Below are 72,089 nucleotides of genomic sequence, written 5' to 3' on the forward strand. Positions count from 1 at the left end.
ACATCCCAGTCCCATTCTCTCTCTTCTTCGAAAACTACATCTTTACTTACGACAACCCTTTTAGCAATAGGATCATACAGTCGATAGCCTTTAGACTCCTCACTAACACCCAACAACACACAAGGAAAGCTTTTGTTATCAAGTTTAGTCCTCCTTACCTCTGGAACGTGGACGTGTGCTATGCATCCAAAAACTCGGAAATGTGCTATTGAAGGCTTCACCCCACTCCAAGCCTCCTCTAGAGTAATATCCTTGACAGCCAATGTAGGACACCTATTCAGAACATATATACTCCAGTTCACAGCTTCCGGCCAAAAAGTCTTGGGAATCTTTTTGTCAGAGAGCATTGAACGAACCATATTCATCACAGTTCTATTCTTCCTTTCGGCCACCCCGTTCTGTTGTGGAGTATAAGCAGTGGTTAACTGTCTCTTAATGCCACTTCTTCTGCAAAAATCATTGAACTCACTTTAAGTGAATTCTCCTCCCCTGTCCGTGCGTAAACACTTCACAAACAACCCTGTTTCTTTCTCCACCATTCTCTTAAAGCATTTAAAAGAATTCAAGGCCTCTGACTTCTCTACTAAGAAATACACCCATGATTTTCTACTATAATCATCAATGAAACACAAAGAGTACCTCTTCTTGCTATTGGATGCAGGAGTGATCGGACCACAAATGTCCGCATGAATAAGCTCTAGCTGCTTGCTTGCTCTCCAAGTACTCTTTTTTGGAATGGAATCACGGTGTTGTTTCCCAATGATGCAGTCAGTGCATGTTACATTTGAAGCAGAAAGTTGAGGAAGTCCACGTACCATTTTCTTGTATTGCAAGGTTCTCAAACCCTTGTAGCTTAAATGTCCATATCTCCGATGCCAAAGATGAGAGAGACTTTGAGAGCTTGTGTGAAAACACTTGGCTTGTTGTGCTTGAGGGGATGCTTGAGACTGAGCAAACAGTATAAACATCCTATTTGCACTCATGCTAGTTTGAATGATCAATCCTTTGTCCTCATGAAAGATCTTGCACAACCCTCCCTTGATCAGAATAGTCAATCCTCTTTCTTGTAGCTGCCCTATGCTCAAGAGATTATTTTTTAACTCTGGAACATAGAACACTTCAGTAACAACATGATTAACTCCATATAGCAGTAACTTCACACTTCGTTTTCCCATCACATTCATCCTGGTGTTATTCCCCAATTTCACCTGATGCCGAAAACTTTCATCTAACTCATTGAACATAGCTCTATCACCACACATATGATTAGAGCACCCCGAGTCAAGAAACCAAGCATCTTCTCGCTTGGCCTCACACAAATCCACATAGGACATCAAAAGCATTTCATCTTCCTCATTAAGCTCTGTGTAATTTACCTCTTTATTCCAATTTGGACATTCATATTGATAATGTCCAAGTTTGTGACAGCTATAGCACTCCACAGTTGCCTTATTGAAGCCTGCTCGACCTCTCCCTCTTCCTCTTCCTCTGAAAGAACCACGACCACGACCTCTGCCTCCTTCATGTGTCACCTTCAGAGCCTACTCTTCACCCTTATGCCGCACAAGTTTCTGTTCATGTACTATTAACGAGCTTTGTAGCTCATCAATAGAGAGAGAGTCGATATCCTTTGACTCCTCAATAGAACAGACAACATAGTTAAATTTCTCAGCTAACGAGCGTAGAATCTTCTCCACCACCTTGACATTCTGCATATCCTCCCCATAAACTCGCATCTTATTAGCCACTGTCATAACCCTAGAGAAGTAGTCTGTCACAGTTTCACCAGATCGCATCTCTAGGGTTTCAAACTCTCGTCGGAGAGCCTGAAGGTGAGACCTTTTGACTCTAGCATTCCCTTCGAATTTTTTCTTCATAGCATCCCAGATCTGTTTGGCAGTATCCTTCTGTAAGATGGTGTCAAGGATCGTGCGGTCGATGGCCTGGAAGAGGTAGTTCTTCACTTTCAGGTCCTTCAGCTTCAGCTCTTCAATCCTTCGTCGCTGCGCTTCTGACATTTGTCCTCCAGCTTCTGGTTCAACAATTTCTGTCTCTACAAGGCTCCAATACTCCTTTGATCGTAAGAAGTTCTCCATAAGCATTTTCCAATGATCGTAGTGACCATCGAAACGTGGAATGGATGGCTGCACGAAATTTCCCTCGTTGTTCATCTCTCAGTGTTTGGAAATCACTCAAAGCTGCGGCTTTACTTTCTCAGACCCAGTGGGGGCTCTGATACCAGATTGTTGGGAACAAAACAAAACACAAGGCTATGAATAAGAACACAACAAACTGGATTGAATGACTTAGTTTTATTCATGATCGTCCTGGCTTAAATAGCCATTCAATACAACAAACCCTAACAACCTTAACGTAAATGCAGCCCACGTTAAAGCCACGTGGTAACAGAAACTTGAAAAATTCAAACTACAACTAGATAATGATAACCCTAACAAACTAGGGTTTTATTTAACAAGAAACCGTAAAAACATGCAGCAACTAGCTCCTTCACAAACACCAAGCCACACAGCAAATTCAAACATGAATGCAAACACTCCCAAACTCGATGTGGAAGGATTGTGAGACTGAACTTCTGCTTCTTCTTCTTCTTCTCATTCCCAGGAGATTCGCTACTTGAATGCGAAGAAATTGGGAATTGGGGACTGGAATTCGAAGCCATGTCCTTCGAATTGGAAATTGGGGAAGTGAGTGAGTTTCGGCTGAAGACTTGAAGTGAATCGGCGTTGAAGACTTGGAGTGATGAAGATGGATTTGGGGAAGAACTGAAGACTTGAATTTGGGGAAGAAGAAGAACTGAAGGTGTGTTTCGGGGGCTAGGTGTGTTTGATCGAAAATGACTAAATGCTAGGTAGGTCTGCAGTTCTGCACATGCTTCAGTATAATGGGTCCACATATATATATAATTATATACAAAAGCTAATGGACTCACATGCTTTGCCAGCTTTGGTAGTTCGGTATAATGGGTCCACATATATATATATATATATAATATAAGCTATTGGACTCACATGCTTTAGTATAATATATATATATATTATATAACGTATACTCGGTTCTTGCCGTTTTTGAGTGTTGCAGAAAAGAAGAACCGGAACCGAACTGCTATAAGGGGGAAACGGTTCGGTGCAGACGAAAATGACTTCTTTCAAAACTACAAACCGAACCGAACCGCCTGTTTCGGCTCGGTCCGGACCGGTTCCATCGGTTTTCGGTTTGAAAATCCCAGCCCTACTCAAAACTTCTTCAGGAGGTACTTCTTGGACTTGGATGGATTCTTATTCTCTGATCCCAAAGGACGACCTCTCTTCTTTTTTGTAGCCACCGATGCACTTTCCTCACCAACTTTGGGCTCTTTTGGCATCATCACCTCCATGGGAACAAGCATACCTCTTGGAGTTTCAACTAAGCCAAGAGATTTAGCTGTAAACTTAGTTGGAAACTCCGAAACTTTTACCTCCTTTGCCATTGTTTCTTCTGCCAAAACATCCGTATTCAAATTCAACAGAAACCTCGGTTTCTTTGGAGAGGAGTATGGGGATGCCGGTCTACTTCTCTTCAACTCCTTTGGAGCTTTATCAAACGGGATCAGAGCAAGAGCGACATCACCACTAGTCTAGCTGCTTTCAGTTCCCAGATTTTTGATAACCACCTGTTTCCGTGGCTTGTTGCCCTCAACAGACCCAAATAGGTTACGTGCTATAAAAGTAGAATCGGCGTTTGAATGCTTTTGAATTTGAAAGTTCCATTCTCAAACCTGTTTGCTTAAAAGCCCATGAATGGTTTTGGAAGCTGCAGCCATTGTGCATCAGCTTCGTCCACACTCTTATTTGGTGACACCGCTTGACAAACCCCCTGTACATGGTAGATTACGTTGCATTTCCTACATTTGTCTATCAGATTCTCATAATAGCACAAAATCTCTTCAAAAACACCAGCAGCTAGCTAGCTTTAGGGTTTTCTTAGGGAAGAAAGGCTTTGAGATTTCATGGCTAACATGGACTCGAATCTTACAGGTGGAATCCAGCAGTTTCTTATGTCCTGATATCAATGTCCTGATATGTACCAGCAATAGATGCCACATTCCTGATCATCTTCTCATCTTTTAAGGTCGGCGGGATGTTGCTTATGCGAACCCATAAAAATAGGGTTTCCATCTGTACAGATTGAGGCGCGACAAGGCCATCATAGGCCTGGAGCACCACCGGTGACCGGTTGAAATACCACGGACCCCCTTTGAGGACCTTATTTTGGTCTCGGCGCAAGTCAAATGTGAAGACAAAGCGATCTAGGTTCCGGTATTACACCTTAAAGCCGCCGTGGAGTACCCATATACACCAAAAATGGCGTTGTAGTTCAGGGGCATTGACTCTCTTTGTTGTCAGATGACGAGCCAGCAAGAAAGCTTGAGTTCCACGTTGAGTTCTCATTCCATCCATGTGAGAGAAGCAGCAAAGGTAGCAGTGACCTCATCTATGGAAGCCATTAAGTGGTGCAAAAGGTCGACAGCGGCGTTTGGGTTTGGTTTTTGAGAGCAGCATGAGAGCGGCGTTAGGGTTTTATTTCGTTTTTGAGTTTAAATTTATGTTAGATTATTATAAGAACATCTTAAATTGAAAAATGATGAATATATCATGTTTCAGTAAAACACAGATGTACAAATCTCTAAAATTGTTCGATAATTTGCAACACTAGGAAAATACAAGATTGTATTGTCATAAACTCATAATTTACAAATCTGAAATTAATTTCTCATTATTGGACCAAAGTTGAAAGGCTAACAAACAACAGACCAATTTGTCCCTAATTAGTTAGACTAATTCCCCTTCATTTCTGTCACGCCCCGGATTTTGAATAACAAATCCAAATCCGAAACATGAATTAATACAACTCACATAAATACAACCTGAATTTTTTCTCAAAACAACCACACCTCACATCGCTCGATATTACATAAACCAAATCTCAAATTTGTTTATTACAGCACACTCTCACCAAATTATATTGTAAGGCTCAAATGAGCATAACTCACCTCACAATTACAATTGCTGTAAAACTAAAACAAATTCTCTAACCCGCACGATCACCGTCCTGATTCTCCTGACCTGCAGGATTACCCGCTACACCGTTTGAATAGTGTACCGGGATTGCAACAATACAAACCCGGTAAGCTTTTTGCAAAGCTCGTATGAGTAAATGAAAGGATTGCACGATTTAAAGTAACACAATCAACTCAAGCACATTTTAATTTTGTTTTGCATAAGAATTGAAGTGTACAACATCACTTCAAGCATCAATCAACTCACATCTCATCATGACTACTCAATAATAAACAACTTCTTACTCAATATATACTCACAGGCTTATGATTTATTTATATAAATCATCCCATGCAGTATATTATACTTACAGGCTTATGATTAATTATATTAATCACCCCATTCAGTATATCATACTTACAGGCTTATGATTAATTATATTAATCACCCCATTCAGTATGTCATGTCATACCCAAGGGCATATGATAACTCGTTTATCCCCCAAGCAGTATGACGGCAGACAGACTAGAGCTCTAACTGTATCGTAAAGTGTCACCTGGGCCAAGGTTCACCTTACGAATGACTGCTTTTCTCAATTCACTCGACTCCTCATTTAATTCATCTCAACGACTCAACTATCGCACTTTACTCAATTACCCATTATCATAGACAACACAACATCTAAGATAATTCACATATTCCAAAGGGTAATGCTCAAAATATAACTCAGTAAATTACACCATCCAATATATATTCCACGTAAATATATATATACGTAGTCACCCACACAAGAGTGACCACTAATACCAACTATAGTTCACATGCAATAAAATCTAGAAATTCATTTTTATAGTTTAAATACATTTTACTTACCTATGGACCGTAGTCAATCAAGTCCATATAATTTAAAACAATTATTTATTTTCATAAAACAATTTCCACAATTTCCCAATTAAATAAAATCACCGAATTTCGGTTCGTGAATGAACCATGTGCGATTTACTCACCTCGATATTCCCGCTGCGTCTTCAATTCAACACAATACACACCGAAACCGCTCACCCAAGGAAGACCGTCAATCACCTAGTCAAACATGACCTTAACTTAGCCAACAACTCAAAAACATACTCAAACGACAATCCAACGGTCGGATCGAAATTAAATGATGATCCAACGGTCGGATCCTCACGGATCGCCTTTAGGATCAACCTCCAAAAATCATCACGAAGATCCAACGGTCGGATCTTCCTGAATCGTCCTTACTAACATCTTCACCAATTTATACAAAAATCTGACGGACGGATTCTCACGAATCGCCTCCCTAATCACTGTTTCTCAATTATATGAAGATCCAACGGTCGGATCTTCGCCCGTGACCACACAAAGTCATCGGGACAGTCATACGATCAACATATTGAATCTACCATTCCATCAGACGGTCTGATCTTCACAGATCACAAATCGAACGATCGAAATCGATCGAAACTTAAAAATTCATAACTTAATCATACGATATCCAAAAATTATGAATTATATATGCAAACGATCATATCGACACGTAGAACACAAAAATGGACAGAAACTGTCCTTGGGGTGGCCGGAGGTCGCCGGAAACCACCATCACAGTGGCGGCACCGCCACCCATCCAAAGTCAAAATTAGACAAAACTCCCAACACGAAAGTTCTTCATCTTAACTCGAATTGAAACTTTCATAACTACACCAAAGTCAGATTATAAGCCAAAAAGTAGAATTTTACCTTATAAGGTTTGAAACCCGAAGAACCCTAGTTTTGAATTCGTTCCAATTCGATCTCCACAGATGAAATCGATGCAATCCACCTTAGGGGAAATGATCTACATCCTCAGAAGTGCAGAATCCTCTCAAGAATCACGGCAAAAGGTGGCCGGAGGAGGGAGAACGACGGTGGGGAAAGGAGGTGATTTCCAGCTCGACTGCACCGTGTTCTTCGACTTGTAGCGGCTACCACGTTGGTTATTTCCCCTCGATGTCTTCTACAAAGTTGTAATATAGCTCAGGCCCAGCAAAATCCCTTTTGGAATCAACTCGATTCGAGGTTGGATGAGAGAGATATCGGCCGGTGAAGGAAGAGCAGCATCGGGCGAATTCCAGCTCGAGCTGTGCAGCTTCTCGGCCTCCTAGCACCTTCCATGGTTCTTTTCTCACTTTGATGTCTTCTAGGAAGTTTTAACTGACTTCAAGGCGAATGAAAATACTTTTGGAATCAAGTCGATCGGAGGTCTGTGGAGGGAGATATGGCCGGTGGAAGAGAGAGGAACAAATCTGGGCTCGGGAGAGAATTGGGGAGAAAATATAGGTTTCTGAAATTTCTGTCCTCCAATGCAATTTCCGGAACTTTTTTTTTTGTATTTATAGAATTTTCCCGATTTTCAATCGCTTATAACTTTCTCATACAAACTCCGATTTTCGCATTCCATATGTCCACGAACTCGTATCGACGCGCTCTACAACTTTCATGAATGAAGTTTTCCCAAATTCCCAATGTATAAAAAGTCACTTTTTGAGACCTCCTAAATAACGTTCGTTTTCGAAAATTAATCGTTCGAACTAATTCCATAACTTCTCCAAGCCTCGTACTCGCTCCCACTATCGTGAAATCATTTCTAAAAATCCACGGAAATTAATTTGGATTTTTCGGGGTATTACAATTTCTAACCCCATGTAGACAAATAATATTAACTCACTCGGACCATAGTACACATGATGGTTTGAGACTATACAATAATTTTTCTAATAGGACTAATTCCAAGTGCGAAATTACATCTAAGTAACAAAATTTTTTACACAAATTGAAGCCAATTTCAAAAAAAATGTGTGTAAGTGACATGAATTAAAAGGAAAATATCTCCTATTTAAGGGATGTGTTCCTTTTGTTTTAATTAACTAAGTTGAAGGATCTAGCATTTAATTTCCAAATTTACTTCATTGTTGAAACTAATGCCTTTCTTCAACCTTCTTAGTTACAATACAACTGCCATATCTTTTTATTTAAATGCACAATCTCATGTTCCATTACACACTGGATAGAGGAAAATTATAGGATTTAATAACCTTTTTTGGGCATATGCATCTTAGTACGTAGTAATCATTAGATCTCATGTCTCTCAAGCTAGAGTAATTAACAGTTCCAACCAAAATTTCATTGATGAACACAAAGCTCGAGCGAAGATCGATTTGTTGAGAGAATATACATCCCACATGGGAAAAATGGGATCTTGCTAGTGGGTTTATAAAGGTTTGGTCACTCCATCCATTGCCAATTGGTTTTAGATGTGAATCCCAGACGACTTTATCATGGTATCAGAGCCAGGTTATCCCACATGTGCATGCCTCACGGCCATACGGGCTCCAAATCACCCAAAGTTGTCCATGTGTATGGCTTGAAAATTCACCACACGTGTGGGGGCGTGTTGAGAATATATACATCCCACATAGGAAAAATGGGACCTTGCCTTTGAGTTTATAAGGGTTTGGGCTACTCCATCCATTACCAATTGGTTTTGGATGTGAACCCCAGACTATTTTATCATGGTAAGGGTTTGGGCCACTCCATCCATTGCCAATTGGTTTTGGATGTGAACTCCAGATTACTTTATCATGGTATCAGAGCCAGTTTACCCACGTGTGCATGCCTCTTGGCCACACGGGCTCCACGTCACCCAAAGTTGTCCACGTGTATTTTGACATGAAATTCGCCACACTTGCGGGGGCGTGTTGAGAATATATACATCCCACATGGGAAAAATGGGACCTTGCCTATGAGTTTATAAGGGTTTGGGTCACTTCATCCATCACCAATTGATTTTGGATGTGAACCCCAGATTTAGAGTTTAGGTCCCATTTTTCCCATGTGGGATGTATATTCTCAACATGCCTCCGCAAGTGTGGCGAATTTTCAAGCCATACACGTGGACAACTTTCGGTGACGTGAGCCTGTGTGGCCGTAAGGTATGCACACGTGGGATAACATGCTCTGATACCATGATAAAGTAATTTGGGGTTCACATCCAAAACCAATTGACAATGGATGGAGTGACCCAAACCGTTATAAACCCATAGGTAAGTTCCTATTTTTCCCATGTGGGATGTATATATTCTCAATGCGGTGTTGGTCCAATCACATGGGAACAACATAGTAACAGCCTATACGCACAACAGTATGCCAATTTGAAAATTGAGACATGCGAAATGGAGCATTCTAAAGAACCGTATGGCGAAAACTTGGCTGAAGGCTATGATGAAATGATAGGTGCGCAAGCAGTGAAGCTTTGGGTGACCGAGAAGCCTAACTATGATTACGCCAATAACAAATGTATTAGCTAGGGATGAATGTTTGCATTATACTCAAGTGGTTTGGCGCAATTCGGTTCCTGTTGGTTGTGCTAGGGCCATGTGTAAAAATGGGTGAATGTTTATTATTTGTAACCATGATCCTCCTGGAAACTATATTGGAGAGCAACCCGGCCTACTAGAATATATGTTACTTATGTAATGGGAAACATCTAATAATAATAAAGTATATAGAAAGGTCTATCTAAAACCATATTTGATTTATATATTATGTGTCTCGAGTCTTTAATATTTTTCCTTTTTTTTAGTAAAAAAAGAAAACTTTATTGATAAAAAGAAGAAAAAAAATTAGATGCTCATATGCTCGTTGTGTTTTATGAATTAAGCATTCTTTTTTTTTGAGTCAAGCCTCAGAGGCGAAATAATATATTTATTACAAGCCAGAATATGCCGTTACATACTCTTCCACTGTCATTTAAGGACATAGGCAGACAAGAAGATAGTGGTAGTACCCACAGTGGTACATAGAAATAGACCTACTCATTGTACAATCAAATATGCATAGATAGCGGGAATCCTCCATTGGTACTACGCTAAAGGTGCTAGAGATCTAGGTTCCTAATACAAGAAAAATTATTGTAATTAGACAAAAAAAGCTAAAAACATAAGGTTGGGCCAAGGGCATAACCCCAGCCCAACAATTCGTGGCCCAATAGGGTAGTCACCAAGGAAATTGTTCCAGGCCCATCATCTTGGTTCGGGCTAGACAACTGTCTCCCCCCATCACCCCAGTTATACAACACCGTTCGGCTGAGATCCGTCCCACCCACGTCGCCACGATTCGCACCTCCACGCCATCTTATCTCTGCAATCCAAACCAAGACCTGTATTACCACGTCGCCCAAGCCACGCCGCCCAAGCCACGCCGCCATGACCTGCATCATCACGGAAAAACCCATCACTGATCCATGGCCTCGCAAACCACACTGCCATCGATCGAGATCCATGACACTCGCGATGCAATAAACCCATCCCATCAGTGGGGATCGATTACTGGCCCATACAACACGACCATCACCGTCGCCACCATCCCAGCCGAACCATCTGAAAAAAGCTCGAGAAAATCCCTCTGACGGAGTCCCATGGGCAGTAGATCTCCCGTCCGGCAGCAAACTCCATGAGGGCGATGAAGCCGAAGGCCAGCCCCGACATCCGGGCGCCGCCGGCCAAGAACAAATTTGTAACCGAAGTAGGCCTTAGGGTTTCCCTAGGTGAGAGAGAAATTAAACTCGTGAGAATTAATACAGATATTTATTTATTTATTTATTTTTTGTTACAACGAGGCCCAAAAGGGCCTAAAGCAAAAAGAAACACTAGCCATGGAGGCTAACTTTCGATCTTCTGCTCCTCATTAAGCCACAAATATCATCCATAAAAGCACTTGAAGCTTGAGGGGGGGGGGAGTATTGAAAATAACAATCCCAGGATCATGAGAGAGGCTGCTCTTAGCCATGGCATCCGCTGTCATATTGCTTTCTCTAAAAATATGCTTAATCTTCACATCTTCAAAACCATTGAGTAGAGACTTGCAGCTGTTCAAAATGCTTCCAAGAGGATGGGAACTATCACAGCCTTCAACAATGAGTTTGATGAGAATGGTAGAGTCAGATTCAATTTCAATCCTATTAACATGTAAATCAGTAGCAAGTTTCAAGCTAGAAAGCAAGCCTCAGCAGTAAGGACCTGTCCTTTACCAACATTAATCATAAAACCTGAAAGCCAATCACCATTATGGTCTTGTAATACTCCACCAACACCAATTTGTCCTGATTGACCAGCTCTTGTGCCATCCACATTAAGTTTCACATAACCATCATCAGGCATGGTCCAAGAAAACATATTGAAACAATATTGATCCACCAAGTTAGGTTTAGCTTGAGCATGAGACCATTCAATCGTAGCATTCAAAATGATGTGAGAAGTATTATAGGGTCTATGAAAACCAACCTCAAAAATATCCTTATTTCGCCATTTCCACATATACCAACAAATGAAGACAAAGATACTACACCACTGAATATTATTAGAGTAAATTACTTTACGGTGGAGATTTGCAGCAAGCCATCCAATCCAATCAAGGTTGAAAGTGTGTTTCACAGCACTAGGCCAATTGAAAGTTCTCCAAACAGCCATGGCTTTTGGACAATCCCTGAAAAGATGAAGAAGCGTCTCGGGCATGAGAGCACAAGTATGACATTTATCATCACCAGAAAAGTTTCGTTTAATCCTTTGGACATTTGTGAGAATTTTCCCATGAATAACAGACCATAGAAAAGTTTTTAGTTTGGGGGAGATATTAAGATACCAAATGAAATTCCACTTGAAAATATTGGACTCAGACATATCAAAAAGGTTATTGTAGGCCGATCTAACAGTAAAGCGACCATTAAAAGTATATCCCCATATTTGAATATCAGGGCCACATCCCTCAAACCCAGGAGGAATGCTCAAGATTTGTTGAATAAATGTCTCAGGCAAACAAATTTGTAATTTATCAATGTCCCATCCATTGTTGTTCCAAAAGATACGAACAGTATCATCAATGTTAGCCGAATAACCCGGCAAAGCAACATCAATGAGAGGAAACGTACCCAACCAATGATCAATCCAAAACTTTGCAGTCATGCCGTCCCCAATTCTCCATATAAGACCTTGCCTTAGAAGAGAGGCTCCATGAGCAATGCTCCTCCACGTGCTTAAGCTCCCAGAAGGAGGACAATAGTCAATACAAGTAATATATATTGACATTGGCTAGGTATTTATACTTATAAATGGAGCTCTAGAGACCATTGTCACCTTGAAAAATTCTCCAACTAGCCTTAGCTAACATGGCCTGGTTCATGTCTTCAATTTTTTTAATGCCAAGTCCACCCAGACATTTAGGTAGGCAAACAACATCCCAATTTACAAGATGAACTCTCTTTCTGTTTTCAATATCACCCCATAAAAAATCTCTGTTTAATTTATCAATGCTATGGCAAAGCTGCAGGGGAGTTTGGTTGTTTGCATTGCATAAATAGGTATAGAGGAACAGACAAAATTAATTAAGGTTAATCTACCTACCATGCTAAGAACATTGCTCTTCCAGCTAGCTAAGCGCCCTTGAACTTTATCAAATATACTTGCGTAGGTGTGCTTGTTGACCCTGCAGTGAACAAGAGGCATACCAAGAAATTTTCCAAGATCATTTGTTAATGGAAAGCTACAAATAGAGCTGATACTATTAGCCAAATCACGGTCAATGTTGGAGAACAGTAAATGAGGGATTTCTCAAAGCTGACAGTTTGACAAGATAAAGAGCAAAATAAGTCCAAGCATCTCTTTAGAGTAGTAGCCTGCAGAGTAGAAGCTTCAGCAAAAAGAAGTAAATCATCAGCAAAAAATAAATGAGAGATCTTAGGGCCAGATTGAGAAGCTCTAACAGGCTTCCACATATTCACATCAATGGCAGAATAAATAAGATGGGACAGCTTTTCCATACACAAGATAAACATATAAGGGGATAACGGGTCACCCTGCCTGATTCCTCTCGAAGCACAGAAAGTCCGAGACAATTCACCATTAAAATTAACCTGAAAGCTTGTAGAATTTACACAATGCATGATCAACTTAACAATGGACTGGGGTAATCGGGACTCATAGAGGACCTTAAAAGACCATTTGAGCCTATCATAAGCCTTCGACAAGTCAATTTTCCAAGCAAAAAAGCCCTTCACACCTTTTGAACCTTTAAACTTATGAAGAACTTCTTGAGCAATCATTACATTATCAGAAATATGTCTGTTAGGGACATAACTAACTTGATTAGGAGAGATCAGAGATTGCATAAGGGGTCTTATCCTGGCAACCAAAACTTTCGAAATAATCTTGTAGACAGTGGTGCATAAGCTAATAGGCCGAAATTGAATCATATTCTCAGGGCTCACCATTTTAGGCACAAGTGTACGTTATGAGTGTGTGGTTCAGGCCACTAGGGATGATTCCAGTATGAAAAGCAGTATGCACAATATCAAAAATTTCAGACTTATAAAGGTACCAATGCTTTTGAAAGAAAACTGCGGGGAAACCATCATGGCCAGGGGATTTCAAACCTCCAATAGAAAATAAGGCAGATTTAACTTCATCCATGGATATCTCAGCAGCAGTAGAGTTAAGCATCTCAGTTTCAATGCAAGGAAAGAGAAGAGGAATATTAAATCTCGTATCAATAACCTCATTGACAGAAAAAAGCTTCTCAAAAAACTGAACAGCAGTTTCTTTCATCAGAGCAGGATCAGAGGCCCAAGTTACAGTATCATCCATTAATCTCTCAATTTTATTTTTCCTTATTCGAATAATACTGGTCAGGTGGAAGAACCTAGTGTTTCTATCACCATCCTTTAACCACTTGTCCCTATATTTTTGTTTCCAAAATAAAGCTTCTTGGTCGCAAATCGACTTGTACTCGTTTATTAGCTTGGCCTCCAAATCAATGAGAAAAGGATTCACAAATCTATCGCAACACTTTTGAATCCCACCAATTCTCGCCAAAAGCTCTTTCTTTTTTCTAAAGATATTAACAACACATTGGAATTCCAAGTCTTAAGAGCATAAGATAACTGAGAGAGTTTAGAGCAAAACTCACCTGAAGCATCTTTGCAAGTCGAGGACATAAATTCATAGAAGTCTTGATGAGAGAGCCACATCGCCTGGAACTGAAAAGGAGAGTTCCTTGGAGTGTTGCATTGAGTAGAGGTAAGTTGTAGGGCTATTGGACAGTGATCAGATTTCATTATGGGGAGATGCTTAATTATTGCTTCAGGGAAGGCAAGCCTCCAATCACAGGTACAAAAACCTTTGTCAAGTCTTTCTTTAATGGTATCATTAGTCCATGTGTACTTAGAACCAATGTAGCCCAAATCAATAAGAGAGTTCCTGTTAATCCAGTCACATAAGCCTCCAAATCTACCATGAAAAGGGCCGATGTTTTTATCCTCAGCAGAAACAAGTTCATTAAAATCTCCCATAAAAACAACAGGAAGAGAGTAATTTTGAATGACAGAATCAAAAAGTCCCTAAAGTTGATTTCATAAAGTATTAATTGCAAGGCCTAGCATATATCAAAGAAAGAATCCAAGGAGAGTGACCATAAGAGAACTTTTGTAGCAATAAATTGAGAAGATCTATCAATCACGTTAAGTTGAACCTTAGAAGAGTTCCAAAGAACCAAATCCCGCCAGAAAAACCTTCTGCCTCAATAATTTCAAAGTTCGTAAAGGCAGCCTGCAACAAACACTTTTTAGCCCTCATGAAGGGGACCCTAGGTTCACAAATGACAAGAACATCAATAGAAAACATTATTATAAAGTCTAGAATAGCAGACCTAAATTTTTCACTACCTGCACCACAAACATTCCAAAAAATTGTGTTAAACATGATGAAATGTAAGAAAGTAATGGGTAGGAACCCAGTCAGACATTAATGATATCATCCCCATCAATGGGAGGCAGGGTGTTGTCAATGGTCAACATGCTATTAGCAACAAAAGTTTGCTCCACAAAATGTTCAGAAGCATTATCATCACTTATCACCTTCTTATTATTTGGCAAATTCTCCTCAGGTGGACAATGACTGAATATCGCTGAAACACCAGTACCCATAAGATTTGTCTCCATATTTCCAAAAGAAAGCTTTTTGAAAACAGAGGACTGATGTTTAGTAGTTGCAGCATTGGTACCTTTGGTTTTCCTTTGATAATGCACGGCATGTTTAACATCACTGGTGCTTGCAATATTATTCAAAACTTCTTTCATAGGAATTCTAGGAGAAACTTGGACTTCCCAATTTCAGTATTCTCTTTTAGATTGTGATTGCTTTGGCTAGAATCTGCAGCTATGGTCTTGGTTCCAGTAGCCTTATTTATTGTCTTCTTCTTATCTTGAAAGCTCTTCCATAGTTTCACGATGGTAGGATTAGTATCTGCAGTGTGCTCATTATTGGTCACATGTTGAGAAGCAAGATTGACATTCTCATCCTCTTCTTGCAAAACAGCAATTCTAGAACCAGCCCCAGCAAATTTCTTTGCCCCTCCAGTGTCTCCAACCTTCTTCTTGTTCCTGTAACTCATTAACATCCACGGTCCCATATCCTCCTTAATGATACCAGAATCTCAAGAAAAATTCCTTCCCTCAAGATTGGTATCCATTGCCTGTTGAGCAATAGTTACATCATCTCCCATTGAATTATTACCTTCACCATTTTCAGAAACTATAGGAACATGTTGTGGATGAGCATCACTGGTGTCAATGTCAAGAGAAGGACATTTCTCTTTAGACTGGCCAAAACAACCACATTCAAAGCAAATAAGGGAAATTCCCTCATACACCACATCATAGGCAGCAGATTCCACTTCAACATAAGGGTGCAGGGGCTTGTTCAAATCAACTTCAATGCAAACACGAGCAAATTTTCCTCTAGCCTGCCCAAGAGTTAATTGATCAACTTTGACAACTTCTCCAAGGATCTTGCCAATTTTAGCAACAACGTAGTCCTTAAAGTATTTAACAGGTAGACCGAAAATTCTAACCCATAATGCCATTTTTCCAATAGATTCATTCATAGGATCAAAGTCTGGTCTCCATTTTCTAACAACTAATGTTTGCCCAGCCAGAATCCATGGTCCTCCACAAAGAGCATGATTCATGTCATCTTCCAGATTGAATTTGACAATGAAAAAGTCATTGGGGAAATCAATAAGTTGCCAACCCCCTTTCAATTCCCACTTGCGTCTCAGACCTTTCAGCATGAACTCAAAGGTGTTGGTGGAATTTGGTTTACCCATAAGCTTAACAACAACAACATAACGCCATTCATAATCCAATTTATTATGCACTTTTTCAGAGAAAGAAACGTTTGGACCATTTTAACCTTGAGTGTAAGTGCAGTCATCATCAGTCATCTCAAAGTCCTCCATCATTGTGTGTTTGTAGCGATCAACTGGGTTTTTAAGGGTTCTCGCATAGCTCATCAGAGCTTTAATTGAAGGTGTAGGCTGAATACAGGAGTCTAGATCCTCCATTCATAAGGCTTCAAGGTCAGAGAAAACATCTCCACCTTTTTTCACTCGTTTCCTTTTCATAAGCAAAGAACCATCTGCTCCGCCGCTTCCCGGTGGAAAGGCGGAGAACATGAACACCGGATTCGCCACTAGGATCTTCAGACGGCCAGAACTAGTGCCTGAGAAGATGGAGTCAACGAGGCCGATTGGGGTTAAGGTTTGAAAACGGGAAGGATTAAAGAGAAAGCGAGTGAAGTGCGTTCGTCTTGAGAGTATTTTTGAATTGGACTAATTTCAGTTTACCCCCTTGAGGTTAAGGGTCGTCATCATGTTAGTCCCTCTAGTTTCAATTTAATCAGTAACACCCTTGTACTCTCCAAATTCATCAGCCGTGTCCAATTTCTACTATTCCGTCCAATTTGGACCGTTAAGTCTGACTTTTGAGGGCTAAAATTGTCATTTCAAGACAAAAAAAAACTAAAAAAAAAAAATATTTTTTTTTTGCTTTTTTTTTTTTCATTTAAATTTTTTTTATTCCATTTTTTTTTATTTTCTTGTTTGTTTTTTTATAATTTTGTCTTCAACCTATACACCACAAGTTATAATAGGTTTATAAAAACAAAAAAAAAATACTCTTGGTGGTTAAAAAGCCGCTCGCTGGTCTACGATATTTGTGATATATCTTCGATAAAGCGAAGAATTTTAGGATGTATCTGTAAAATATAATAGGTTTATAAAGTGAAGAATTTTAGGATATATCCCCAATAAAGTGAAGAAATATCTATAAAATATGATTAAAAAAATAAATACAGATATTTCTTCACTTTATTGGGGATATATCCTAAAATTCTTAGCTTTATCGGAGATGTTCCACAAATATCGTAGACCAGCGAGCGAAGAATTTTAGGATATATCCCCAATAAAGTGAAGAAATATCTGTATTTATTTTTTTAATCATATTTTACAAATATTTCTTCACTTTATTGGGGATATATCCTATTATTCTTCACTTTATAAACCTATTATATTTTATAGATATTTTTTACAAATATATCCTAAAATTTTTCGCTTTATCGGAGATATATCACAAATATCGTAGACCAGCGAGCGACTTTTTAACCACCTAGAGTATTTTTTGTTTTTGTTTTTATAAACCTATTATAACTTGTGGTGTATAGGTTGAAGACAAAATTTATAAAAATAAAAAATAAAAAGATACACCTAGAGTATTTTTTTTTTTTTATAGACCTATTATAACTTGTGGTGGGTTGAAGACAAAAATAATAATAATAATAATAATAAGCGAAGAAACAGAAAAAAAAAAAAAAAAAAAAAAACGAAGAATAAAGAAAAAAAAAGAAGGAAAAAACATTTTTTTTTAAATATTTTTTATAATTTGGAGCTCAAAATTACCATTTTACCCCCTACGTGGGGCCCACATAACATATTTAACAGCCAATTTGGACGGAGGTCCAAAAATTGGACAAGGCTGATGAATTTGGAGAGTACAAGGGTGTTACTGATTAAATTGAAACTCGAGGGACTAACATGATGACGACCCCAGACCTCAGAGGGGTAAACTGAAATTAGTCATTTTGAATTAATACAGATATTTAGTTAATGGGCTAATTACTGTTTAGTACCCTGTGGTTTGGGTCGAAAATCAATTCAATCCCTCGACTTTCAATTTCATCAAAAACACCCCCACACTATCATTTCTCATCCAATAGGTCCATCCGTTATGATTCCGTCAATTTCAACCGTTTAGCTACTGACGTGGCGATCCAACTCAGCATAGGTGGGCCCACATAGAGGCGAATTTCCCAAACTGACCTTGGCCAGCCAAATATGGAAAAATCCAAAATAAATTCCAGATTTTGAGGTTGGGGAGACTCGAACCCCTCCCAACACACATGAAAATGAAAGCCCCAACCACCGGACCACTTGCATGGTATTGGTATATTTCAAACTAAAATAATATATATAGCGCACCTGTCCACAATTTCCCGCCAAAAGAAAAACCGCCCCTCTAAATTCACCTCCCCACTCCCATTTTCACTCTCACACACTCTGCATTGCATTCTGCAACCGCCTAAATCTTTCTTGAAGCTCCGTCAACGGCGTCGCCGTCGATCACCGCCGTCTCTCTCCTCCTCCTCCTCATTTCCCTCCTCTCTCTCTCCTCCGCTCTCCCCTCCCACAACATCCTCAACGCCGCTGAAGTCCTCTCCGATTCCGGCTACCTCTCTATGGATCTCACTCTCGAGGCCGTCTCTCAGTCCCTAGTCCCCAAGTCGCCGTCGCTCACCATCTTCGCTCCTCCGGACTCCGCCTTCAAGAGAGCCGGCCAGCCCTCCCTCTCTCTCCTCCAATTCCACTCCGCCCCTCTCGCTCTCCCCCTCCAAACCCTAAAATCGCTCCCCACCGGCACCAAGATCCCGACTCTCCTCTCTGGCAGCTCCCTTTTTGTCACCTCACCTCCTTCGGGCACCAGAATTTCTCTCAACGGCGTCAGGGTCACAACCGCCGCCTCGCGGATCTACGACGACGGGTTCCTGATCGTTCTCGAAGTCGAGGACTTCTTCGACCCGAACTTCCATGCTCCCGCCCGGACCCGAATTCCTGTCCCGGATCAGATGTGCGAGTCGCCTTCGTCGAACGGTACAAGCTCGATTGGGTTTCTGGCAGCTTCTTGGTTTGAAGGAGACAGAGGCGTGATGAGGTCCAATGGATACAGAGTGATGGCTTCATTTCTTGATCTACAGCTCATGGGGTTCAAGAATCCTCTGAGTTCGTTGATCGTTATACAGCTGTATATATTATTTTAGTTTGAAATATACCAATACCATGCAAGTGATCCAGTGGTTGGGGCTTTCATTTTCATGTGTGTTGGCAGGGGTTCGAGTCTCCCCAACCTCAAAATCTGAAATTTATTTTGGATTTTTCCATATTTGGCTGGCCAGGGTCAATTTGGGAAATTCGCCTCCATATGGGGCCCACCTATGCTGAGTTGGATCGCCACGTCAGCAGCTAAACGGTTGAAATTGACGGAATCATAACGGATGGACCTATTGGATGAGAAATGATAGTGTGGGGGTGTTTTTGATGAAATTGAAAGTCGAGGGACTGAATTGATGTTCGACCCAAACCACAGGGTACTAAACAGTAATTAGCCCTTAGTTAATTAAGCATTCTTTAATAAAACACAAAGTGGAACTTACTTTCTACCTTTGACTCTCACAAGAGAGATTTTTTTGCGGCAGGTAGCTCCGGCGGGTGGTTACGCTGTACATTCAATAGAGAAGGGTGTTCTTCCACCTCTCTATTGTTTATCCTATGGTGGTGAGGGCAGGCTTGCTCGACGGTGCTCCTTGTTCATAGGTTGTTGCCTATTTTTCTTTGCTATTGTCGTTGTGTGTGATGGCAATACAAGTATTTCTGTGGTAGATCGGAGTTTGGATCACATTTGGCTTGACGTGGTTAAGATTTCTTAGGTGGAGATGGATATATACTAGGGCAGGAGTCGGTGTTAGGGCCCTTGCTTGGTTTATAGAGCCCGATTTTACGCTCTGTGGTGGTGGACATAATGATGTCAGTAGCGGTGGGAGGCACCTCTTTCATCCTTCGACTGGGGGTGGCGATGGCCACTGGCCGTGTAAAGGCTTGTGGGTTCTAGCTCTCTCCTTCCCCTTGTTGTCGAGGTGAGTGGCGGCGGTGCGTTTTTATCTGGTTAATGATCCGAGCAATATGGCTGTTGTTTTGCCTCTAGATATTGGTAGAATGGCTGACCTAGTTGCTACCGATGACATTGTTGACCATGGCGGGGGCAGCAAAGAATTTGGCGACGGTGGTGGCTGTGAGGTAGCAAAGTAGCTGCCTGCTGTGGTTTATTCAAGGCGTCTATTATGGTGTGATGCTTATGGTGCCAGAGTTGGCATACATGTTGATCAGTGTCCCCAACAAGAATTGGCCTTGTCTTTTGACAACAACAACTGCGACAGGCGTGGACCAACATGGACATCAGCGTGCATGGCAGCAAGGACATCAACGATGGCAGCTCAATGTGTCAATAGAGAAGTTTTTTGCAAGGTTTTCTCAAAGTTTGTGTTGTTGGGTTCTATTTGTGTATTGGGCTTAATATGGGCCGATTCGAATCGGATCCATATGGATTCAAGGTTTTTATTTTTTATTGTTGGGCCTTCATCTTGTATTATAAAAAGATGCCGGGTCTAATTTTTTATTTTTTCTGCTTGATTAGAAAAGATCGCAAAGAAAATAGGGACCTAGCTTGTTCATTTAGTCTTCTTTTGAGCTCTATTTTTCTTTGTTGTGGATGTAATCTTGAAAGGTAGGTGTGTTAGGCAGTTTACTGTGTTATGGGTGGGTTTTGTAGTGTGCTCTATGTAACAACTCTTTTTTACGACTCTTAGGGTGTGTGTCGTTATTGTATTGCTTGTTGAACTAGCATTATGCATGACCTTTTCAACTTAAAAATCAATAAAATTATTGTCATTTCATTGAAAAATGATTCCTTAATTTCTGTTTCCACTAATATCCGACCAAAACGGAAATTCACTAATTTAAGTTCCTAGTTTTCCCTGCTTCACCTATTTTTGAATCAAATTTTTCAGGACTAAGCGCATTCTTCGTATAAATGGTGAAACTTATCCATTAATTTGTATGATTCCACACCGTCATTTGTGCGACAAAAAAAAATTCCAATTAACAGATAAATAATATCCTTTGTCTCTATAAATATGAACAATATTGTATCTTTTGAACATAACATCAACCAAAAATGGAATTCACTAAGCTCGTTTTCCTAGGCATGTGTTGCATTGCCTTAATCTCAATTCATATTTCTCTGGCCAATGCTGATCCATTGGCTGATGAATTCGTCGAAGCACACAACAAATATCGTGCAGTGGAAAATGTTCCTCCGCTTTCATGGGACGAAACAGTCGCAGATTATGCTAGAAATTATGCCAATTCAAAAGCTGAGACTTGTGAAATGGTGCATTCGCATGGACAATATGGTGAATGCTTAGCCATGGGTAATTACGACGTTTCACCTTCAAAGGCGGTGGAGTTGTGGGCGGATGAGAAACAATACTATGACCATGCCTCCAATACATGTGCCGAAGGCCAGGTGTGCGGCCACTACACTCAGGTGGTCTGGGCAAAATCAACCCACATTGGGTGTGCCAAGGTTCGTTGCCAGAATGGAGGTACTTTTATAACATGCAACTATGATCCTCCTGGTAACTATGTTGGCGAAAAACCTTTTTAGATGTTCACCTGGGAGAGGAGTCCGGCTCCTGCTTAAAACCACATATATAAATGAATATTTATTTTTCTGCTAATTTTGAATTTTGATTTTAGAATAGAAAGGAGAGGACACATTTGTTATTATTATTAAACCTCCTATAATTTACGTTAATAATGTAATCTGTATTGATTGATTCTGAAAAAAAAAAAATAAAAAAAATATTTGACTTGTATATGATGTTTTACTAGTTATGATGTTCCCTATATACCAATCGATCAATTCATTAATTACTTTATTGGATTAGTTCCTATTTACCTACCTGAATTTTCATTCATTCTTCATGTTAGTCCTTGAACTTCCAATTTCATCAACACCCCTAAACTCCCAATTTTTATCAGCCGTGTCTAATTTCTTGAGGTCTGTCCAAATTAGACGTTAAATCTGATGTTAGGGTCTATTGTAAGGGCCAAAATGGTCATTTCAAGAGAAAAAAAAAATCAAAACAAAAAATACCCACTTTAGGGCTAATAGGATGTTGTTTGGCCTGTGCTCCATATCCCCATCCTCTCCTTCGCAGTCCAACTCCATTAAACTTTTTTTTTTTTTTTTATTCCTTCAGATTCTAAGTACCCAAACACCACCACCACCATTTCCACCACCACCTCCGAACCATGATCTGGGTCCACCGCAGCCACCTTGGTCGTCTAATACGAGCCGTCCATTCCCCTCCATGAAGAGGTCGGGTGGGTTGGTGTTGCATCTGCTTGTCCTAAATCTCCGCCAAGGTCTTATTTGCATGCCTGAGATTGTAGAAATGGACATTCATGATCCTGTCATAGGACCTCTCTATCGGGACCCACCTCACCTGCTAGAAAGCCTCTAACTCCCTCTGAATCATCACCTCGCTGACATCACACGACACCGGCCTCAGCAGCACCTCCTGAGTCGGCCCCACGCCCAGAGGCAGGATCGGGGCGTGCACTTGGGTAGGGATAGTAAACTTAGTTGGTAGAGGTGGTGGTGGTGGTGGGTTGAAAAGGGGTATCGGGTTTCGGTTTCTGGGCTTGAACTCCTCGGCTCTCAGATCCAGGCCACCCGGAAACGAAACCGGTTTCAGCCATCTGGGGTTGGGGTTTTGGCTGGAAAACTAGGTCAGGGGAGTAGAAATATGGTGAACAGGTAACAAGTGGTTTTCTGGTGTAGTAATAAAACCACTGGGTATTAGTTGGGTCTTCCAGCGGTGGTCAAATTTCCCACTTATCTTCCCGAGTAAACAGTACACCTCTCCAGCTCTCTCTCTCTCTCTCAAAATTGGTCTGAGTTTTCAAGTTTTGAGCTACAGTAGAAAAAGCACATATTGGTTTTTGATACCCATGTCAGTGTTGTTAGAGAGAAACTAGAAGAAAACCCAAGAAATCTATTAAATTTCATAGATCTATAGTTTGTTAAAACGGGTTGAATGATGGTTCTTTTCTCTGGGTATTGACGGTGTACCAGACAAATGGTTTGAATAGAGAGAGAGAGAGAGATGAAGGCGAGCAGAGGCCGAATGGCGTCGTATTATCCCTTAAAGTGGGTATTTTTTATTAGCATTTTTTTCTTCTTGAAATGACCATTTTAGCCCTTACTGTGGACTCGAACGTCAAATTTAACGTTCAATTTGAATAGAGCTCAAGAAATTGAACACGGCTGATGAAAATTGGGAATTCAGGGGTGTTGTTCATAAAATTAGAAATTCAGGGACGTTATGCATGAAGAATGAGTGAAAGTTTAGTTAGGTAAACAGGAATTAATCCTACTTTCTTTAAGGTTACATGAACTAAAATAAAGTACTATTCAAGTTTATTCTTGCATATTAACCAATGAATTTGAATATCTCTGATGGTTAACAAGAGCTAGAAAGAGGCACACCACTACTAGCTAAACACATTCGAACTATAATCATAGGTGGAGGATAAATTCTTATTAAGTTTTTGACTACATCGATGATTAACTTTGAGTCTCATTCAACAATGACGTTTTGGCATCCTCTATCCTTGGCTAAAATGGGACTATTTCTTAAAACAGTTGCTTCAGCAATCGGCACTGATGCACTTCCATTTTTTTTTTTTTTGTTATTGGAATGAGAAGATTTCCATCAGAAACTCAAATAACAACTCCACATGCAGAAATCCAGAATAGTATGTTATTAGTAACTGAAGCATCAAAATTGATGTTAGACAACATTGCTTGGGGGAGGCTGCTACTTAATGGTACGTGGCTTGGAGGTTTTGAGCAAGAACCTCCCTAATTGCTAAATTAAGCCACCATGGAGACTACTTCAAATTGTTGAAGACATCAGAAGCATTGCAAGAGCTTTTAATTCAGCCAGTTTAAAGCATATTCTTAGATAAGCTAATTTTGTGGCTGCTTCTTTTGCCAACCTTTGCCATGGAACCACTAAAGAGAAAATTTGGGAGAATTATTTTCCTTTTCAAAATTTGGAAAAACTATGGTCATTTTACTAGATGTGTTCGAGTTCAATTTGTGGTCATAAGAGTCGGCTGAAGTAAATTTTATTCTGCCCAGGGGTAAACCATTGTAGGTGATGCATTTATTCTTTTAGGAGTAATTTAATTTGTTCCTTTTGCTAATGTTTTGTGATCAATCTTCTACTGTGCCTGGAAAAACACTAAGTTAATTGGGTGCCGGATCTTCCTTCTTCCCCTTTCTGCCCGGAAAAACACTCTCTCCACACTCCGGTGTCATCACTAATTGATTGGAACTGGAAGGCTTGGGACCTTTCCACTATTATTACTGATCTGTCTCCTCAAATCAGTACCAAAATTAGGACTATCAAACTTGTGCATTCGGATATTCAAGAAAAACTTGTATGGCCTTTCTCTAAGGATGGGATTTATACAGTGAAATCGGGTTACCACTTTCGGATGTCCCGTTTTTGCAAGTCTTCATCTATACATCCTCATCATTCCCACTCCCCATCTCTCTCAACTTGGACATGGATCTTTGGTATTCATACTCTCCCAAAAATCCGGCTGTTCCTATGTAACCAGAATCGTTGAATTACCAAATAAATTGAGATAATTATTGAACAATGATAAAGACTTGTAACTAATTAAAAAAATTACAAAGGCTTTTTGAAGCCTAATATATCATGCTTAACTAGTTTTCATGCCTTATAGTTGCTGGCGTTTTAGCTAAGGTTGTAGAACTAAATTTCTCTTATATGTCGTTTCACAAACTTATTCGTTTAGTTCACATGATGGCTTTCTATCTCTCATTTCTTGAGCTTGTTACATTGATCGATGACAAAGACTTTTGTCTAATTTTTTTATCAGAGCCGGCCTTGAGGGCTGCAGCCTGAGGCCGCCACCTCAGGCCTCCGACAGTTTTTATTTTATATATATATATTGTAGTTCAGTACGACCTTATATATATTCTTTGCCGTCACATTAAGTGGTTGTTGCTCTAGAGCAGCGGTAAGTGTGCATCGTGGCCTTCTAAGCCATCCAAGTTCGAAGCAAAACAGTTCTCCTTTTCTTTTTAAGGTTTCTTTTGTATTAAGTACCCTTTTTTTTATTTTCTTTTTCTCATTGCTACAAAATAGTTTCATTTTATATTCTCTCAATTTTTTTTTTCTGGTTTCTTTTGGGAACAATTCTTAGATTCACCCCTAGAGTGAACAAGCATATTCACCCCCATTGTCGATTAACATACTTTTACTTAATAAATTTATAATCTAACGGTCCATATCTTAAATAAGCCTTTAAAGATCATCTCTGTAAAAAATCAATCGAATAAGAAATCGTTTAATTATCTAATTGAATCAAACAAACGGATGGTTCTAACAAGTAACAACACTTGCTACTATTATGATGAACCGTCCATGTATTTCATAGAAATGAATAACTAAAAGGTCTTCAATTTGATTGGTTTTTTTTTTTTTTTTGAAAAGCAATTTGATTGGTTTTTCACATAGCTAATCTTTGTATTATGTTATTTAACATGAATGGTCGGATTAGAAAATTATAAAGTTATTATGTCTTAATCGACAATGGGGGTGAATATGCTCGTTTACCCTAGAGGTGAACCTAAGAATTGTTCTTCTTTTGGTATTAAACACTCTTTTTTTTTCATTTCTGGTTTTCTACTAATGTCCTTTCTAATTTAGGAATAAAATATAGATGTTTTTTTTTGTTCCTTTTTTTTCATTGCTACTACTCTACTAGTGTATTTAAGTTTCAATTTATTATAGGAAAAAAATTCGTATGAATGTTTGCCTCAGGCCTCCAAAATGTCAGGACCGGCCCTACTTTTTATATCTCTTGCATTATAGTTTTGTTCTTGTAAAATTCACCAAGTAATTCTGAATGCATTTTTTTTTTGCTTCTTCAAAAGCTAGCTTTCTGTTAATGTTTGTGACCGAGAGGTCTAATTAACGTAAGAGAGAGAGAGAGACACACGAGAAGTATAGTGGTTCGTTTCCCGCTTTAGCAGGAAACTACGTCCACTTGAATGTTGTAGTATGTGTGTTTGGGATTACAAAGTGTATAATGGAGTGTGTTGAGTTGTGGGAGGAGGCATTCCTTTTATAGGTGAAGGAATGCTCTTCCTTTACATGGTTTCCGATGTGGGACTCAAATATCACTATTCTAGTATAGAAAAGCTATGTTGTGAGGGCATGTTGGCAAGGCCGGAAAGGTGGCTTCCCGGCGACGTATTTGCCACTTCCGGATACCGTAGCGTAGCTTGAACATAGGGCTACAAGATGCAAGTAGTGGTTGGATCCCACGAGGGTGTTGTTTATGCTTGGTGAGGTAGCAAACTAGCCTTGCTAGTAGAGGTATCTACAAGTCCCCGAAGTCCCCGACTAAGAGGAGCTTCTTGGTTGGGGAGTTATAATCATGAAGTCATCAAGCATAAACAATGTCCGTGAGGTGCCTAGCCCCTACAAGTCCCCGAACTCCTTAAGCAAGAAGGGACTCGTCTAACCTGCACAATGAGACGAAAAACGCGCGTATGTAGAATGCTTTGTTGTATTGGTTATCGCTCGTATTAATGGAATGCGAAAAGAATTCGATTTGTTGCAAGCGACAAATGGTAGAAGAATTCAATATTCCATTAATGTGTATGAACATGTAAAATATTGGTATTTGTATATGTGGATCTTATGGCCATATAACACGTACAATAGATAGTGGCAAGTGTAATGGGTGTCCAAAGAAAATTGTAGGAGTAGTCCCGGTGACATAGTATGAAGCGTTTGTAGTCCCGGTGACATAGTATGAAGCGTTTGTGAACTTGGGGCTGAAGTAAAGCATGTTGGACATGATCAAGCAAGTTGGGTGTAGTTGAGTGTGTAGGCGCTGTGCGTGCATGCGGGGCGTGGCCCAAGCGCAAGTCATGGCCATACTCTATACCCAAGCGAGTCGTAACCCGAGCAAGTCGTTTATCTGAGCATGTTTAATTAAGTCGTAAGTGTCACAAACTTCTAGATGCATGTCACATGAAAGTGAATTTAAGCATGTATGTGTGTAGCATGTACTTGTAGTAAAGTTGCTAATAACATTTTGTAGGCATGCTTAAGGGTCATGGAGACATGTATAGACATGGCAATAGCTCTAATTGCAAGAGCGGAAGAGATAAGATATAACAACTTATCTAATGCCAATTTGGAGGCTAGCGGAGTTGGCCGAGCATGACGGTCCAATGCTCCGGCGAAGCATCTTAATAGGGGGTTGATGATCGAAGAATGGCCATGGGTGCCCAGCGAAGCTTTCTGGGTGTCCAGAGTAAATAACCGCCCAAATTTTTTTTATTTTATTTTTTTTGAAGTTGGCGTTGACCATTTTTGGTGAGTAAGGCCAGCGTTGACTTTTGAGTTGGGCGTTGACCAACCTTTAGTTGGCGGAGGACCTCATCTTGACCTGGAATTAAGCAATGAGCCCAAGTTGCACTTGATTCAAAATTTTGCTTTTTGTTTTACCGCTAAGATGGGTAGCGGAGGATGTAAGGCTTGATTGAGAATACAAGGCAAGGAAGGTCGAGTGCTTCTAGCGCCAATGTTAACGTTAGTGATCCGTGGGATCTCTAGTTAGCTTTAGAGAGAGAGAGAGAGAGAATGACACAAGAAGTATAGTGGTTCGTTTCCCGCCTTAGCGGGAAACTACGTCCACTTGAATGTTTAACTATGCCCAAGAGGATTACATGAGATGTAATGGAGTGTGTTGAGTTGTGGGAGGAGGCATTCCTTTTATAGGTGAAGGAATGCTCTTCCTTTACATGGTTTCCGATGTGGGACTCAAATATCACTATTCTAGTATAGAAAAGCTATGTTGTGAGGGCATGTTGGCAAGGCCGGAAAGGTGGCTTCCCAACGACGTATTTGCCACTTCCGGATACCGTAGCGTAGCTTGAACATAGGGCTACAAGATGCAAGTAGTGGTTGGATCCCACGAGGGTGTTGTTTATGCTTGGTGAGGTAGCAAACTAGCCTTGCTAGTAGAGGTATCTACACTTTCATAAAAAACAAATGAGAGAAGTGTGAAATGAGATTTGAAAATGGAAATGAATAACAAAAATTAATGGGTCCTTGACCCAAAGCACCAAAATAAACAAAAATTATCTCACTTACCCCAGCAATAGATTCTTGTTCCCACATACATAATTTAATATCAAATGACCATTTTGCCTGTACTTAATTAAGAAAATACAACATGCCACTCGGATGCAGATCAATTTCTCTCCTCTCTCTCTCTCTGATCTTTGATCTCCGATCTCCACCTCCGGAACAGAGATGGCGTCCATGCCTGAAGACGAGGACAACACCCTCTCTCAACCTCACTGCCCGCTTCCCTCCGGGAACCTTTGAAGTCATCCACGCTGACAAAACGTAGGTCTCCGGCAGATTCTCTCTCCTCTCTCTGGAATGCCCCTAGCCCTCCTCCAATGAACTCGATCAGGGTCTCTCCGACGCGGCCTTCTCCACTTCTCATTCCGGCAATTGTGATAGCGGTGGGCCAAGTACAAGCTCGAAGTCATGCAGCTTTGGTACGCAGCAAAAGTCGGTCGCGGGTCTGCAACCGAAAAGAATGGAGGAGAGGTTGTGGGTGCCCAAATAATTTTTTATTTTTTTTGGTAAAATGGGGGCAGAAAGCCTAGACGGAAAGAAAAAAGAAAAAGTCAAGTTTTATCGGGGTGCAATTGTAATACCCCGAAAATTCGTTATTAATTTCTTGGAATTAATAAAGTGTTCGTTAGTACAATTTCGTGGTTCGAGGATAGAGCGAAATTGTTTCGGACGATTAATTTTTCGAAATACACGTTTTAGGGGGGTTACGAAGTTTGACTTTTCATACGTTTGGATTCTGCGGAAATTTCCCGTACGAATGTTGTAGAGCGTGTCGATACGAGATCGTGGACGTGCGGAAAGCGAAAATCGGAGTTTGTATGACGGAGTTATGGCTTTCGGAAAACGTTTCCATTTTGGTTAAATAGGAAAAATCAGAAAAAAAATCAGAAAATCCCAGAATTTCCAAAAACGGAAACTCTTTCTCTCTCTTCGGTCCCGAGCCTGTGTGCAGCCTCCACCTTCACCGGCGTCGATCTCCCTCGTTCGGCCACCATAGGAGGAGATATTTGGGGGTTTTGCTCGCCTTGATCTCGTCTACAAGTTTGTAGAAGACATCAAAGAGAGATACCAGTTGTGCACGACGCAGTAAGGCCGGGAAGTTGGGCGACCGAGTTGCAAATCGCCTTGGTTAGAGTTGAAGATTCCGGCCAACATAGGTGGAATTTCTTGAGGGGTTTTGTTGCCCAGAGGCTAGGGAAGGATTCTCCCAAGGTAGCTTGCAACGATTTCACCTGTGCAGATTGAATTTGGAAGATTTCAAAACTAGGGTTCTTCGGGTTTCAAGCCTTGCGATGTAAAATTTGATCAATTGGCACATAATTTGACTTTGTTGTAGTTGAGAAAGTTGAAATTGGTGTTGTGAAGAAGATTTTTTTTTTAGGAAGTTTTGTCAAATTTTGACTTTGGGCAGGCGGCGGCGCCACCACTGTGGTGGTGGTTTCCGGCCACCTGAGGAACAGTTTCTATTTCTCTTTTCAATCTACACATCGATACGAACGTGTCGATGTATAATGCACAATTTTTGGAAATCGTATGAACAAGTTATGAATTTTCAAAGTTTTAGGGTTTTCAGTTCGATCGATGTTCGATCCGTGAGGATCCAACCGTCCGATCGACTTGTAATTCTGATATGTGGATCGTAGAACTGTTTCGATGACCTTGTGTGGTCACGGATGATGATCCAACCGTTGGATCGTTGTTGAAGTGTGTTATTGAATCGGTTTCTAAGTTAAGGTCGTATTTGTTTAGGTGATTGACGGATTTGATTGGCGAACGATTTGTGAATCATTATTTTTGAGCTGTTACGAAGACGCAGCTGGATTTAGAGGTGAGTAAATCTCACGTGATTCATTTACGAACCGAGTTACATTATTATTCAGTTTAATTGATAAATTGTGAAATCGTTTTCGTAAATGAAGATTTGTTTTCAAATGATATGAACTTGATCGACTACGGTTCATAGGACTGCGGTTCACAGGTATGGTAAAATGAGTTTTCAAGTATAAAAATGAATTTCTCGGTTTTCGGTGCGTGCGAACTATAGTTGGTATTAGTAGTCATTCCTGAGTGGACGACTACGTATATATATATTTACGTGAAATATATATCTGGATGGTGTGGCATTGTGATATGTAGATTGTTGAATTGAACATTTACTTATGTCGGAAATATATATGTATTTGGTAGAATTGTTGTGATGCAAACAATATTTGTGAGTGAGTTCATATATTATTTTGGGGTATGACTTTTCGGAAAACAATATGTTGTGGGAAATGGTATTTCTATTGTTTTGAAAAGTGTTTGAAGATGTGGGAGTCACAGGTTGTGATTTCTCCTTTTGGTGATTTCAGTAACGTTTTGGGTCCAGTGTGACTCGTTTCAATGTTTTGATCTAAGGGTCAGGTTTACCTAAGGATCCGGGGTCGCAGGTTGTGACCTCAGGCAATATATCGTAAGGCTGAACCTCGGCCGAGGTGACAGGTTACGATATATTCAGTTAGAGCTCTAGTCTGTCTGTCAACGTGTCCAGGTTGGACCGGATTTTCATATTGATTTGTTAGGTTAACATTTCCTATGATTTTGTCACGGGGTGACTTGTAATTGTCCTTTTGGTAAAAGGTGTTGAGTTTTGGAAGGGTTCATTAGCGTGAGTTGTTGATTTCTTTAACTAATTTCCTTTTTCATTTTTATTGTTTGGTTTCTTTATTTCTCATTCTTTTCCACTTCTATTGTTGAATTTTATGTAGTCTCCTGAACTAAACCATATGCAGGGATTACTATTATTTCTATTTTGGATTGTGTGCTTTTGGGATAATCTCCTGAACTAAACTGTATGCAGGAGTTGCTATAATTTGAATTGTGTGACTTTGGTGATCTCCTAAACTAAATTTTCTATGCAGGGATTACTAATTTTTACCTAGTGTGATTGTATGTTTGGTTGTGTTTTGTGGAGTTAAATGTTGTTGCTTTAATTTATCTCACAAGCTGAGAAATTATAAGCATGCGTGACGTGAGTCATTTTAATTGAGTTTACTCATACGAGCTTAAAAAGCTTACCGAGTTTGTTGTTTCAACCCGGTGCACTGTTCCATGGTGTAGGGTTTATTGTGCAGGTTAGAATATCGATTAATCGTCATCGAAGCGGAGGTGTGCTTTCCGTGGTGTGGACGTAGAAGTGTATTGGTTTTATGAGTCGGTATTGACATTGTGAGCTCAGTTTGTTTTGTTTGCTTAATTTAAATGAAAAATTTTCTTAGTGTTTTATTGTGCTTGTGAAGTTTTCGCGTTTTGGATTTGAATTTATTTATTCAAAATTTGGGGCGTGACAGCAATTGAGGTCTATTTGGGGGCAATAAACCTTTTTGACGACCTCTTTGGGGACATCCGGCGAGATTTTCAGAAAAGTCCGTTTTGCGGCGTACGGTGACCGGATTCCAGCGGTCGATGATAGAAATCAGACGATCGGTTACTAGATTCCGGCGGCAGATGACCGGACTCCAGCGAAGTCTCCTATAGTTTCTCTCTCTCTCTCTTTCTCTCTCTCTCTGTAATAAAGGGGTGAAGGTAAAATAGTCTAAAAACAAAAAACAAAAAACTTAATGGGGTATTAGGGAAGACCTTCTTAAAGTGTTTTGGGTAAAGGATAATTAAAAAAATTTATTGAGGTAAGTGGGAAAAAAATCCCTAGAATATGGCTACATGGATAAAAACCCAAAATTAATATTGCATTTCTATTCTATTTTTTTTTTTAGGGAAATGGAATCAGGTTCCAATATATTACAACGTCACAGCGTCAAGCTAGAGGGTTTCAAGAAACCACTCATAATACAAGTACAAGCACAATAAAGACTGCGCAGAGCAGCCAAAATCTCCTAACCAAACTGCCTAAAGCAGCCAAATTATTACTAGCCAAAACTAGAAAAAAAAATTAGAAAAAGAAAATGCAACAAGTAAATTCACCCAACACCTATCCAACCCTAAATCAAAGCAACTGACATAACAAGCATTGACGCCTAAGACCTTCATGGTGTACATCGCCGCTCATTAAATCAGCACACATCAACAATCAAGGGCAGAATAGGAGATGAGCCGAGCCAAGCTCAATTATTGAAAGCAAAGCGAAAAAGCTACCACTCTCCCGAAAGCCTAAATAGGCCTGATCCAAATAAAGAAAGGGAAAAAGAGAATGGGCTTGCCTAGCCAGACCACTAGGAGTAGCCGGGGCAGGCGGAGGCCCATCTCTTACCCCACTCCTTCCCGGACCCCCCCGCATCAGGCTTTGAGAGAGCAACCGCCAATCACCAGTCTGGCGGCCGGCCGTGGACCTCCACCCTGGGCATGGTCAAGTCTGGACCCGGACCTGGATAAAAAAACCCCTACTCAGACAACGCACAGGCCGCCACCTCCTTGCCGCTGAGACACTCAACCTCGGAACACCGCACAAAAGTACAGAGCCCTGACACAACCCCCGCAGCCGAGAAGCCCCTGGTCTGCACCCTCAACCGCCACAGCCGAACCTGCCGCAGATCAGAGCCCTTGCCGTCTCAAGCTTTCCTGTTGAAACACCGATCTGGAAACAACTCCACAGACGAAACCAGAGGATTGCAACGCCGCTCCTTGCCCTCGCCTTCGTTGTCCCGTCGCCGCCCTGTCTGGGGACCGTGAGATCGCCGCTGCCAGTAATCGAAACCCTAGGTTTCGCAAGCGAGGTCGCTCCGAAATCCCCGGAGGCCTCCTTCTGTTTATGTTTGTATTTCTATTCTATTAAGATTTGGAGAGAGATAAAAATAAACTTTTTCTTAATACTTTGTTGTCTATAACAATCATTTTATATGAGGACACATAGGTCATTTAATAATAAAAAAAATAAAAGAGATCTAGTGAGCAGATTAAAAAGTCTTTATAGAAACTCTCTTAAGCTTAAAAAAAAAAAAAAAAAAAAAGTTAAACAACTATTAAATGATTATATGAACATTGTAAAGTGAAAAAAATGATAACAGACATCGCTTTCGGTCAGCTCTTTTCAACTCCATAATTGATCATTATAAAAATGTAGGAGAAATCCAGGTCTGGTTGCACAAAAGTGGCCTTGAATCACGTCCCAAATTTGCTCTCTTGCAAAGCAAGCATGTGATTTTGAATTACTACCAATCCAAAATCTGTCTCTTTGTTTGAAATAAGCTCCATACAATGCACATTGGCTACTAATTTTGTTACTTAATTTGTCTGAATCTCTTCTCCTATTTCCCATAAGATTACTATTATTCTTATAGCTATTGAAAATGAGGGAAATTTGTGTCTTTTCATGAAATATATATGGATGTACCATAACCCACATTCCGAATTTTTTAGATAATTATGCATTTATGCTGGAGTTACTCTTAATGATTTTTTTTGTTTTGTTTTTAATTTGTTTTTGGTATTTCCCTATGCGACTAGGTTTAGACGAGCTCTTTTTAAATTCTTAATTAAAAGATCTCCAAGATGGGCCAAAACCTCAAAGATATATGATGGCTTTAGACCATGTATGTTTAAAGGGAAAATTTAAAATAAAGGGGCCACTTTTGAATGATTGTCAATTTGAGAGACTTGCTTTAGTCCTGAAATCGATATATGGGAGATGAAAATACCTATAACAAAAATTATAATTCACTTTCAGCCAAAAAAAAATAATTATAATTCACTTCTTAAAGATTAAAATTGAATGTTTTTATACAAGGATGTTCATTTCCAAGAAAAAACACCATGTCCAATGTAATGTAACATCCATGCTTTAGTGTAAGTTTATTTTTGTTTTCTACCACAAGGTTCCAAAGATGAGCTACATATATAAAGAACAAATAAGCTCACCGAGGATCACATATAATTCCAGACCTTTAAAATGTAGTGCCAAACAAATTTGTCTTCGACATGGTCAATTGGGTCACTCATTTAACCGGGTTAAGTTACTACAAGCATTTGATGTTGCTTAAATGCATGATTTATTCGGTGGTGGATAGTGACATGAATCCACATGCCTTTGTACTATTAGTGGCGTGACTTGTTAGGATCCTTCACTTGGATTTCTTCAAACTTCTCTTTGAATCTTTGGCATACTTTTCGTTTGCAAAATTACAAAAGTAATGTTAGGGACGGCCGTGAATATAGTACTATTACACTCGTATTGGGACCTAATATTATCTTAATCTTTAGTTCTTTAACTATGCTACATTATCACTGGACTTGAAAATCCTAAGCTTTAGAAAGAAAGAACAAATGACATGGGCTTATGAAGCAGAAAAATATGTGGCAACCATACTCTGCACTAGTACCTTCCAAACCAACAAAGAAACGGATCGGAACAATCAGGACCGGACATTTTGAACACAGAACTTCTTTGCAACCCGGACATTTCCAAACCAGTAAAGATTACGACTCGATCCCAAAAACTAGATTTTGGAGGTAAGTTGTAAGTTGACACATCTTATCATGAAATGTCTGGCATTTTCTCCAAATGGACACAAAAGTCCAACAATCCCCTTACATTATGCATGTTATTGCTCCCATTTCATTCCCACCACATTGGTTTTAAAATCATTTTAAGACCATCTTAACTAACAACTGCTCCAAGATTCTCCTTATAAATACCACCTTCCCCATGTTCCATTTCTATCAAGCACCACCTCCCAAACCATCTATCTGGCTCTTGCAGAAAGACAAAGCATGGGGCTGATCACAAAACTTTTAGTAGCCACATGCTCCCTAGCTTTCATCCTAGCATCTCATGCTGCCCTAGCTCGTAAGGTCGGCAAGGGGATCGACGACCCTAGTGGTCACCAAGGCTTTGTTGACGAGCACAATGCTGCTAGAGCGGCGGTTGGTGTTGGTCCAATCACTTGGAACTACACCATAGCTGCCTACGCTCAACACTACGCCAACACTCGAATCCACGGCTGCGACATGGTGCATTCCGAGGGGCCTTACGGCGAGAACTTGGCCGAGGGCTACGGTGAGATGACTGGCGCTCAAGCAGTGAAGTTTTGGGTGACTGAGAAGCCCAACTACGACTACACCTCCAACAAGTGTGTTGGGGATGAATGCGGGCATTATACTCAGGTGGTTTGGCGCAATTCGGTTCATCTGGGATGTGCAAGAGCCAAGTGCACCAATGGGTGGGTGTTTGTGATCTGCAGCTATGATCCTCCTGGGAACTATGAGGATGAACGTCCCTACTAGACAGTGATCATCGATAATAATGGTGTGGAGTATAATTCAGTAGTGGCATCTCCGTGATTTGTGGTTGGATCCAAACAGATAGGGGTTGGAGAGTTAAAGCATATGTACTCAATAACAAAGGGGGAATTTCACGTGATGGTGGGTCTGGTCTATATATATATATATATATATATATATATATATATAGAAGCTAATGCGGTGAACTATTATCTGTAGCATTGTAACCAAAAAAAAAAAACTATTATCTGTAGCATTACTATATCATGGTTAATTTTAGGAGAGTTAAATTTGCACTCATCTTTTTATAAACTACACTTCCTTATCCAAGTAGTTAACTGAAAATTCCCAAATGACCCTCACTTTCTATCTAACTGACATGTTTTATTTTTTTGGTCGGTAAAATGAAATTTCATTAAGTAAAAAAATTACATTAAAACGCCTAGTAAAAAGAGATCAGTTGTGACTGGTTTATATCCTTAATTATTAGTTGACCTGATGAAGTACATAACCCAATCTCAATTAATCTTGATTTAGTAGGCATTCTAAAATAAATGATACAAAACCTAATAAAAAGGCCCAAAAGAAAATGAAGTACACAAAACTCAGAGCCCAAACAAACCCAACAAACAGTAGGAGGCCAACTGAAATATAAAAAAATAAGAGAAAACCCTAATTCTAAACTTCTCATCATCTTTAGCCGCCAGAAATCCAGCGCCACTAACGTTCACCATGGCTGTCGTAGCTGAATTTGTACATGAAACTCCAAAATTGTAGCTTGTAAAGAGACCCCTGAAGGAATGGATGGATTTCAAAACTTTTTAATTAGTGCGGAATTAGTTTAACCATTAAACTACTAACTAAACATAAAATCCATTCCTTTAACCCATGATCTTGGCTTATTGTGATATGTATATAAACATAGCATGCATAGTAAGGAAGAACAAAGAGGGAGTTTATGTTCTACTCACCCTTGGAGCGTGATTTTAATCCGATCCAAGTGAACCACCAAAGTTCATCTCCTTGATCTCTCCTTGTGTGTGTTTCCTCCACCTTGAAGCACCTTGGATTAAGAACTCCTTCTTGTACTCCTTCTTGTGCTTGTAATCTTCTCTTTGATGTAACAAGTAAAGCCACAAAAGGATATGGCCTCTAAGGATCTTCACCAAGTGAATCAAGAGATGAAGAAAGATGAAAGAAAAGAAGAAATTATGCAAGTGTTCTTCTTTCCTTTAATTTTGTAATGGACCAAGAAAGAACTCTTTCTCTCTCTCTATCTCAAATCTGAAAATAATAGTGTGGAGACACACTTATTCTCTTTGTCCATGCTTTCACTTTTATATAATAGGAAATAACTCCAATTACTAAAAGAAAATATTGACTTTCATAAAGCCAATATTTTGGCTGGTCCATACTTGTTATTGGGCAAGAAAAATGTGTCTTGGGCTTTCATTTAAATCTCATTTAGTGAAGCCCAAGTCCACACGAAAAGCCCGACAATCGTTTAGGCCCAATAGGTTTGGTTTTACCCGAAAAACCTAATTATGTCCAAATAATAAATCTAATTAATTATTTGGTCATAACCAACTCTTGTTTAATCTTCTTCATATACAATCTCAAGGATCCACTTATATGGTGTGCGATCTCTTAGGTTCTAATTAACAAGGCAGTGAAGTTTATAGAAACCATTCTATTTTGTTTACGAATCAAAAACTCCATTTTTGATTCTCCCTTGTTATTAGGATTATAAATGTTTATTAATCCTCGGGGACTTCACAAGTCATGAGTGACGTCTTGCAACATATCATGACTACCCTAGTTAATGTAGAATGACAAAGAACCTATTCAATTGGAATTACAATACAATACGGTCCTTCTCTAACACTATGTTCTAAATCACATCATCGGGGTATGGAATTGATATGTCAATCCCCTAATGTGATTTTCATTCTTATGTGATTCTTAGAATGTGATTAAAAACTCCTTTTTAATCTCATTCAATGCTTTGGCCAAAGACTCATTGAATCACATCTTTGAACATACACCTTATTTACTTAAGGATAGAGATTCCTTATTGTACACTCACATGTCTCCATGACCGAATTGATTATACCAATGAATGCATCTATTATATCCATTAAGGGACACAATGTTATTGCATCATCAAGAGATAATCCATTCACTCATAAGACAACTATGGTGTCTCAGGTCAAAGGACTAATTTGTATTATTGCAATTTAGAGTTCAAGTTTGACATGTAAGTAAGACTCCATACAAGAACTCTAATGATCGCGTTCAGTGTACTCTTTAAGTTAAGAGCACCCACATACTTGTATTAGTGTCTCTACACAAATGACAAGAGACATATCATCCTCCATATTGAGCATACATAGTATGTGCTAATCTTTCCGGATTATCAATGTCCAAGTGATAATCCTATGACTAGGAACCTTTTAGGATAAGAGTGTGAAAGAGTAAAGGTCTCACACATCTAACTCTTTAGATTACTTTCTCTTTAACTCATATTCCTTGGACATTGTTCAATCAAATATTAAATATAAGCAATGAACAATAAACTTGCCCTTTTGATTAATAATAATTACAATAATAATTACATCAAAATGATTGTTTTAGGACATAATTCCTTCAACCCCTACACCAAAGCCCGATAAAAAAAACCCCTGAAAATGGGAAAAAAGAATAAAATAGAGGATCTAAACAGGTTTATTATCATCCCCACAGTAGAAATCTGCACCATAACGTGAGATTTGCAACCACAACTCTGAGAACAAATCTAGACAAACGAAGCCTAGAACACGTGGAGCCAATAGAACTCGAAAATAGAACATAGAAGGAGGTGGTGCATGCACTCTAGCCAAAGCTCTACCTATCTTCCGAGTGAGACGTGAGAAATCGCATTTGAGATGAGTCACTTCCAGAACCAAGCCATGATACCGATTTGAAAAGGAAAAGAAAAATTCTGGGAAACAAGATTTGAAGATGAGAGATGGTGGGTAAAAGAAGGTGATGGGTGGTGAGGAATGGGTTAGAGAAATTTTGGGGCTAAGGTTTAGAAAGAAAATTGGGGTAAGATGGAAGGAGAAGGGAAGGAGACCGAAGGAGAAAAAAAGAGATGAACCAAGAGGCAAAAGCCTGTGATTTGAGATTCTGAGACATAGCTCAGGGAAGTACCCATAAAGGGTGAGCAATGCCACCAACTCTCAAGGGTATGGAGTGGGTTTCAGAGAGAGAAAATCTCTGCCGTTTTTAGAGATGAAATAACCTAGTCAACCTACATGGGCAGTAGCCATAGATGCGAATTTGGGTAGGGGGGGGCTTCAAGGCTTTTGCTTTGTCGAAGCTTTTTAACTGACATGTTTTGCTTCTTCTTCCCTAATACTATCTTGGTCGTACGTTAAGAGTCCGTTCTTGTGCTTCTGTGCTGGTTTATCACCTTCATAGCTCATATCTCAATCGTGTCAGGGACCAAAGATGACATCTCCAGGTCGAATTTTTAACCATATTTCCTCCCACCCGATGACTCTTGAAACTATATATCACAAGCATTGGGTAAACACATATACCCAATCAAACAATCATTTAGCTAATTAAAACCAAACCATTTTCGAACCAGTAGTTTCTTCACAATTTAGATTCCTTGAAAATGGAAACTTCCTTGTTGGACCAATCCCAATCTGCAATTTGGTCAACGTATTAGATATGTATTGGTGTCCAATTTTACCAGATCAAGTAATGCTTCTTGACAATGTAGCACTTACCAACCAGAAACGAATTCTCACTCCCTTGGAAAACCAAACAAAATCCAGCGCCCGGAATTGAGCTGAATGATCATATGATCATATCACAAATGTAACGAATCGTCTGGAGTGGAAATGTGATTATTGCTGTTGTGAGTGTGTGTGTGTGTGAGAGAGAGAGAGCTAAATGATCATATGATCAGAGACCTTTTCATAAAGTTAGAAGAGGTAATTGTGGAATTCAATATAATTAGGGTGGTGCTATTCACACACCTATTTTCTCTATTCACACACCCTCTCTATTTTTCTGTTACTTTAATTCAATTTATTTTTATAAATTACCCTAACTACCATCCTTTGCAATTTTGATTTTTTTTTTTCAAGTCAATCATCACCAAATTCTAAACCCTTATTTTCATGCAGATGAGGACTTCAAAACTCTTTCTGATTTCTTCTTTCCTTTTCCATCAAAAACTTCTCTAGCATAGCCATTCCATCTCTCTAATATGATGCTTTGAAGTTCAATTATGGCAGAACAAGCAATTTTAGACCCATCTTTGGAGAAAATTTTACATCTGATTTGCTAGGGCTGGGATCGGTTCTGTTTTTGTGTTTTTTTTCAGGAACCGGAACCGGAACCGGTAGCATTTTCCGGTTCGGTTATTACACTTTTGCATACCTGGAACCGTATTAGAGCCGAACCGATTTTCTCGGGTCGGTTCTGTATTGTTGTCGGTTCCTATACACAGAACCACAGATGAAGGAATGGTGGAGATCAGAAATGGGGTTCGAAGCACAGACCCACAGATGAACTGGGTTTTCTGGGTTTTGCAACTTTTCAAAAAGAAGGAAGAAGGAAGAACAGTTACGAGGGTAGGGGGTAGGGATTAGGGTTGTCGGCTGCCGGCTACGCTTGAGAAATTTGAGAAGATCTGAACTGAGAAGCTGGGCCTAATCCTCATTCCAAACACACTTTGCCTCCCAAATCTCACGGTTTTCGAAACACAACCAAAGCTTAGAAATATAACTGAAAAACAAATCATGGTATCAAAGAGGACAACAACTTTCTCCTATAAACAAATCATGGTACCAGCTGAATAACAAAATAAGAAGTAGAAAATGGGTTTTCAAAACTATCTCTGATAAAATCAAAACCAAACAAAAGAGTGAGAACTGAGAAAAGAGGGAGGAAGAAAGAGACGAGAAAGGAAGGGAACAACAAGAATAAAAGAAACAGAGGGGAGAAAGAGAGAGAACGGGAGAGAAGGTTTGAGAGAACTTGGAGAATAATATTTTAATATTTTCTTTACTAAAGCAAAAGCACAAATAGGGGAGCATCTTCTGATCTTTGCACATGGGCACATCAGATTAAAAAAAGTAGATGGGGTGGGTAGGTAGAGAGAATCTTAGCGTTAGGGAGAGTGGGAGACACCGAAAACAAACAAGAAATATACAATATTCTCTAAATCGCCTCGGTTCGGGTAAAGGCAAAAGCTGAATATGGGAACTGACACCGAACCGTTACTATTATACAAGAACCGTACCGGAAAAAAATGACTAAATTAAGAGAGAAAACCGAACCGAACCGACCGGTTCGGGTCGGTTTGGACCGGTTCCTCGGTTTTTCGAGTCTAAAATCTCAACCCTATGATTTGCAATGGAGACATGGAAGAAAAATATGAATTTAGTGATCATTCGAGCCCATTTGAATCCATCATTCATTGTAAGATTCTAACTCAAATTATTTGGTGTATTTCAATCCATTGCTCTCGATCAGTTTCTCAGCGATTTGGTGGATCTAGGAGCTTTAAATTTGTGCGTTCTATTCGTCTTAGTTTGATTTTGGTACGGGCAGCGTGTTAATCATGGTTTTGACTTGAGTTGATTGATAATTTTGAAGTCGTTGACGCTTTGATTTTTTATTTTATTTTTATTTTTTATCTTCTGGATACCTCATCGCATATATATTGTGCTTATACTACTGTGCTAGTTTTACATGTAGTGATGTATAAGAACAAGAAACAATTTTTTCCCGCTGGCAATAAAAGCGAAAAGATGATTTAACAAGGCTAAAGGCAGAGCTGCTAGACACATTGAAACTATTATTGTATTACACTAGCATGATTTAACAAGGCATTGAAACATTAGATCAGAGATGAACAAAAGAGAAAAAAAAGCATGATTGATTCATGATTGACTTGTCGAATAAAAAAAAGAAAAAAGAAAAATTAATAATCAGAATTGCAAAGAAAGATAGTTAGAATAATTGATTTATGATTGAAAAGAAAAAAAGAAAAAAAGAAAAAAAAGAAAAAAGAAAAATAATTAGAATTGCAAAGGAGGGTAGTTAAGGTAATTTGTAAAAATAAATTGAATTAAATAACAAAAAAATAGAGAGGGTGTGTGAATAGAGAAAATAGGTGTGTGAATAGCACTACCCTATAATTAGTGAGTTGAGGGAGCCTTAATTTATTAGCTAGTTTTTTTGTTTTTTGTTTTTGTTTTTTGAACTACAATGTCTCCAGGACTTTGCATTAATAATAAAGGTAACGATAGAATGACCATTACATATCATTCCGCTACCATCTACAGATAAACAAGAAGTTGTGATGTATAAACACCACGGTGATACATAGGCTAAGACCATTCATTTGACAAGTCATGCTCACTTATTCAAAGCAAGCATATTTAACTATGACCAGTACACATAGTAATAGGCTAGTTTAAGTAGAAACTAACTAAAGGGTGGGGATAAAACCTGATAGTCCTTTTGGACCCAAGAAAGCCAGGCCCAAAATCCATCTTCACTGCTCCAAGCCCAAACCATCGACCCAAGAAGCCCATCAAGGACAGAAGACCCACTAGACATTTTAGACCCCAATAAACCAAGCCCAAAGACTAATAGTTCTCCAAACCCAGCTGGAGGCCCAAAAAGCCTAATAAGGTCCAAATCAAGCTGCCCTGCTGGACACCTCCATGATGATGGCGCCGCCGTCAACTTTGGTCGATCAGTCAGCCACCACTCTGACAAAGCCCTTGCCGTCACAATCACCCAGAGCTGGGTTTGAACACAACCCAAATGCACAACCAACCATATTGATCTGGACACCCAGAGATCAGATGGTTTGGCCTTGGCGTCGCCGCTTCGAAACACCATCTGCTCCAGCCACATTGAATTGACATCCAGCGATATCCATGCCAGACCTCTATGAATCAACCTTGAGGCCTCCTTAGGAAGGTGAACCGGTGTCGTTAAGACGTCAGAGGTCGTGCCTGGCAGCGCCCAATCATTCTTGTGTTAAGTTTGATGGCCTCTATGAAGCCATTAACAACCATCCCTCTCGGCATAGTCTGCAACTCTGGCAACTGCAGTCTTGGGCAAGGCTGAAACCAGCCCGATTTCGACGAACAGTGATGGAGAGACGCACAGCCTGCCGTGATGCAACATCATCCCCAGCAAAAGCAAGATCAAAGTAATCCGAACCTAGCTAATACAAGTTAGCCAAGCCCGACCCCATTCGATTCGAAATTTCCAACATAGCTAGAAAAACCAGTTTGCTATGGAGCCTAAGACTAAATCCTCTGATCACTACTGCAGCCCACAATACCATGAACCGATCTGCCAGTGAATATGGATGTGGATGCGATGAGAACCTCTATGGAAGCAACCCAAAGGCGGCGCTAGGGTTTCGAGAGATGTCGTTCTCCATATAACTCATTCTTATTTGTTCGTGAATGAACATTCCCATTCTCATGGACAATATGGTGAGAACTTAGCCGAAGCTTCTTGGGACATGACACCTTTAGAGGCCGTGAAGATGTGGGCGGACGAGAAGGCAGACTATGACTATGCCTCCAATACATGTGTTGATGGCAAGGTCTGCGGCCACTATATACTCCGGTGGTCTGGGCAAAATCAACCCATGTTGGGTGTGCCAAGGTTCCTTGTAAGAATGGAGGTACTTTTATAACATGCAACTATGATCCTCCTGGTAACTATGTTGGCGAGAAACCTTTCTAGACTTTCACCTCGGATAAGGATGCCAATTTTCTGAGGAGTTCGGCTCCGGCTTATAACCACATATATAAATGAGTATTTCTATTTTTTGCTAGCTAGTTTTCAATTTTGATTTTAGTATAGAGAGAGGGCATTTGTAATTATATTAATCCTCTTGTCGTTTACATGTAATCTGCACGTATTGATTGAATCTAAAAAAAAAAAAAAAAAACATTTTACCTGTGTATATGTTGTTCTTATAATGTCCCATGTGGATCTTGGATTATTTCGTGATTGACCAAATCTCTAATGTGGGACTTGGGCCCTAATTTCCAGTGTATGAATTGGATTGTTAATTGATTTCATGTGCAAACCTAGAGTGAGGTTGCACTTGAGGGGGCGTGTTAAAGAGACCAGATCCTAGATTTGGAAAGTGACAAAAGAAAATATAACTTATATGTAGGTGACTCTTACCCAATTGTACTGATACCTTTTGTGTTAAATCCTAACACCTAATGGGTGGTCCAGTTGGGACAGTATTGGTACAATGGTGGACTACGAACAATGTTTGTCGCTATTTAACTAACCCTACACTACAAGAGAAAATGTCATCGGCGACAACCCAAAGTTATCGTAAAAAGTCTAAATTTCTCGCTTAATTGAAAATGTGACGACTTTGGGTTATCACAATCAGTTGTCGCCTAATGTGACGACTTTGGGTTATCACAATCAGTTGTCGCCTAATGTGTTGTAGGTATAAGGTTTACACTTGATGTGTTGGCATCCCTATACAAAGCACTGAAGAAGCCTACAAAGTTCATCAAAACTGATCTCGGAGAATTTCAGGTAATTGCATCTCATGCATAAGCACGGGATTGCAACATGTGTTGCAATCCCCGAGTCAGTCCTAGTCAACCCTACATTTTTGGGAGTCCAATTTTGGAAAGTATCTTTTGGTTTTTAGATTTTATTTTACAAAGATATTTTTCAACTGATAAAATCGTGTTTTTGAAGTCCTAGGTGATTTAGGATTTGTTTATTTTAATTGAATATCTTTTATTAAAAGATCTTTCCTAGTAGGAGTCCAATTAGGGTTAAGTCTTAATTGTTGAGAATTTATTTTCTCCTCAATATATTCAGAAAAGTAGCGTTGATTGTGGAGGGATTTTGATGCAAGAATTATTATGTGTCTTGCTTGCTTAGAAAGAGTTACATAGGAGTCCATCAAACACTTGTTCCGTGTCTAAGTGTTTCATTGTTCATTCATATACATGCATTGATTCTCTCGAGATCAGTAGAGAAGATTGGTGGTGCAAGTGGAGCGATATTTGCAGATCGTTCAAGTGAAGAAGAAGGTCAAGATTCAAGACAAGCACCTCTCTAGTGAGTCTAGAGATTGTAGCCGCGTAGAGAGCTATGTGTTTGTAAAGAACCATATCCTTCATCAATAAGTTGATTGATTTTATTTGGGTTCTCAAGAGTAAGAGCCCCGCAATATTTTTAATCTCAAAGTTGAGGTTTTCACTGCGTAACCAAAATTGTGCTTTCTGTGTGAATTTTTTGATTTCTGCCCAGTAAGGATTGCAACGTGTCTATCAATCCCCGAAACCCAGAAAAACGTTTCATCCAAGTATTTTCACTTGGTATCAGAGCGGGTTCTAAAGCTTTTTAGTTGATCCGAGGACATGATGGAACGTGAATTTGACAGAGCTGCTGGTTCGATAAATTGTCCCCCATGTTTTGATGGTGGAGATTACTCGCAATGGAAGATCATGATGAGGTTCAAGCCCAAGAAAAAAGTACAAAATGTTGCTTTCTCTTCTGTTAAAATGAAAGAAGTAGATGATAGTGGTTCTGAGGATTTGGCTTTACTAACCAAAGAATTTAAAAAATTTCTTAAAAATAAAAACTCCTTTGGTAGTACTTCAGAAAGTATATCTGAATCAAAAAGAGGGCAATTATCTGAAAAACGTTTTGACAAAAACAACAAAGTCAATAATTTTGATCAAGAGAAAAGTGTTGTTGAAAAACCTAAATGTTATGAATGTGGTGGTATTGGTCATATCTCTTCTGATTGTGGAAACTGAAAATATAGCTCACCAAATGACAGGACTCTTAAGTCAACTTGGAGCGACAGTGAGGATGATTCTCAAACTGAGAATGAAGAAGAGAACATTGCATTCACCTCCTCACTTCATCATGAGGCATCTGATGATTCCAACAATGAAGGTGAGATTTTTTATGTATCTGATGATGAGACTAATGATAAGTGCAGGGAACTGTATAAAGCTTCAAGAGTGATGCTCAAAAGAAATCTCAAGCTGGAGAACGAGATTGAGCAAGTCAGAAAAGCAAAGGAAAAGGCCGAGTTAAATCTTGAATCATGCAAAGAAAAATGGGAAGGTGAACGCATTGCTTATACTGACAAAATTGATGTTTTGCAGGATAAGATGAATTCCCAAACTTGGGAGGTGGAGCGTACTGAGTTGATTGACATGATTAAAACCCTTCAGGTTGAAGTTAAAGCTCAATCAAATTTGAATGTCTCACTAACCTCTGAAATTGAGAATTTGTAGGTTAAGCTTAAAGAGTCTCAAGAAAAGTTCAACAAATTCTCAATAGGGTCAGATTTGGTTTCCAAAATGATTGGAATTGGAAAACCACACACCAACAAGAAAGGGTTGGGGTATGAAGGTGCAAAAACAGAAGGTGTAAAAATAGATCGTTCTGACTTTGTGAAAGGTGTGAGCTCAAGTGTGCACTCAAGCTCATCAAATGACCAAGAAATTCATCCCCCAACTCTTCCTCAAAAGCCTAAATTTGATTCAGCACCTCCACCTTATCAAAGGAGAACTCAGGTAGGTTCTGACATTCACACCTCTGTGAATCAGCCAAGGTACGATAAACTCTCCAAAAATTTTGTTCCCATGTGTCATCATTGCGGAAAATTGGGACACATACGTCCTAGGTGTAATATACTTCGCATGGTCACTCAAAATCAGAGAAAAGCATCAAAAATTAGCCCAACTGCATCACTGCAAGCTGAGCTGAAAGAGCATCTGAAGTTGATTAACAGGATTGTAGAGCGTATTGCAATCCCCAAAGAGAAGAATTTGAAGCAGAAGCAAATCTGGATTAAAAAAGGTTCTAATAATTGTTTCTCTGCTCATATGGATAATTTTGATAATATGCTTGAGCTTGCTTTTGTTCCTACTGAACCTAAATTGGTTGATTCGTTTACTAAGCCCTTAAACACAGCTCGATGTGAATCACTTAGAAGCACCATTGGTGGATGCTCTAAGTATTGATACTCTCACTTCGCTTGATCCATTTTGCATGATTTCATAGTGTATGATACCATATTAGTATAAGTGCATTACGCTTTTTATTTCTGCATTTTGTTTTCAGTTTTCTGGAAAATCAGGATTGCATGTGTGGTTTGTATCCCTACCAGTGTTCTAAAAATCGGCCGCCCCGGCCGCTTAGGCGGCGGGTCTCCGCCCGAAGTAATGCTAAATCGGTGGATGTAGGCGGGTTGGGGTTTGGGCGGCCACCTAGGCAGCTTAGGCGGGCGACTAGGTGCCTGGAAGGTTGAGCGGGGCGTTGGGCGGCCGGGCTAGGCGGATTTGGAATTAAATTGAATCCTACTGATCAAGCAAAATTTGAGTGGTTCGGTAATTAACGAAGAGAACTTGAATCTGGAATTGAATGAAAACCTAGAAAACAATCAAAGCCTTGCTCAGGGTTAAATGAGATTTGGGGGATTTATCTGAGTTTTCAGTTATGTGAGAGGATTAGCAGCAACAGACGATTACAGATGAGTTTGATTTGGAGTAGGAGATTGATTGAAACTTGGCACCGATTTTTGGTTTTGAGCAAACTGTGGATTTCGGCTCTTCGAAGATGAAGCCCAGAGAGAGAGAGCGTTGTGAGTTTGTGGGGGTTTACTGCTCAGAGAAAGAGAGAGAGGAGAGAGGTGATGCGAAGCTTGTGTGGTGTGGATAACTACAACATTGCTGATATTGTAAAATAGAATTGAGTATATATTTTAATAATCTATGAAATATCATGGGTGTATCAGTGTCTAGTATCAAACTAGCATGATACATATTATTAATCATTGCTATAATTATCTAAAATTATTGCTGCAACTGTTGTAATATAATTTTATAATTATATATTATAAAAATAAAATAAAAATTCACAAAATACAAAACCTCCTAGGCGCCGCCTAGGCACCCGCCTGGGCGTCTGGGCGCTAGTCCTTTGGCCACCGCCTGACTAGCGCCTAGCGATTTTTAGAACCATGATCCCTACGTGTCTGACAGCAATCGAATTGAACTTAGATGGACAAGTGTTCTGATACTTTCCTTAAATATGATTGTGATGAGTCGAATAACATGTTTTGAATGGGTTCTTGCATCACTTTGTAATCTTGAGCATGAACAACATATTCTTTATCACTTTGTATTCTCACATGCACACATACTCCTTTGTGGTGGTACGTATCCTCTTGGTTGATTTGATTTTAGTTCACACATACTAAGTGATCAGTGAATATTGTTGTTGCTCCCTGTTAAAAATGTACAAATATTTGGAGCAAGGCCAGGCTATTCCCAAAGTAAACAGGCCTTGGTCGTGGTGAGCGATATGAGGTTTGGGAAGAAAAGGGAATGGTTTGGTAACCCCGGTGGATTGTGAAACTATTGACTCGAGTTGATATGTCCTTTGGGATGTCCTTGTTACATCTAGTACCCTAAAGTCAACTGACTTGGGAGTTGTTGGCATAAAACTTGTTACATGAGTCTTAGTTTTCTTGAAAAAAAAATGTGAAAAAGCTTCATAGTGTGTGAAAGGCAAAAAGAAAAAAATATTATGCCCACATGGTGTCATAAGGGGAGATTTGAGTTGATTGTGATTATCTTTTTCACTTCTTATGTGCGTTCTATTTTCTCTGATTATGAGATTCTTACAAACCCCACTTTGAGCTATGTTCACTTACACAACAAAGGTACAGAATACTCAATCAACTTCTTGCTTACTTTGTTGTTGTCAAAATCTCTTCACTCATGTGACCTTAACTTATTACTTTCATGTTTGAGGATTGGTGCTAATTAACACCCTTGTCTAAAAGCTATGCTTTTGTCTCTGTCATTTGTACAAGAATACAAATATAAATGCCATGTTTATAATGTTTAACTCCCTATATTTTGCTAAGTTATTTCCTTTAACTTTATCAATTTAACTTAATTAGCGTTTTACAGGTAAAATAGAGTCTCAAAGACCAGAAATGCTACAAGGGATGTAGAAATGAAGAAAAATGAAGAAATGGAAGTTCTCCCAGGTTGACTAGGAAAAGGAATCCCAGTTGGAGTAGGAATCAAAAGCTGACTTGGACTCAAACTCTTAAGTCGCGGAAATTAGAAGTTCTACTTGGACAAGGAAACCCAATTCTACTCAGATAAGGAATACTAGTGTGACAAGGAATCCCTGTTGGATAAGGATTACTCAAGAGCGTGGAAGCATCTCGGAAAATGAAGCAATATTCAACTAGGAAACCTACTTGCATATGGAGTTCTACTCATACTAGGAGACCTATGGAAGCTAGGAGAAGCCATTGGAACGTTCATGAAGCATCTAGAAGTCTCAAGAAGGATCATATGCCGTGCACATGGAAGAAGAAGTCACAAGGAATTCGGATTTCAAAGCAATATGGAGTTTGGATTTCTAGTTGAGTTTGGATTGGATTTTCCGTGGGATTCTTGAAGGTTCTTGAAATTAAGTTCTTGACGTTTCATCTTCAGCAATGACATGTGAGAGGCATGTGATGGAAGGAAAACCTAATTGGACACAAGTTGTGCTTTAAAAGTCAAATCCATTACAGATTCGGAAAACTGCCTGTGCAGATCAGTCAACTTCAACGGAGTGTCAAAAATAGCTCAGAGCTCAGAAAATTATGATCTTTATATGGTTGGAAAGCTACAGATGTCTAGTTTTCAGATCGTTTTACGGTTTGTCAATATCAATGTTCTAGAGGAATTTATGGCCGTTTTAGTGAACTGCGGTCAATCCTGCCGGGAATCTGTTTTGTGTCAAAGAAGTCCTAGATCAACACAAACTAAGAGAAGTCAAGTAGAAACGAATTGGGAGTGCTTTGAGACGTTCTCCTATATATACCTAGTGTATTTGACGTCTCAAGGTTACACTTTTTCTCCACAATTTCGATTTCTCACTTGTGCTCTTGAGTTTTCAGGTTTTCGCATCTTCAAGTTCCTAGCCGTGCCATCCTCCATCCTTGCCGTGATCTTCACCATGTGCCACCACCTTGGAGCTGCTTTGGATCTTTGGGACGTGACTAAGGGTTGTTCATACCACCTTCCATATGTTTTCTTCATGGTTTAGTGTTCTTGTTGATAGATTTTCTGTTTTTGATTTTCTTTGTGTAAAACCGAAACCATGAATTAATAAACTGATTTTTGGATGCGATTTTGATGTTCTTTTCAATGTTTGATCTGTTTATGTGCCTTTGATTCTTGTTGGTTGCCGAAATATGGAATGATAATCTGGTTTTGTTTTATAGAAAACTCTTATGTGTTTTTGTTCTTCGGTTCGAAACATAAAATGATTGCATGTAATTGGAGCTAGTAATTAGGTTAACGCTTCGTGACCCTAATTCAATATGGTAGTAAAGGCTTTGTACAAAGGTCGAGATCAGATTATGCATGTAATGAAAAGACTTTCTTCGAGTACTTGAATTTGCATGTTTATTGACTAAACTTTCACTTGCTCTTAATGATTTGAATGTATGAGATTATGAGTCGCTTCGTTTGTGTGATACTTGCGTTTGAAATATATTGGTTAGGCGCTTCGTTTGATCAATTGTGTAAAGGGAAGTCATATAAGGGACATTGGTCGCTTGTATCTTTGTTTCTTGGGTTGATAACGTCCAAGGTGATTAATAAGATATATAAAAGATTGCATGAATGAATTGATCTTGAATGGTTCTTGATAAATTGTTTTCTGAAAATTCTTCTTTTCCCACCTTTGTAAATAAAACGTTTTTGTTCTTTATTTGTTTTCTGAAAATTTATGTTTTCAATCTTCAAAAACCCCCCTATCTTTATGTTTTCTTGTTTGTGTAAATATACAAAATCGGTTTTTAGGTTTTTAGGGATGCATGTTCACGTAATTAGCTAAGTATATAATCTGAAAATAATGTTTTAAAATCGTAATTAGTAGCTTAGGAATTAAGTTTGGCCGAAATATACCTTAGGTGTTTTCTAGCTAGGAATTGTTTTGGTGGTTTTTAGGAATTTGTTTTGTGTTTTTTAGGGATTGCTAAAAAATAGGGATTCGTTTGGTGTTTTTTAGGAAAAGTAGTTAGAGTTAGTTTTAAACTTGTATTCCTTGTTTGACTTGGTTTAGAATTTGTTTTCTTATAGATTAAGTAATCCTAGGTAGTGTATAACTAGTAATCCTTGTTGTATGTGGATTTCTAATGTGACTAGCTATGATTTGTAAAATGTATATAAGTAGGAGTAGGATTTCCAAAACCTTTTCTAACTTAAATTCTTTGTTTGTTTCGAATTGTGTGAGTATATATGTGTTAGTTTTCGTTGCTTCTTCATTCTTTGTTCTCTAATTTCGTGTGATACATGTATGTCTCTCTAATTCTTTCTTTGTTGTTCTTCTAACTTTTGTGTGAACTTGTAAATGATTTTTAACATTTTCGTAAATTTGTAAATTCTTATTCTTTGATTTCGTTTCACATGTTTGTACCCTCAATCCCCGGCTTGAACGATCCTTGCTTATTCTATACTAACAACTACATTTTTCAGGGTTAAATTGGCGATTGCTTTTGCACGTATCAATTTTTGGCGCCGTTGCCGGGGATTGAAAAATCTTCATGTGATTAACGCCACTAAGGTATGATTTTGGTAAGGGATTTAAAACTATTATGGAATAGGTGAAGTCTCTTTTGTTGATATTAGCCTTAACCCCTTATTAGTACCTGATTCAGGTCTTTTAAGGTTGAGGGCGGCTTTTATTAACACTTGAAAAATGTCTTGCACTTAGGATTTTTCTTATCTAAGTAAGTATAGCCTATGTGAGATGGTGTCTAGGAAAGGGGACAACGTTCATGATAGGTTTTGATCTAGAAGTGCGATCAAACGAGCCTAAACCACTATGTGGGAGTAGCTTGTGCCAAAATGGTTTCTACCTCTCGTTCTCGTCCTCCCCCACCTGGCCATTTCAGTAAGGTTGCTCAAAGGATTTGAAAATAAATTTGTGTGGAGGCAAGGACTTGGGCCGCACGTCCAAAGCATAGTTCATGATGTCTTGTTGAAGTCATATACTTAGACAATTTTCGAAAGAATTGGTTTTGGTAAGAATAATGTAAGTCATAACGGAATAGGTGAGAGTTCTTTTATTAATACTTGTCAAGCAACTCCGTTTATCTCTGCGGCACACCTTAGTAACACAGGGTGTCTAGGTTGATTGGATACGAGAAGTGCTTACAAGGGGGCCAAAACCACTATGTGGGAGTAGCTCCGCCAAAATCGTTCCTCTACTACTTGGCTCTGTGCCAAAAGAGTTACCAAAAGATAAAGGGGGGGGGGACTTGTATTAACATTAGAATCTCTGGGCCGCACGTCCAAACCTGGACTTGCAAATCTCTTATTGAAGTTGGTTAATTCGAAAGTTGTAAAAGATTGTACCTAACCACTATAATTTTCGTTGGCCATTGTATGCTTGTATATATGTGACATTTTTAGTGTGTGTACCTTGGTCCACGTCTTGTATATTCCTTACTAACTTTATTCTTTTGTTCTACTACAGATCAATGAATGTCCGGACCATCTAAACCACCCAAGTACCCTAAAACACCCCTCCACGTCATCCAAGAGCGAATTTAGAGGTTGAAGAAGAACTCGGACATCTTTGACGTTCAAGTGACTACTCCACTTCAGTTTCGTGAGCTTCAAATAGATAGTGAAGGCAATAGAGTAGAGGGAGGATCAGAAACTTCCAACACTTCATCTGATCAATCACCACCTCCATCACCTCGTGCACTACTTATCATCCCACCACCACCACCACCAATGGCTCTCACCATAAGGCAACTCTCTACATCCGTCATCCCACCAGGTGGCGTCCCCACTTGTATAACCTACCCTGCTGCAGCTGAGGGATCAACAGCTGATTTTGAGTTGAAGTCTGGACTGCTTCATCGTCTTCCTACATTCCATGGACTCTCTATGGAAGATCCCAACCAACACTTGATGGAATTTCAATTCATATGCACTAGCATGAAGCCTCAAGGAGCTGATGAGCATATTTTGAAGTTGAAAGCCTTCCCATTTTCGTTGGCTGACAAGGAAAAACAATGGCTTTATGAGTTGCCTAGTGGACGAATTACATCTCGGGGAGATATGATGAAGGCATTTCTTGAGAAGTATTTTCCTACATCTCGCATCATCATGCTTAGGAAGAAGATAAGTGGGATCCAACAAGGGCAAGAGGAGTCCTATGCAGAATATTATGAAAGGTTCAAGTCTCTTGTCACTCAATGCCCTCAACATGGCATGAAGGATGAGACCTTGCTCACTTGTTTTTATGATGGGCTCACAAGCTTGGAAAGAGACATGCTAGATGCAGCTTCTGGTGGATCGTTTGTTGACAAGGAACCTGCGGCTGGAATGATTCTAATTGAGAATAGGGCCTTGAATCAACAACAATATGGAAGCTCTAGGCCCAAAGCCACCACCATACGTGAAAAGGTCCATGAGGTAAGTACTTTAGCTCAATTGGAAGACAAACTTACTTCTCTTGTGTCTCAGGGAACACATGGACAAGTCATGGTGTGTGGAGTATGTTCTATGCAAGGGCATGTGTCTGACCAATGCCCTCAACTCATGGAAAGTGGAGGACAAGAAGGTGTCAACGCCATAGGGTTCCAACAAGGGTACCAACGTCCTAGGAATGATCCATTCTCAAACACCTACAATCCTGGATGGAAGGACCACCCTAATTTTCATTGGAAGGACAATGAGAACGTTCAAAATGCACCGCAAGGCTTCCAACAACGTCCTCAAGGCTTTTATCAAAAGCCTCAGCCTCCTAACCCTACTCCTTTCAATTCAAACTTTAATTCAAATGGTTCTTCTTCTTCTAATGATGAATTGATCAGAACTCTAACTAAATCTACTCAAGCTTTGATTGCAGGTCAAACTCATCATGGGAATCAAATCAATGCCATATCCACGGATGTGACAGAGATGAAGAAGCAAATGAGTCAAGTTGTGGAGTTCATGGCATGGGTAAGTTTCATGAGCAAGGTAAGCTACCAAGTAGTACCATCCCAAATCCTCACTTTGAGCAAGCCAAAGTCGTCACTACAAGGAGTGGTAAGCCCCTTGTAGACCTCCCTAAGCCTCAAAAGAAGGTCTCAACGTCCATTATAGAGGAGGAGGAGGACCCTGCAACGTCTAAGGCTCAAGTGACTTCTCCACCTACAAATGCAAAACTGAAACCTCAAGGTAATGTTCCTAACACTTTCAATTCGGTTATTGCTAATCAATCTTCTTCTCCTTTGCCTTTCCCAAGCAGATTTGCTAAGTCCAAGAAAGATGAGGCTGAAAAGGCTATCTTGGAAACCTTTAAGAAAGTGCAAATCAATATCCCTCTCCTTGAGGCCATAAAGCAAATTCCTAAATATGCCAAATTCTTGAAGGAGCTTTGTACCACAAGGAGACAAAATCGTGAGAAAGAAGTGGTGAAGGTAAGTGAGAATGTCTCATCTGTGCTTCAACGCAGAATGCCAGAAAAGTGTAAGGATCGAGGGAGTTTTTCTGTCCCTTGTGTCATTGGAACTACTAGATTCGAAAATGCCATGCTAGACTTAGGTGCTTCTATAAATGTCATGCCTTATTATGTTTATGAAACTCTAGGTCTAGGTGAACTTAAACATGATAATGTTATTATTCAATTGGCAGATCGATCTAATGCATACCCTAAGGGTTAGTTGAGGATGTACTTGTGCAGGTTGGTGAGTTAATCTTCCCAGCTGATTTTTACGTCCTAGAGATGGAGGAGCCTTCTCCCAAGTCAACGCCACTTTTGCTAGGTCGTCCCTTCATGAGGACGGCTAGGACTAAGATTGATGTGTATTCTGGCACCTTGACAATGGAATTTGATGGAGAAGTTGTTGGCTTCAACATCTTTGAGGCTATGAGGTATCCCTTAGTTGATTTTCAATCATGTTTTTCTATTGATATCCTTGATGAACTTGCGCAAAAATTCATGGAGATTATGGAGGAGGATGCCATGGCTTCAACCATTGCAAGTAGCGTTGGTGCTCTTGCGAATGGTGCCACCATGCCTAAGGAAGAGCTCACGGATTCTTATGAATCTATCCACCTAGAAAATGTTGCTTCTCTTGAGGCAACGTCCTATGTAGGTAAGTCAAGTCCTTCTTTTTCACTTCCCATCTCTACTAATAAATTAACCTCTACCTTCAGTGATTCAGGCACCTACCCTAGAATTAAAGCCATTACCAGATCATTTGAAGTACGTTTACTTGGGAGATAAAGAGACGGTACCTGTGATTATATCTTCATCATTGACGTCTACTCAAGAGGATAGACTTGTGGAGATGCTTAAGAGGCACAAGACTGCAATTGGTTGGACTTTAGCGGATATCAAGGGAATAAGCCCTACCACTTGTGTCCATAGGATTTTGCTTGAGGAGGGAGCCAAGCCAACTAGGGAGGCTCAAAGACGTTTGAACCCACCTATGATGGGTTGTGAAGAAGGAGGTTATCAAACTCCTTGATTGTGGCGTCATATACCCTATCTCAGACTCCAAATGGGTTTCACTAGTTCAAGTTGTGCCTAAGAAGTCTGGGATAACTGTTGTGAAGAAAGCAGAGAATGAGTTAGTGCCTCAGAGAACTGTGACTGGACATCGAGTTTGCATAGACTATAGGAAGCTCAACGCCACTACTAGGAAGGATCACTTCCCTTTGCCATTCATTGATCAGATGCTTGAGAGGTTAGCTGGCCATGAGTTCTATTGCTTTTTGGATGGATATTCTGGTTACAACCAAATCGCCATTGCTAATGAGGATCAAGAGAAAACGACCTTCACTTGTCCTTTTGGAACGTTCGCCTACAGAAGGATGCCCTTTGGCCTATGCAACGCTCCAGGTAAGTTTCAAAGGTGCATGGTAAGTATCTTTTCTGATTTTATTGAGAAAATTATTGAAGTTTTTATGGATGACTTTTCTGTTTTTGGTAAAGACTTCGAAAATTTCTTATGTAACTTATAATTGATACTTGAACGTTGTGAAGAAACTAACCTTGTTTTAAATTGGGAAAAATGTCACTTTATGATTAAACAAGGGATAGTTTTAGGGCATATTGTTTCAAAACGTGGAATTGAAGTAGATAAAGCTAAAGTAGATCTTGTTAGATACTTACCATACCCCACAAGTGTGAGGGAGGTCCGTTCTTTTCTTGGACATGCAGGTTTCTACAGGCGCTTTATCAAGGACTTTTCCAAGATTTCTAGGTCCCTATGTCATCGATCTACTTCAAAAGGAGGTGGCATTTGAGTTTGATGAGGATTGCAAGAAGGCATTCAACACCTTGAAGGAGCTTCTAACGTCTGCACCAATTATGCTTCCCCCAGATTGGTCTCTTCCCTTTGAGATCATGTGTGACGCCTCTGACTATGCCATTGGGGCCGTGCTTGGCCAAAGGAAGGACAAGAAGCCCTATGCCATCTACTATGCATCAAGGACCCTTAATGATGCTCAATTCAATTACTCTACAACTGAAAAAGAACTCTTAGCTGTTGTTTTTTCCTTAGAAAAATTTCGATCTTATTTATTGGGTACTAAAGTTATTATTTATTCTGATCATGCAGCTTTAAGGTACCTGATGTCAAAGAAGGAGGCAAAACCAAGGCTAATTCGTTGGATACTCTTACAACAAGAGTTTGACTTTGAGATTGTACATACCTCCAATAATATGGAGTATTTACTACGTCACCAAGCATAAGTAACACCCACTTTGGGACATCCACAAGACATGGCAAGGCCCAACCGAGACATACATCGTGTAGCCCTATGTTCAGGCTACGCGGCGGTATCCGGAAGTCACAAATCCGCCACCGGGAAGCCACCTTTCCGCCCTTGCCAAGATGCCACCACAACATAGCTTTCTACATGCTTCTAGGCTTTCTAAACTAGAAATATGTGGAAACTTGTCCCACATCGAAGAATAAGTAGAGGAAGGGCATTCCTTCATCTATAAAAGGAATGCCTCCTCCCACAACTCAACACATTCATTACATCTCTTGTAATCTTGTTAGGCCGCAAGGCTCGACACACTAGTATAGCTTTCAAGTGGACGTAGTCTCTCGCTCATGCGGAGGCGAACCACTATACATCTTGTGTCAATCTCTCTCTCTCTCTCTCTTTCTTTATTTATAGCTAACTAGAGATCCCACGGATCATTAACGTTAACATTGGCGCCGTCTGTGGGAAGCCAACACAATGGCTTCGTCACCTACCGTGAGCTAAGTCTGCTTAGCGGAGCTTGAAGAAATTCCTTCCTTCTTTGAGTTTATGTTTGAATTAATGTTTCTTGGCGGCAACTAGAGCAGAGTGTGCAGAAATTTGCACCTTGCGGGCTGGTCAACACGTGGTCAACGCCCAGCGGAGTTAGTCAATGCCCATGGAGTGGTCAAAACTTGCAGAAACCAGCATATGGGGCGGTCAATGCTTGGTCAACGCCCGACGGGGTTGGTCAACGCCCAACCCATGAAAGTCAACGCTGGTACCACAAAAAAAAAAAAAAAAAAATTATGGGCGGCCAAAATTTTCTCTGGACACCCAGAAATCTTCTCTGGGCACCCATCCAGTTTTCAAATTTCCCGCCAGACTTTTATCCGCCACTCCGCTGCACCATCTCTGCTCGGTCGGCGACAACCCAGTCCGCCAGGAGCCACCCCTCAGCTCTCCACCGCTAGCTGAGCTCCACTTGGCCACAACTTCCGCCGACTAAGGCTGCACCTCCGCTAGGCAAAGGCTCCGCTCCACTGATGAAACCCGCTCCGCCAAGAACCCACGTTCTTCAATCACCAAGAGCCAAGCCTCCGCTAGTCTTCATCCGCTACGCACCACAAGCGGTAAAACTCCGTACAGTGCACCGCCAAACACCATCCACTGCTAGCCATCACTCGGGCGCCGTTGACCAATTTCCGCTGCACCACTTCTGATCAAACTTCGCTAGCTAGGCTACACTCCACCAGCGGCAGCAGTAAGCCCAGCGCCTAGCGCACACCAGCGGCACCGCCAGAGCATAGACCGGCCCCAAACCCGCCAAATGCTCCTCCGCTGAACTTTTCCTCCGCTGGCCATCAGCTCCTCAGCTCCTCCGCTGAACTTTTCCTCCGGTGCTCCGCCGGGAATAGCTCCGCCCAACCTTTGCTCTGGACCGCACGCAACCACCGCCAGGCTCCATCCGCTGAGGAATCACCGCCCACCTCCTCCGCCCACTGCAGTCCCCGACCTGCAGTCCTCTAGCTAGTCCTCCGCCGGACTGCGCTTCAGCGGCACACCTCCGCTTAACCCGGCGTCTCCGCCGCACTTTGATTCCAGACAGCCCCTGCTGAGCTCAGGCTTCCGCCAGCCAGTCCTTCCGCTGTGATTCTCCGCCGGACATAACCGCTCTGGTCCTCCACTGCTTCTCCGCTCGACCATTCCTGCTGAGCTTTACCGCCGGCCATCCTCCTATCCTCTTCAGTCCATCTGCAACGCTTCTTAAGCACACACTCCATCCAACGCCGACCGCCATTTTCTCTGGGCACCCCCACCCCGAATCTGTACCCAGTATCTTGACTCCAGAAAAGCTAAGTCCTTTTCTCTTAAATCTGTTTTGATGCCAGATGTCCACTTAACAACTGGTTTGGCCCATGCATCTATGCGGCTATATGGACACCTCATGCTTCATTCTAAGTACATACTGCATCTGTGCACGTTCCCACTAGCCTTATATGACTTTTGAGTGCATATTAAACTAGTGTCATGCAGTTGACATGTGTTTCCCTTATTTGACTTTCATGATTGTCAAACTGGAATTAGTTTGTGTACAACAATGCGTTTGTCTGAGTGACAAGCAAAGCTCGTACTTGTTGGAGTGACAGGCATTATTAATTTGGCATCACCCTTTTCATACTTATTCTGACTCTGCATATGTGTTCTCCGAATCAAATTTGAGCACAATTGCTCTAGTCTTACTAAATGCATTTATATGGACTAAGTGTTAATTCTCTACTCTTTTTTTGGTAGAATGACAGGAGACATGCAAATTATTTGTGTTGATTTTACCAATCCGCATATTCATCTATTTTTGCAAGGCAATTCAATTGACGGACATTATCAGCGTACTTTATCCGCCACAAGGACATGCTCGGCCAAACTCCGCTAGCCCCCTAATTGGCACAAGATAAGTAGCTTCATCTTATCTCTTACGCTCCTGCACTTTGAGCTACCGCCGATGCCATGTCTATACATGTCTCCATGACCCTTACGCATGCCTACGGCGTGTTATTAACACCTTTACTACATCGTACATGCTTGCTTTGTGTGTTTTGTCATTTTTTCATGCAGATACATACTTTACGAGTCTACGGTCTACGACCAAACCGCCACGCGGTAAGGCAACGCCTCATAATAGCACTGACCGCTACGCGGCATTGCAGCAAGGGACTAGTTAACACAGCCTACGGCAGCCATTGATCCGGCAGTTAACCCCGACGCTTGGGTACTAAAGATTGGGATCGCTACCCAACACCCTCTGCTCCGTGCAGCTTCCCCTCAACAAACAAATTACCGACCATCCGGAGGTCCGTCATGGCTGGGGAGTCGGGGACTCTCTAGCGGGGCCTAGCAGGGGCCCACCCCATTTGAGCTTCCGCTCACGAGCTTCCCGCTCATGCCTTCCCGGCACCCCATTTGAGCTTCCCGCTCATGCCTTCCCGGCATCCCATTGAGCTTCCGCTCATCCCCCTTGAGCTTTCCGCTCATGCCTTCCCGGCATCCCATTGAGCTTCCGCTCATCCCCCTTGAGCTTCCCGCTCATGCCTTCCCGGCAACCATTGAGCTTCCGCTCACGAGCTTCCCGCTCATGCCTTCCCGGCACCCCATTTGAGCTTTCCGCTCATGCCTTCCCGGCATCCCATTGAGCTTCCGCTCATCCCCCTTGAGCTTCCCGCTCATGCCTTCCCGGCAATCCTTGAGCTTCCCGCTCATGCCTTCCCGGCAATCCTAGAGCTTCCCGCTCATGCCTTCCCGGCAATCCTCGAGCTTCCCGCTCACGCCTTCCCGGCATTCCCAATCTTCACATTCATGTCTACTCGACACACCACACGTTAATGGAACATGGAATTCTTCTACCATTTGTCGCTCCCGACAAATTGAATTCTTTTCGCGTTCCATTAATACAAGCGACAACCAAACAAACGCTTACCTTCGCAGCGCTCATACAACTTCCATTTATCATATGCAATCCATATGCTCACACGGCCATACGCGCTCTCGAGTTTGTACGTCATAATCAATCGTACTCGACGCCATTTGCGTGTATACATCAACATGTATCACGCACCTCATACGTTTATATATGCCAACGCATATCAATGCAACTCACATTTTTTGCCCAATGCAACGAGCATTCTACGTTTGCCTGCTTTTTGTTTTTATTGTGCAGGTTAACGAGTCCCTTCTTGCTTACAGAGTTCGGGGACTTGTGGGCTCCGTACCGCCCGGTTACTTATGCTTGATGACTTCGTGATTTGAACTCCCCAACCAAGAAGCTACTCTTACTCGGGGACTTCGGGGACTTGTACATACCTCCAATAATATGGAGTATTTACTACGTCACCAAGCATAAGTAACACCCACTTTGGGACATCCACAAGACATGGCAAGGCCCAACCGAGACATACATCGTGTAGCCCTATGTTCAGGCTATGCGGCGGTATCCGGAAGTCACAAATCCGCCACCGGGAAGCCACCTTTCCGCCCTTGCCAAGATGCCACCACAACACAGCTTTCTACATGCTTCTAGGCTTTCTAAACTAGAAATATGTGGAAACTTGTCCCACATCGAAGAATAAGTAGAGGAAGGGCATTCCTTCATCTATAAAAGGAATGCCTCCTCCCACAACTCAACACATTCATTACATCTCTTGTAATCTTGTTAGGCCGCAAGGCTCGACACACTAGTATAGCTCTCAAGTGGACGTAGTCTCCCGCTCATGCGGAGGCGAACCACTATACATCTTGTGTCAATCTCTCTCTCTCTCTCTCTTTCTTTATTTATAGCTAACTAGAGATCCCACGGATCATTAACGTTAACGTTAATAGAGATCAAGGACAAGAAGGGTTCAGAGAATGTTGTAGCCGACCACTTGAGTAGACTAGTGAATGAGGAGGACGCCATACCCTTAGTAGAGATGTTTCCGGATGAACAACTCTTCGGAATCCAGGTAAGTGAGCCTTGGTATGCAAATATTGTTAATTATTTGTTATCTAAAACGTTCCCTAGTAATATGCTAAGTGCTCAACGTGATAGACTTAAGTTTTTAGCTCGACAATATGTTTGGGATGATCCTTACTTGTGGAAATATTGTTCTGATGAATTGATAAGGAGATGTGTGCCTAATAATGAACAGAAAGCTATACTTGAGTTTTGTCATTCTAAACAATGTGGTGGTCACTTTGGCTCTGAGAGAACTGCTAGGAAGGTGTTGGAATGTGGTTTTTATTGGCCTACTTTGTTTAAAGATGCATATAATTTTTGTATGACATGTGATAGATGCCAAAGAACCGGTAATTTAGGCCCTAGAGATCAAATGCCTTTAGCCCCTGTGATAATTGTCGAAATCTTTGATGTGTGGGGTATTGATTTTATGGGACCTTTTCCTTCATCTAATGGTTTTCTCTATATACTCTTGGCGGTTGATTATGTTTCTAAGTGGGTGGAAGTGAAAGCCACCAGGACTAATGATTCTAAGTTTGTTGCAGAGTTTATAAAGTCTAACATTTTTAGTAGGTTTGGCATGCCTAGAGCTATCATTAGTGATGGCGGTTCTCACTTTTGCAACAAGACCATTGAAGCTTTGCTTAGGAAGTATCATGTGACACATAAGGTTTCAACGCCTTATCATCCTCAAACGAGTGGACAAGTAGAAGTTTCAAATAGGGAGATCAAGAGGATACTTGAGAAAACCGTGGGTCCTTCAAGGAAGGATTGGAGCCAACGTTTGGAGGATGCATTGTGGGCGTATAGGACGGCTTACAAGACACCAATTGGGATGTCACCATTTCGGTTAGTGTATGGGAAGTCATGCCACTTACCTGTGGAGTTGGAGCATAGAGCTTGGTGGGCCGTGAGGATGTTTAACATGGATCTGGATGAAGCTGGATTTCATAGGAAGTTGCAACTCAATGAGCTTGAGGACATTTGAAATGATGCCTATGATAGTGCACGGATTTACAAGGAAAAGACAAAGGCTTTTCATGATAAGATGATTTGTGGAAAGACTTTTGTAGTTGGTCAAAAAGTTCTTTTATTTCATTCTAGATTAAAACTTTTTCCTGGTAAGTTGCATTCTAGATGGGTTGGTCCTTTTGTTGTTACTAAAGTTTTTCCTCATGGTGCTATACAGATAAGGAGTCAAACAACTGGAGCTGAGTTCAAGGTGAATGGTCATCGTCTTAAGCCTTACTATGAGGCGTTTGTGGAGCACAATGTGGAGGATGTACCCCTCCAAGAGGCGCCACAACCAGAGGAATAAATGAAGGTGCAAGTCTAGGCTGAAAGACTTTAAACATTAAGTGCTGCATGGGAGGCAACCCATTTCATCCGTAGCTGTGGAGGAGCCATCAACGCAGATTTGCTTTCTTGAACTCTTCCCTTCTCTTTTATTTTCATAAACTTTGTTTTTCTTTTAGGTTTCTTGCGTTATCTCTTATGCCATGCTTGATTGATGCTTTGTATGCTTTATACTTGTTTTTATATTGAGGACAATGCATGATTTAAGTGTGGGGGAAGGGTTTAACGTTTCACTTTGTTTTTAGGAGCTAGTTTTTGTGGTTATAAAAAGAAAAAGCAAAATAAAAAATCGGAAAATAAAAAAAAATTGCGTTAACTTTTGTTATTTGTTTTGTTTGTTTGTTTATTTATTGTTAGAGTCAAAATGAATTTTGGGTAAATATCTTCTTCATCGTAGGCGCATCCAATGGGATGTGATGTCTAAGGTCTAGTTTGGATACGAGAAGTGCTGACAAAGGGTCTCGTCCCTGTCGATCAAGTGAGCTGAGCTCCGCCAAAATCGTTCGTCTCTTCACCTGGTCATGTTCCAAAGGAGTTACCGAAAGAAGGAGGGAAATATCCCTAAGTCCAAAATGTTTTTGTCATGTTTGTTGCGTCATTTATGTGTTGTTTTTTTTATGTTTGTTTTGTGATCGAGTCTTAGGATGCCCTTTTAACTGTCTAGGATGAGCTTATATCTCAGAAATTAAGGCTAAAAGAGGATCACAAGATTGAGATAATGTTTGATGATATTCTTTGGTTAATTATGATTTATGAAAAGCATATGAATGTGTAGTAGATATGGTGTATGCGTAACTTTGGTACAGAATATGAACATGTGGAAGATAAGTTATGATTCATAATAACCCTTGTGAGAATTTGAGCCATGTGCCCTTTGTTTGTGAGTGATAAATGGAAAAATGAATTATACTCTTATTTTCTTGGCGATGATTTTGTTGATCTCATTATTCTTTCATCTTGATTGATTACATGCCATATATTAAGTTTGATGGACTAGAGAATGCTAGAATTCACTTTTATACTTGTTGAAACTTTTATCAATACATGTCCCTGATTTTGGAAAGGATAAAGGCAACTAAGGATTTTTACCACCATAGCCAAATATAGCCTGTGTCCTTATTTGTGCCCGTCGTGGGACCCCCTTAGTTTAACCATTTTGAGCCTATATTGAACCTTTTATTTCATCACCCTCAAAATTTCTAAACCCTTAACCCTAGTATAGTTAATTATATCCTTACCCTTTGTTCTAAAGACTTAGTGGAGCATATTTTTGGAGACTTTGCTTGGAGTTTTGGTGTCAAGGAAGACTTGTGAAGACATGAAGAAGTTCAAGTGTGGGGGTAGACTTGTCCATATGTAATCTTTATATGTAATTGCCGAAAGAAGAAAAAAAGAAAATTGAAATCGTAAAAAGAAAAGAAAGAAGAATATTACGGCAAAAATGAGAAAAAAAAAAGTTGTATTATTATTTTATGTTATGGATTTTAGTCCCCTATACTTTGTGGATTTGGAGTTTGCTTGGAAGTGAAGGCCCATTGTTGAAAATTTGGTCTTTGTCCGATTCACACTTGTTCAAAAGAAGGTTAGAATGAAGTTTGGGCCCAACATGATGACACTTGGCCCTTTTATAAAGCCTTGAAGGATACATGATGTTACAAGCTTGGTGGATTTCGAAGAAGATAGTCTCTCTACATCTACAAGTGCTCTACTAGGTTTTTAGGATACTTTGTGATTTTCCTATCCCTTCGTTTCTTTAAACCTTAAGCCTTGGCCCCACTACAACCCTTTCATAAGACCTCTTTGATCCTTAAGATGGGACAGCCTTCGATATGTGGAGATGAGTTATAAATGTTGAACTTATGGCTTGGGTTCATTCGTGCATGTAATTGATATCTTTCATGAGATCTTTAAAAGAAAAATATATATGTGCTTTCGTTTCTTATACATATGTGATCTACTTTGTAATCTTTCACATATACTTGAGTGAATAAGCTTTTAAGCATGAGCCTTGAATCTGAGAGAAGAAAGAGTGATATATCCATGTGAGGTTTGAATCATGACTTGTTTGAAATATGTTGAACTCCAACCATCACCATTGTTTACCCCCAAGTCTTGCATGCTTATATGTGAATTATATTTTGTAATTAGCTCTTGAATATCTTGAAGATGTGATGCTTGGTTAAGTGTTAATCTTGGTGACTTGAAAGTATGAGATTTCTGAGACAATATGTTAAGGGGCAATAGAAGTCTTTTGTGATGTCAACGATTGTGTCTTTGTTTTTTGGTTTTCGTTTTCGTTTTGAGTCTTCTTTGTGTTTTACGTTTTTTAGTCTTGTTATGTCTTAGTGTTTTTCGTTTTCTATACTTAGTATTTTCGTTAGTTTCTTTGTTTTTGTTTCTTAGTCTTTTTGGTTTGTTATGTTGATTTTGCTAAGGGACTAGCAAAAGCTAAGTGTGGGGGAATTTGATAGGAGCATAAATCCTATGTTTATAATGTTTAACTCCCTATATTTTGCTAAGTTATTTCCTTTAACTTTATCAATTTAACTTAGTTAGTGTTTTACAGGTAAAATGGAGTCTTAAAGACCAGAAATGCTACAAGGGATGCAGAAATGAAGAAAAATGAAGAAATGGAAGTTCTCCCAGTTTGACTAGGAAAAGGAATCCCAGTTGGAGTAGGAATCAGAAGCTGACTTGGACTCAAACTCTTAAGTTGCAGAAATTAGAAGTTCTACTTGGACAAGGAAACCCAATTCTACTCAGATAAGGAATACTAGTGTGACAAGGAGTCCCTGTTGGATAAGGATTACTCAAGAAGGTTCCGAAAGAATGTGGAAGCATCTCGGAAAAAGAAGCAGTATTCAACTAGGAAACCTACTTGCATATGGAGTTCTACTCATACTAGGAGACCTATGGAAGCTAGGAGAAGCCATTGGAACATTCATGAAGCATCTAGAAGTGTCAAGAAGGATCATATGCCGTGCACATGGAAGAAGAAGTCACAAGGAATTCGGATTTCAAAGCAATGTGGAGTTTGGATTTCTAGTTGAGTTTGGATTGGATTTTCCGTGGGATTCTTGAAGGTTCTTGAAAGTTCTTGACGTTTCATCTTCAGCAATGATGTGAGAGGCATGTGATGGAAGGACAACCTAATTGGACACAAGTTGTGCTTTAAAAGTCAAATCCATTACAGATTCGGAAAACTGCCTGTGCAGATCAGTCAACTTCAACGGAGTGTAAAAACTATCTCAGAGCTCAGAAAACTATGATCTTTATATGGTTGGAAAGATACAGATGTCTAGTTTCCAGATAGTTTTACGGTTTATCAATATCAATTTTATAGAGGAAGTTATGGCCATTTTAGTGAACTGCGGTCAATCCTGCCGGGAATCTGTTTTGTGTTAAAGAAGTCCTAGATCAACACAAACTAAGAGAAGTCAAGTAGAAACAAATTGGGAGTGCTTTGAGACGTTCTCCTATATATACCTAGTGTATTTGACGTCTCAAGGTTACACTTTTTCTCCACAATTTCGATTTCTCACTTGTGCTCTTGAGTTTTCAGGTTTTCGCATCTTCAAGTTCCTAGCCGTGCCATCCTCCATCCTTGCCGTGATCTTCACCATGTGCCACCACCTTGGAGCTTCTTTGGATCTTTGGGACGTGACTAAGGGTTGTTCATACCACCTTCCATATGTTTTCTTCACGGTTTAGTGTTCTTGTTGATAGATTTTCTGTTTTTGATTTTCTTTGTGTAAAACCGAAACCATGAATTAATAAACTGATTTTTGGATGCGATTTTGATGTTCTTTTCAATGTTTGATATGTTTATGTGCCTTTGATTCTTGTTCGTTGCCGAAATATGAAATGATGGAATCTAAAACTCCATCAATTAAAATTTCATCAGTTACAATTTCCATTATTTCGTTGTAAATTTTTAGAATTTGGAATGTATAATAAATTAAGAAAGTTTAAAACATACTAATATATTAAAAAGAAAAAGTATTTTGTTTTGGAAATTAATAAAGACATAAGAATAAACTTTTGCAGGAAATTCGAAATGACACATATTTTGATGAGAATTGAAGTGAGTAATTCAGACAATCAATTCCTTTATATTTTTCCACAAAGAAAATTATAATTTCTACATTTAAAATGCCAAACGAGGTAATTCATGTTTACGAATTATAATTCTTCATTTTCATTTAAATTCTCTCTTTTTTTCCCTCATCCAAACACACTATATAAGTTGGACCTCCAACTTTTTTCAATTATTAATAAATTTTGTCAAGTCATATGAAAAGACAAATAAAGACAAAGAGATAAAAATGAAAAAAAAATGAACAACAAATACTCTTCTTACCTCCCCAACTATAACATTCAATTAATTTTTTTTTCTAGAATTTCCTTATATTGCCAATATAGTTTTATAATTTACCTAAAACAATTAAGTAAAAATAATAATTGTCATTTAATACAAAATTATATTCAAAACAATCTGATTTGAAATTTCCTTAAACTAAACTCATGGAATATTATGATATAGTTATTACTTGATCTTTCAAACCAAAACCCTTAAAATCCTTCTTTTAGCAAATTTAAAGGGATTCCAGCAATATCAAGATTGAGAACCAACCCTATTAATTTTGGTGGAGGAGAGACCTACTCATAAGAGAGCAATATCATGTGATTTTGATTCATTTTTCTTCTCGTGGTTGAAGATATAGATAAGTAGAGTAACAGATTGTTGTATATCATGTTCAAGGGTGTTTTGGTAAAAATAAGGCAGTCTACTTAGCTTTTCAAATATTCTAAAAAGTAATTAGAGGTGTACTAAGTATGAGAGATTCAAATAGTAAATTTAGAAATCCAACTAGGTAAATTTGTGTATAATTTATAAATACATTAAAATTATTTTTATTCATTCAAAATAATATATATATATATATATATATATTCAAAACTAGCTAAAATAAAGAGAGCTGATGCAGACGTATTTTTAATGTGACTGCGCGAGATAGCCTTTTAACTACTTTAGCTAAAACTTAGAGTGTTTTTATTGGAACCTCCAAATCTGCTCATTTGACCTCACTCTATTATCAATTATTAAATGACATATATAACCTACTATAAAATGACTATTAAGGACAATAATTATACAAAAAAATATTATATTTATTTTATGTAGTTTTTCCAATTCAATAATATTAGATTGTATTCTTTATTATTTTCCTTATCTATTTTCATTTTCCAATTTCACTACATACTCATTAAACCTTTCATATATATTCAATAATGTTGTAGAGAAACTGAAATTGAGAGAAATTCGCTGTGTGTTCTCATTGATAATAGGGGCCTCTTTATATAGAGAATTACAATGCATAGAATCTTAATCATACAAGAAAAGTAATCGTACATTGAATAGGAATCTAGATCCTTCTAATTTAACCTTATTACCACTAGGTCAAGTAACCTAGGGTTTGGGCCAAACACAAATTAGGGTTTACTTGAACACTCCCCCTTGTGTTGCCCAAACGCGGTGCTTCTCTCGTTGCCTCGTTAAAAACCTTGCCGAGTAACAAAAACCTAGTGGGACAAAAATAACCTCGGTCGAAGGGGAAAAAGAGCACAACACACCATTCACGTTTCGAGACGAACATGTAGACATCTCCCCCTGATGTCTGCACCTCCCCCTGATGACTACGATCATGGGAGTTCAGATAATTTCCGCAAGCCAATTCTTGCCACATGTTTCTCGAACGTGGATTTGGGCAATGACTTAGTAAACAAGTCTGCCACATTGTCCTCAGATCGAACCTGGTTCACTTTGATCTTGAGGAGCTTCTGTTGTTGTTGATTGTAGAAGAATTTAGGCGATATGAGCTTGGTATTGTCGCCTTTGATGTAGCCTTGCTTCATTTGTTCAATGCAGGCAGCATTATCCTCATAAATGCTTGTTGGCTCATCTCTGGTAGAGTTCAAACCACAATTGCTTCGAACATGCGTAACTATGGACCGAAGCCATATACATTCACGAACTGCTTCGTGAAGAGCAATAATCTCTGCATGATTCGAAGAGGTAGCGACTAAGGTCTGCTTTGTAGACTTCCAAGATATCGCGGTCTTTCCCATGGTGAAAACATAACCAGTTTGGGAGCGACCTTTGTGTGGGTCAGAGAGGTACCCAGCATCAGCAAAACCTTCCAAAACACTTATATCGTTTTGGGATGGGGAGAGGGAACGCAATCCACCATGTGTGGCGTCCCTGGCACTTGTTGGGTCCGAATCCATCTTCTCTCTGTAGGGATAGAACAAGCCCATATCGATCGTACCACTTAGGTATCGAAAGATATCTTTAACACCAGTCCAATGGCGACGTGTTGGCGCAGAGCTATATCTAGCTAGCAAGTTCACAGCGAATGAGATATCCGGTCTTGTGCATTGTGCTAAGTACAATAATGCGCCTATTACACTTAGGTAGGGCACTTATGCCTCTAGCACTTTTTCATCTTCATCTTTTGGACGAAATTGATCCTTCCTTGGATCAAGACTACGGACGACCATTGGGGTGCTTGAAGGCTTAATCTTGTCAGTGTTGAAATGGCTAAGCATCTTTTGGGTATAAGCTGATTGATGAATCAGGATACCATCTCTACGGTGCTCAAGTTCTAAACCGAGGCAAAACCGTGTTTTCCCAAAATCTTTCATCTCAAACTCGGATTTCAAGTGTTCAGCTGTTTCCCTTAACTCTTTAAGGGTGCCAATTATGTTCATGTCATCGACATAAACCGCTACTATTGCAAATCCGGAACTTGTCCTTTTTATGAACACACATGGGCATAGTTCATTGTTGACATATCCCTTTCCAATCAAGTAGTCACTTAGACGGTTATACCACATCCGTCCGGATTATTTCAATCCATATAGTGAGCGTTTCAATCTAATCGCAAACGCGCTCCGTGGTTTAGAGCCACTTGATTTGGGTAACTGAATTCCGTCTGGAATCTTCATGTATATCTCTGTATCTAGATCCCCATATGGATACGCAGTAACCACATCCATAAACTACATGTTCAGTTTTTCGGAAACTACCAAACTGACAAGGTAGCGGAACGTTATGACGTCCATTACGGGAGAATAGGTCTCCTCGTAGTCGATTCCAGGGCGTTGTGAGAAACCTTGCGCCACAAGGCGAGCTTTGTACCTTACAATCTCGTTTTTTCTCATTACGCTTTCTAACGAATACCCATTTGTGACCAACTGGTTTGGTGTTGGGCGGTATTGGCACAACTGGTCCGAATAACTTTCTTTTCGCTAGAAAATCAAGTTCTGCCTAGATCGCATCTTTCCACTTTGGCCAATCAGCTCTACATTGGCATTCATCAACGGAGCGTGGTTCAATGTCATCGGTCTCAATAATCTCACGCGCCACTGAATACGCGAATACATCATCAATGATGATGGAGTTTCTTTCCCACGTCCCATGTACACTAGTGTAATTAACAGAGATCTCTACGTTCTCAGGGATAGGTTCTGACATTGAGGCGTCCCCCAATGATGTCTCTTGGACATAACCATAATCCGGAACATTCTCATGGGACGGATTTTGAGTATCGATGATCAAAGGATTTGTTTGTGCCTCATTCGCTCTCTTTCTAGGGCGAGTATCCTTCGAACCAATCGGTCTACCGCGCTTTCTTGCGGGACCTGCGGCCATAGATGCCACATCATTGCCATGTTGGGCAATGGCGCCATCTCCTGGTGTCACAGGAGAGGCGTGATGTCCAGTATTTGGGACATCGATCCTTGCAGGCACGTTTGCAGTAGGTATGTGTGATCTCGTCACTTTGGCAACATCAGAAAACGCATCAGGCAGAGTGTCTGCTACATTCTGGAGCTCGATTATTCTTCGCACTTCAAGTTCGGACTGTGCGGTACGGAGATCGAGATGAGACATAGTGGGGACAGACCACGACAATTCCTGTCGTTCCTGTTGAACATATGTGTTCTTATCTCCCCCTAACGATGGGAAGACTGTCTCATCAAAGTGACAATCCGCAAATCTAGTGGTAAAGAGATCGCCTGCCAAGGGTTCAAGGTAGCGGACGATCGTTGGAGATTCATATCCAACATAAATGCCCATTCGTCATTGTGGACCCATCTTAGTACGCTGTGGTGGCGTAATAGGCACATAAATGGCACACCAAAAAATGCGTAAGTGCGAGATATCAGGCTCGTACCCAGTCACTAGCTGTAACGCAGAGTAAGATTGGGTTGCAGTGGGTCGTAGACGAATTAGTGTTGCTGCATGCAATATTGCATATCCCCAAGCAGAAACAGGGAGATTGGTGCGCATAACCAATGTCCGGGCTATCATCTATAGTCGTTTGATAGCGGCTTCTGCAAGACCATTTTGGGTATGAACATGGGGAACTGGATGCTCTACATCAATCCCCAGTGACATGCAATAGTCGTCGAATGTTTTCGATGTAAACTCCCCAGCATTATCAAGTCGAATTGACTTAATAGGATGGTCAGGGTAGTGAGCCCGTAGACGGATAATCTGGGCGAGGAGTTTAGCATAAGCAGCATTTCGAGTGGACAATAGCGCGACATGTGACCAGCGTGTCGACGCATCAACCAATACCATAAAGTATTTAAAAGGTCCGCATGATGGTTGAATTGGTCCACAGATATCCCCTTGGATTCTCTGTAAGAATGGAATGAGTATTTTGGGATCCTTTGCGTAGGACGGTCTCGGTCCTAATTTCCCGAATGAACAGGCTTTGCAGAAAGAGCGAGGGGCCTTAGAAGCAACCAAGGAGGATTTTGGTTGGGCCTGAGCGACTGTAGGGCTATTAGAAGCAAAATGTGTGACTACATCTCCCATCATGGCATTCGAGCCATGGGAATTTCTTTATGGCGTCATGGCCATTGGGAGGAACAACCATGGCGTCATGCTCATGGTTGGCGCCATTGATGGCGTCATCACATGGGACTTGGGCGGCCCTATGGCGCCCCAAGACGGCTGCAGCGCCAGATGCTGCAATTGTTGTGGTCTTGCTAAGTCCTGGAATCAATTTTCGATTCTTGCTTCTTCTCACTCTGAAGAATGGATGTCCGTGTGAAGTCTTTAGTATACGGAGCATCATATCACGACCAGGATGTCCTAGTCGGTCATGCCAAAGCCAATATGTGTCTGAATCCAAGAGATCTTCTCTTATGACATTATTGGATTCAATAGGTCGAATTGTAGTGACATAAAGTCCACTAGATTGACACATAAGCTTCTCTAAGATGCGCTTTCTTCCGCAATCATTAGAGGTAATGCAAAGGAATTCTATTCCGTTCTCACTATGCGTTTCCGCATGGAATCTGTTGGCTCTAATATCTTTAAAGCTCAATAAGGTTCGATTTGCCTTAGGAACGTAGAGAGCTTCAGTGACTTTAATCAAGGTGCCATTAGGCAAAAGGAATTGGGCCATTCCATGTCCTTGAACTAAACCTGATGGCCCAGCCATCGTAGTCACAGATGAATATGTAGGCAACATCTCCAACAATAATTGCTTATGTCGTAGAATGGTGTGCGTAGTCGCACTATCCGCAAGACATTGAAGTTCATCGATTCCTAAAAGAAAAGCTCGTAATTAAAAAGGAGTCATAAAGAAAAGAACTCAACTTTTATTAATAAGCCAAACGGAATTACATCATCGTTTCTTTAACAAAAGGAAATCTAATCCAATAAACTAGTTAATGCAAAACAATGGTAGTCGTCTAACTCCTTTCGGTAATTCCAATGTAAATGTGACCAGGTGAGTAGAGAGATGTCGGT

General features: G+C 40.1%; 4 protein-coding genes and 2 pseudogenes across 4 annotated transcripts; 5 read left to right on the forward strand and 1 right to left on the reverse strand.

Annotated features, from left to right (window-relative positions):
* The first annotated feature begins 1,262 nt into the window (after nucleotides 1–1,262).
* LOC133737043 (pathogenesis-related protein 1A-like) lies at nucleotides 1,263–9,590 on the forward strand (annotated as a pseudogene).
* Nucleotides 9,591–15,596: 6,006 nt separating this feature from the next.
* LOC133737045 (uncharacterized) lies at nucleotides 15,597–16,268 on the reverse strand. The gene has a single exon (XM_062164677.1). The coding sequence runs from the start codon at nucleotides 16,266–16,268 to the stop codon at nucleotides 15,597–15,599; it is 672 nt and encodes a 223-aa protein (XP_062020661.1).
* A 2,465-nt stretch (nucleotides 16,269–18,733) lies between these two features.
* On the forward strand, nucleotides 18,734–19,312 carry LOC133737046 (putative fasciclin-like arabinogalactan protein 20). Its single transcript, XM_062164678.1, has one exon. It carries the CDS (start codon nucleotides 18,734–18,736, stop codon nucleotides 19,310–19,312), a length of 579 nt encoding a protein of 192 aa, XP_062020662.1.
* Nucleotides 19,313–21,255: 1,943 nt separating this feature from the next.
* On the forward strand, nucleotides 21,256–21,985 carry LOC133739696 (pathogenesis-related protein 1A-like). The gene has a single exon (XM_062167485.1). It carries the CDS (start codon nucleotides 21,283–21,285, stop codon nucleotides 21,772–21,774), a length of 492 nt encoding a protein of 163 aa, XP_062023469.1. The 5' UTR covers nucleotides 21,256–21,282; the 3' UTR covers nucleotides 21,775–21,985.
* Nucleotides 21,986–35,021: 13,036 nt separating this feature from the next.
* On the forward strand, nucleotides 35,022–35,876 carry LOC133738741 (basic form of pathogenesis-related protein 1-like). Its single transcript, XM_062166330.1, has one exon. It carries the CDS (start codon nucleotides 35,087–35,089, stop codon nucleotides 35,597–35,599), a length of 513 nt encoding a protein of 170 aa, XP_062022314.1. The 5' UTR covers nucleotides 35,022–35,086; the 3' UTR covers nucleotides 35,600–35,876.
* Nucleotides 35,877–42,336: 6,460 nt separating this feature from the next.
* On the forward strand, nucleotides 42,337–43,375 carry LOC133737047 (pathogenesis-related protein 1A-like; annotated as a pseudogene).
* The last annotated feature ends 28,714 nt before the right edge of the window (nucleotides 43,376–72,089 follow it).

The sequence above is a fragment of the Rosa rugosa genome, chromosome 3, assembly GCF_958449725.1.
Source record: "Rosa rugosa chromosome 3, drRosRugo1.1, whole genome shotgun sequence".
NCBI classification, from domain to species: domain Eukaryota; kingdom Viridiplantae; phylum Streptophyta; class Magnoliopsida; order Rosales; family Rosaceae; genus Rosa; species Rosa rugosa.

What these genes read in the sequence shown, in the direction of transcription:
- LOC133739696 (XM_062167485.1), top strand. Translation starts at nt 21,283, where the DNA reads ATGGAATTCACTAAGCTCGTTTTCCTAGGCATGTGTTGCATTGCCTTA.
- LOC133737046 (XM_062164678.1), top strand. Translation starts at nt 18,734, where the DNA reads ATGGATCTCACTCTCGAGGCCGTCTCTCAGTCCCTAGTCCCCAAGTCG.
- LOC133737045 (XM_062164677.1), bottom strand. Translation starts at nt 16,268, where the DNA reads ATGGGTAAACCAAATTCCACCAACACCTTTGAGTTCATGCTGAAAGGT.
- LOC133738741 (XM_062166330.1), top strand. Translation starts at nt 35,087, where the DNA reads ATGGGGCTGATCACAAAACTTTTAGTAGCCACATGCTCCCTAGCTTTC.